General features: G+C 41.4%; 2 protein-coding genes across 2 annotated transcripts; one reads left to right on the top strand and one right to left on the bottom strand.

Annotated features, from left to right (window-relative positions):
• Nucleotides 1–2,449: 2,449 nt before the first annotated feature.
• rem2 (RAS (RAD and GEM)-like GTP binding 2) lies at nucleotides 2,450–36,417 on the bottom strand. Its single transcript, XM_085378505.1, has 5 exons — nucleotides 36,406–36,417; nucleotides 33,354–33,690; nucleotides 30,711–30,784; nucleotides 16,798–16,975; nucleotides 2,450–2,778 (listed from the first exon to the last, which is right to left on the bottom strand). The coding sequence occupies exons 1-5, from the start codon at nucleotides 36,415–36,417 to the stop codon at nucleotides 2,450–2,452; spliced, it is 930 nt and encodes a 309-aa protein (XP_085234631.1).
• Nucleotides 36,418–49,250: 12,833 nt separating this feature from the next.
• LOC146613947 (uncharacterized) lies at nucleotides 49,251–50,706 on the top strand. The gene is made up of 8 exons (XM_085377300.1): nucleotides 49,251–49,329; nucleotides 49,402–49,437; nucleotides 49,515–49,694; nucleotides 49,824–49,940; nucleotides 50,101–50,163; nucleotides 50,247–50,306; nucleotides 50,391–50,495; nucleotides 50,603–50,706. The coding sequence occupies exons 1-8, from the start codon at nucleotides 49,251–49,253 to the stop codon at nucleotides 50,704–50,706; spliced, it is 744 nt and encodes a 247-aa protein (XP_085233426.1).
• The last annotated feature ends 11,057 nt before the right edge of the window (nucleotides 50,707–61,763 follow it).

Here is a 61,763-nt window from a genome sequence, read left to right as displayed (position 1 = left end):
GTTAGGGTTAAATTTAAAAACTGTATTTTTGAGTTAAAATATATATTTATAATTTTAATAAATGACAAATTAAAAAGGCATGAACATTTTTTTTGTATCGAAAAAATATCGAACCGTGACACCAAAGTACCGAACCGAACCGTGAATTTTGTGTATCGTTGCACCCCTAATATATATATATATATATATATATATATATATGGCAGTTTGGACATAGCTGTATTAGCCAAACCTGTTTAAAATCCTTAGTTACAGAGACACAGTTAAAAATAAGGAATAGATATGTAGCTTGGAATAATGGTTAAAATGTCCAAATATCTGCACACTTGAAGAAAAGTTCCACAAAACAACAAAACGTAACTCCTTTGTATTAGCAGTAAGCTAATGTATTTATTGAGTCACACATCTGGCTTCAGCTGACTTGATTGAGGTCTTTGACCTTAAGCGCTGATGTTTTATCCACAGTTAGCGACACAGTTTGCACGAGTTACATTTAGCAAGACTTAAAGTAATTAGCTCAAAGCTACAGATAGCCTATATAGTGCTAAAAACAATGGTTAAACTAAAGGCAAATGGTGTGCTTTTGTTTATCTACTAACTCAACTACAAAACTACAAAAATTGTAACGATATTCACTTTCATATTAATAAAATCAATATAACATCACTTTAAATGAGCATATTCAGAGCAGAGGGCTGTGGGAACAAAGGGGTACTTCAGTTGATCTGCAAGATACTGCACAGGTTTGTAAGACTGAAAAGGCTAGGAGTGAGTGCTATAGAAGGATTTGTTTTTTGCACTCTCATCATTAAGCAGGTAATTTATCACTTCACACAAATTACAAGTGTTCTGTATATATGGTGGAGTTCAGGCAGTTCATATTGCTAAGCCTTGGTTCATATTCCTTCCTCCGATCTATTTTTAACCTAAGATTTTGTTACAGGCGCACAATGATGAGGCAGCATCTTTTTTGCTGCTAGCCCTAAATGGAGCCAGTGTCCTGAGAATCCATCTCCCAGTCTGTCCAGAATACCTGCGAGTCATCTGATGGTTTATTACACCATCCCTCAGTGTGACTGACAGCTGTAATGAGGCGCTCGTTTTCTAGTGGCGTCTTAAAAAACTGACGAGACACTCGGACTGGATGTCAAAGAAATCTTTATTTATTCTCAGTGGTAAAGACGAGAGTGCTCAGTTGACGATGACAAACAAGTGAGGAAGTGTCAGTGACGCCCCCACGCTTGATGAGATATCAGAACAACGTTTCCAGAACGTTCTTTTCTGGGTCACCTGTGTGGCCAGCCCCCACAGAATTCAGTCGAAACACACATAATAATAATAATAACATTAATAATAATGATTATAAGAATCATCATCATTCATCATAATAATGATGCCGGTGGGTAAAAAAGGGAAGAGAAGGAATACATCAAACAGCCACAGGTAGATTAGGTTTTCTTGTTTTGTCCCCCTGCGCTTCGAGAGTATCTCAGTGTTCTGTGACTCAGCTTCGATTGAAGAAGAGTTCAGTCTGGTTATCCCTGCCAACGGCTTAGTCCTTACAGCCGTCTTGACCTTTTCTCCTTTGCTTCACATCCTCCAGTAAAGGGTTCTTTGTGCTGATCACTCGTGGTGCGTTCAGCAAAGTTATGGCTTGGGTGCTGACGTTTTAAACCGTGTATAAAAGTCTCAAATGAACATGTGCCACAGGCAGTATCATCAAACACTACTTTAAATCAATATGGGGACAGAACAGTGGATGCAGTGTGGAAAGTGGCCAAAGATGCGTGGAGATGGAGCACTTTTATAAATAGTCTTGCCTTTGAGATGGCGTTGCTAGAGACACTAGCTAGATTGTGCATTAGCTATTGGCCACTGAGGTACAGAATCGTGTAACTGTAAAACCTACAGGATCATGTCTTAAATCGTCTACTCTGCATGCTATAAAACAGGGTCTATAACAGGTATACATTAGATTGCTATCAGTCTCTACGTTATCAGTGCGTGCTACTTGGGTGTGTGTTTATTTGTGACCCCAGTCTGTTTCTCATTTCGTGACATTAAGCGTCAAATCGCCAGTTTGATCCAACTCTCATGCTAATCTTCCCTCGCCGGCTCTCATCAGGTAGCGAGTGCTCACTGACTCACCCAAGCCAGAGCAACAAATGGAGCTCACCTCCTTATCGTTGATTTTTTGTTCTCCCGAAATGAGTTTCGGGCTATCTGTTCATTGTTTTCTCCCACTTTCTCCTCCCCTGACCTTCCTCTTTGGCGGCTAAATTTCTCTCCTTACACCTCTTTAATTTTCCCATTCCCGTGAGCCTGCTCGATCTCCTTTTACTCCTCAGTCTTTTAGCCCCCCACCCACCTCCATATCTTTCAATTTGGTGTATGTCTGTGTTCATGTTGAGTGTGTCTATTTGCCTGCATTTATGTGTGTGGGTGTGTGTCACAGTGCACTGAGGTCATGACAGGAGCGGGACTTCTGCCGAAGGATTTTGCTGCCCCTGTGGCGGCTCATCTCCCTGTAGCGGCCTCGATCCCGGTCCCTGTCTCGGCCGTACGATCGGGGCACGAGACCAGCCAGGAAGCGCTTGGCCCGGCTCGTCAGGCTCTCCCTGCGGCCAGCACCGGGGTCACCGTCCGTCCATCCGGGGCCCACGCAGTCTCCCCTCGCGGTCCGCACTGCCGCCTCCAGCAGCTCACTGGTGCCGTGTTCTAAGGAAGCAGAGAGCTCCAAGTAGAGGCAGTCAAACATCATGGCGCTGGACTGGGCCTCTGGTTGGAAACAGAGACATTTGGGAAGCATTTTATAACTAAGGATCTACATAATGTCAGCTGTAGATGGCATTTAGAGGCAGCAGTTTGAAATTTACGGACACTGGATTGTGAAAACAGCCCAGCTGCCGTGTGATGTGTATCACCACGAGGTAGTACTTGAGAGCTCACTCACTGCAGTTTTGAAATCTCTATTAGCTTTCTAAGTGTTTGGAAGTCCTTTCACAGAAAATCGTGACCGGCTGTGTGAGATGGGAGGATTGGACTCTCCCCCGTGTAATGTGCTTCTGAAACTGTGCCTGAAAGCTACGGCAGTAACAGAGAAATAAAAGAGGAAGGGGAATTGTGGTGGGTTTTAGACTGCGCTATTTTATGCGTTTAAAAACAACATTATATTTCTCATTCATGAACATTGAGACTAGAAATCAAATTATTTCCTGTCACGTGTCCTGATGTGGCTTACCAGGGTGGCCCACAGAGTTCAAAAGCACTGCAACTTAAGAAAACACAAAGAAGAAATGTTTCAAAAGCATAGAAAACACTATGGAAATAGAAAAAAACAAAGTTGAAGCTTCTTTGAGGCAACAATAATGTGACAAAATGGCTACTAGAAAGCATGGCTCTGCAGTGTTATAAGAATAATGCATTTAAAACACACATTACCTGCATATTTTCCCCCCTCACACAGACACATCGTTGGCTTCTTTTAAACGTGTCTCAGTGATATCATTCGCATGTTTCCCTTTCTGTCACTTCCAAAAGCTGTTCTGTTGTTACTCACTCCCCAAAAACACTTCCACTGTATTTTGTGAGTTTTTGCCATTCTACTACTTGCTGATTTTTCTAAAGTTGCAGTGCGTTTGAACTCTCAGGGCCACCATAGTTTACTTCTGCGTGAGCAGCCTCCAACCACCTATGGAGGTTGTGTGTTACTGTTAAAAGACTCGGAAGAAAAGTAAGCCAACCTGGGGTTAGGGTTATGTTGCTTTTCCCAAATTCTACAAAAATACTATGAAGTATGAAGTCATCATATACGAACAGATGCAACTTCATGACAATGGATGAAACACTGTGATGCAGCTGAAATAAATTAGTACAATAAGAAACTTGCAGTACAAACACCTCTCTATCATTTACAAATGTTATTTTTTATCAAGAAATGCGCATTTCTTATTTGTAATTTTATCTGCCTCTTACAGCACCACAAAACTAAGGAATCTTAATTCTACCACAAGGCCCTGATTATTGTGCATTTGTAAAATCAGCATTCACAGGTGAGTCCACAAGGACACAGTGAGACAGTTGAGCCAAGATGGGGTTAAATGTGGCCTGGGCTGTATAAGCTCAAATCTCTTGGCAGCAGGGAAATGCTTTCTATCTCAGTGTGACTCTCGTGAATAAGGACAGGTGACTAAGCATGTTGTTGACAAGGCTCAGGATATCAGCTAAAAGCGCCCGTCTGTCCCTGGCCAAACAAGCCACAGTGATAAGGAAAGCTGACAGATACAGATCATTCTACAACAAATGGCTTTCTTTGTTAACTCAAATGGCACAACCACTGCTCTCCCTCAACTGTGCTTTAGCTTTTACTCCTGCTCTGCACAGAGCTAAAATCTGAGAGCTCACAAGCAGCCACGCGCTGGAAAGGTCTTTTAAGTGTATTATTGGCACTCACAATAACTGTTTTTAGAAATACACCGCAGGAACTTAAAATGACGGCAGCGGGAAGAGGTCACAGCTGTAGAACAATTATGTTTGGGTTTTGTGAGGACATTTTAGAGTATTAGTTTAGAAAAAATGATGTCAAGAGCACAATAATACTCAGATGAAGTGCTGATAAAAACTCAATTGTCTACTCACAATGGATGGAAAACAGCACAAAAAGTAAAGCAAATTCAGATAAGCTGAACCTTTCAATTATGTAATTTTATATTAAATGTGCCAGAGTGACTGAGGCTCTCCTGAGTAGTTCTGATTCTTCTATTAAATGCACGTTACAATGAACTCTAATTGGAATATTTCTGAACAATAAAAGATTTATAGCTTTTTTTTTAGACCAATAATTGCATAATTACATAAATGTGCATTCCATTTTTTTCACTTATCCTTAGCTTATGTTTAATGCACGATGTGTGTTCTATCTTTAGGTAATATCCCCAGGTATTTCTTAAATCTCAGACTCTATTACAATGGCTCTGTTTGGTTCACAGTTCAAAATAGTTCTCTTTTGTTTTATTGTAAACTGCTTCTCTCCTCTTCGCCTGTAACGTGCTGGTTTAACGAGGTGCAGACAAAGACAGGCCATATCTAAAGGTCACCTCTTTACGTTCTGACTGGGTTCCACTCACAAACTGATGCTCTGAGTAGTACACTGTATTGCCAAAAGTATTCACTCAGCCATCCAAATAATTGAATTCAGGTGTTTCGATCACTTCTATGGCCACAGGTATATAAAATCAGAAACATTTGGGAAAGAATGGGTTGTTCTCAGGAGTTCTGTGAATTCCAGCATAGTACCATGACAGGATGTGACCTGTGTAACAAGTCCAGTCATGAAATTTCCTCACTATTCCATAGCCAGCTGTTAGTGGTGTAACGCAGTGAAAGAGATTGGGAACAACAGCAGCTCAGCCACAAAGTCATAGGCCACGTAAAATTGCAGAGCAGATGCTACAGACCTGCAAACTTCATGCTGCTTTCACATTAGCTCAACAACAGTGCATAGAGAGCTTGATAGAATGGGTTTCAGTGGCCACATCCAAGCCTTACATCACCAAGCACCACTGCGTGTAAAGCATGCGGCCACTGGACCAGTGGAGGCGTGTTCTCTCGAGTGACGAATTACGCTTCTCTGTCTGCATGGCCCATGAATGAGTCTGGGTTTGGCGGTTGCCAGAAGAACAGTACTTGTCTGACTGATTGTGCCGAGTGTAAAGCTTGAAGCACAGGGAGATTATGGCAAGGGGTTGTTTTTCTGGAGTTGTGCTCAGCCTCTTAGTTTCAGTGAAAGGAACTCTTAGTGTGACATTTCATGCTCCCAACTTTGTAAGTGGCTCCTTTCTGTTCCAACATGAGTGCAAATCAGTTCATAAATAAAGCAAGGGTCATAAAAACATGAGCAGGTTTGGTATGAAGAACTTGACTGGCCTGCAGGTTGAGTCTTGACCTCAACCTCATAGAACACCTTTAGGATGAATTAGAGCGGAGTCTGCAAACCAGGCCTTCTCGTCCAACATCCATGTCTGACTTTAGAAATGTGCTTCTGGAAGAATGGTCAAAAATGTCCATAAACATGACATCATACATCATAGGGTGACATCATATTAAACCCTATGCATTAAGCATAGCATCTCCCTCAAGCTGATATGCATGTGAAAGCAGACAAGCAAATATGTTTGGCATTATAGTGTAGGTTTATGGGACCTTTTCCTAAAATAGCTGTGTACTTGAGATGACTAGATATGCTCTCTTTTTTACTTAAAAATATGCTAATGTCATTATTTGAAACTTTGGCAATGATTAAAATGAGCCACCATTCTAGCAGTACAGTGGGGGAGCTAATTATTTTATCCCCTGCTGAATTTTTACATTTGCTCTCATACAAAGAAATGAGCAGTGTCTAATTTTTATGGTAATTTTATTTTAAAGGGGGAGGGAGACAGAATATCAACCAAAAATCCAGAAAAAAACTTACATAAAAGGTATAAACTGAGTTTCATATCATTTAGTAAAATAAATATTTGGGTCTTCATCATACTAGAAGATCAATCCACGACCCGTCATCAGTGTTCCAGCTGAGGGAACATTTTATGGACACTGCCCTGTCCCTTGGCCCCTCAATGCGGTGAAGTCATCCTGTACCGTTAGCAGGAAAAACACACCCAAAGCATAATGTTTCCACCTCCATGCTTGACTGTGGGGGTACTTGTGCTGTAGGGCAGGGGGTGGTGTTCTTTAAGTCCTCCTCAGCATTTCTCTTCCTCCAAACATAGCAGGCTGCATCAGTGCCAAAGGGCTTGATTTTACTTTCATCTGCAACGTAGCACTTTATCTGAATCACTTACATGTTCACTAGAAAACTTAAGACAGTCCTGTACATGTGCTTTCTTGAACAGGAGGACCTTGCAGGCGCTGCAAAATTACAATCCAATAATGGTGTAGTGTGTTGCCAGTGGTGTTTTTTGTGACTGTGGTCCCATCTGCCTTCAGATCATCAACAAGTTCCTCCTGTGTATTTTCTGGCTGATCAACTACCTTTCTTATGACCATCCTGACCCCACGTCAGGGGCGGAGCGTGGAGGTGGCTTACTGGGCTTAAGCCCGGGTTGTTTTATCAGAAGTCCAGGGTCTTTTGGAGTGTAATTTTTTCATAGTTAGATGCCTGGCTGACAACTGTATAAAACAAAAAGTACACACAATATTCGAAGCACATAGTGCACACTGTGGGAATTTACGACTGTGCGTGAATTCCCCCGATATTGGTATGATCCAAGCTCAGGCACTAAGCGACTGAGCGAGGGGGCGGGGCAGCTGCTGCCTGTGAGTGCGCTGTTGGAGAAATGGAGCCAGCCATACTAAGGAGAGCTTAAGTTTGACCAGGTACCAAAGCAAATCATTCGTACCGTACAAATAATGTAAATATGACGGTGAATCACGAAAGATTGATATCAAACTGATCACTTGACCAATATTACGTTACTCGCTCTTCAAGTGAATCAACAAATGGCGAAATGAAAAGCCGAACAAATGCTATTTTTTTTTTATAGAGTCTTATCTTACGTGTGTTTATTTCATATTTTCAGTTCTTACCCTCCCCGACTAATTCGGTTTCAGTTATGTACTGAAATATAAGAATGGACATTAGAGGCTTCTTTCAAAGAAAAAACTCAGGTAAATGTCATTTTATATATTATGCTTTGTATGTTGTTCAGTATATTTCTATGCAAAACAAGAGGGATTTCAGTACACAGCAGGATATTCACATTTGTAACCAGATATTTACACTTTAGGGAGAAAACATAAAACATTTTTACTGTACAACATCAATTTAGAGTAAACTTTTGTTTTAGATAAATATTGAAATATCTTTTGAATTAGTTAAATGTCAGAATAAAGAGAGACAGAGCTGTCTATTTTTATCACTTTGATCAAATTTAGGAGTACATGTACACTAAGTTTGTTAATTAATAAGAAACTCCAGACGATTCCATTCTGAGCTGAAGAAGCTTCTGATAGGTTCGTAGAGTCCATGTGAGTAAATTGGTGGCACAGCTGTGGATGCATATAAAGGCAAAACACAGAGCCTGTTTCTTTGACATGGGAAAATCAAGAGATGTCAACCAAAACACCAGGAAAAGAACTATGGAGCTCCATAAGTGTGGCTCAGTTTGAATACAATTTGGTGCCATTTGCAATTAAGAAATACAGATAGTTTCTCTCTTTACTCTTAAAGTTAACAAATATGTTTTTTATATTTATCAATCTAAAAAAATAAACATTTAGTCTGATTTGATGTTACAATTAAAAAAGTGTTTGTGTTTTGAGCTGAAGAGTACATAAATATGTGGTTTCAACTGTATATTTGATGATTGTCAGCACAAAGAGGGAGAGAGAGGAACAGAGAGGGAGAGAGAGGAACAGAGAGGGAGGGAGAGAGAGGGAGATGGAGAACGAGGACAGAACAGAGATGAACAAGAGCAGGTGAGACACACATGTTAGTCAAATGGTTGTTTACTAAAAGTATCACCGTATCATAGGTACTCATGTATCTCGTACCTAGTGTTTCTTTTTAGGTTTGCTATTTTTCAAATTCTATATTTAGCCTTGTTATGCAGGCTTGTTTGCACAACAAGGCTAAATAATTATATAAACTTTTCTCTATCTAAATAGTGTACTTTGGTAGAATTAAAAAAACAAGTGTAGTGCAGGTCTATGATGATTTTTAGTGCTACTATCATCTAGTTCTGATTGTGGTTCTGTCTTGGTTAAGTCCTCAGTAGTCCTGATTTTGAACTGTTGTAGTCCTGTTTTAATTCCGGATCAGTTTTGGGTTTGGTTGAATTGGGGTTTAGTCCTCATGTTGTGATACAGCCCCGATTTTGTTCTGCCTTGGTGCTTAATTAAAAAACTAGTTTAAGGTGTCCTGCACATGTGATATATATTTTTCCCTATATGAAGTCATTCTTTTTTGAACAAAACTCAAAACAGAGCCTATTAATCTTTCAGTCATTTCTAACCCCTCCTCCCCCCCCCCCCCCCCCCCCCCCCCAAAAAAAAGCAAAGAAGGTGAAGCAAAGAAGTAGGTGACAAAAGATTTAATAAAGTTTCCAAGACGAAGAACAAAAACCAGACTGTAAAATAACAGAATTCTTCTATGTAGTCACATATGATCATCTCATGGTGACTTAAAGTTTTCTTCCAAAAGTTTCAGGGCTTTCAGTTGGATGATGAGTTTGGTCTGATTTCTTTGATATGGTACCTGAAAATGAGTTCAAAACACTGATCCTATAATGCTTACATTATATTATGATATTATATTTTAAATTAAGGCCATTCCAATGCAACTTGTCAGTCTGGTTTTGGTGTGGCTGCCTTTGCAGAGCATGAACATATGCACACCAGTGTTACACGGGTATTGCACTAGGGAAAAACAGCTCCAGATTTGATCTGGGTCTAATAATCCAAGCACACAGCAGCTGTTGAACGTCTGCAGTGTCACCTAATAGTGGGTGAGGTAAGAGAGAGAGGAAATACAGCAAATCCCAGACCAGATTACCAGGACTTTTACTAATACCTACAACAGCTGATTGAATAACCTGTTAAAAGGGAGCTTGCAAAATTGAATTGAAGGGGGAGAGGGCTGAGAGGGGTACAACATGAGAGGATGAAGCAAAAGGAGAAGAGAGAATTGAAAGATGAGGTAAGAGCATTAAACGAGATAACAGAAGCAAAGGAGCAGATCGAAAGCAGGAGGAGATCAGACAAAAGTAAAAGTGAAGAGGTGACAGGAAAATAAGCAACAAAACAAAGGAAACGAGTGGAGGAGAAAAGCAGAAGAAGAGAAAAGGAAAGGAAATGAGGGAATTAAGAGGAGATGAGTAGAAAAGCAAGAAAGATGATGAGAATAAATGAAGACAGAAGGTAAGAAGGAGAGAGGTGGGAGGAAGAATATGGAGAGGAGCTGAGACAACGAGATGAGACAAGGACAAGAAAGATATCAAGAGCAGAGGAGGTAGGAGGGAACGAATAGGAAATAAAATGATGAAAGGAGAACAGAAAGGAGATGAAAGAGGGGAAAAAAGAAGGGAGAGCAAAGAGGAAAGCAACCAAGATGAGAAAACATGGTGAGGAGATGAGACAAGGGATGGGGCTCTCTACCTATATCCTGACCATTAGAAAAGACTGATGAAGAAAGACAACAGTGATGAAAAGGAGGAAATGTGACTTATAAAGCAAGAAGGCGATCCCGACAGGGAACGACATGCGAGACGGCAGATGATGTGAACATGCAGGAGAAGGGGAAGGAGACAGACTGAGACAGGAGGGGAAAGACAGAAAGAACGCCGACTAAGCAAACGGAGCCAGAGTGCATATTAATCAAAGGCCTGAGGAGCAAGGCCACACCAACACCATATTGAGCAAATGATAAATATGTTCCCAGAGTGACAGTGTGTGTATCACTGGGTGGTGAGGATAGAGAGGCAGGGAGAGATGTAGCAAGAGGGGGTAGGTGAGACATAGCAGCATAAAAGTGTCACTGTACATGCCATAAATAGACTTTATGACTTTAGCTCTCTCAGAAAGGCCTCAGGTACTTTTAGAAGGATGTTGGCTAGGCAAGCAGGTCGGAGAGCTGCCTCTGTCAAGTTCACATGTCAGAAAAAAAACAAAAAAATGTACACGTGGCCTGTCCAGAGACAACATGAGAACATTGTTGTCATGCGCCCCGGGAACATGGATGCAGCATTTGCATATCGCTGACCACAATCCCCCCTTTTTTTTGTTGTTGTTGTTTTTCTATGACAAAAGAATCTGCTGAGTATAGGCATCTCTCATTATTCATTCCTACCCTCTCTACCGCCTCTTTCTACTCACATCATCAAGTGTACGCTGAAGCCGAGAGCCAACACGAGTTGACAGCAACGAGCATGCGCCAGCGTGCACATTTTGCACTTGCTGCCTTGATTTAAGTTGCACAGCAAAAAAAGCAAAACCCCCCCAAAACAAACAAGAATTTCCCCTAAACCGTGTTTCCACCAATTTTGATTGACTATACAAAGCTTGAGGAAAACAAGAAATGCACAGCCTACTGTGTCTTGAAACTTAAACCATGCCAAAAACAATATCCTTTATAGAAATTTATGATAATCCTAAATCCATAAATTAATCTAATGTATAACTATGTACAGTACTGTGCAAACGTTTTAGGCAGGTGAGAAAAATGCTTTAAACAAAGAATGCTTTCAGAAAAATTAATGATTGTTTATTGACCCCAAATGTTTTCTGCAGCAGGACAACGACCCCAAACATACAGCCACTAGGTCATTAAGAAATATCTTCAGCGTAAAGAAGTACTGGAAGTACTGGAAGTGATGGTATGGCCCCGAACATCATCGAGTGTGTCTGGGATTATATGAAGAGACAGAAGGATGTGAGGAAGCCTACATCTACAGAAGATCTGTGGTTAGTTCTCCCAGATGTTTGGAAGAACCTGCAAGCTAAGTTCCTTCAAACACTGTGTGCAAGTGTACCTAGAAGAAGGCAAAGTGTGGTCACACCAAATATTGATTTGATTTAGATTCCTCTTTTGTTCATTCACTGCATTTTATTGATGTATACAGAGACATCTATAACCAAGGATAAGTGTAGTTATTTCAAATATATCACAATGCAAATACACCAAATGCATGTTTCTGACCAAATTTCATTAAAAGCACACAGTAGTTGACATATTATTGTCTGACATTACTGCAGATAAAAATCTAACATTGATTTATCAAATTCAGTTTTCCAACTAACAATCCTCAAAGCTTTGTTATTATTGCCTGCCCAAACCCTTTCTTTATGGTTTTTTTAATATTAAAGCAGCAAATATCATATTTTGGCCACTAGGGGTCAGAAATGCTCCAAAACAAACCCATCAATAAAACCTTATAGCAACAGGTAGGTACATTCTTGTTGCTTCTCACACCAAAGCACAAACACAACACAGTGCTGATATAGTGCCGATCGTTAGGTTCTTTATGTGAGCAAGTACAGTCCAATATGTGTACACAATACTCAGCCTATTAATCTTGATTAATAATACTTATATCATTGTGCAATATGGCACATATATATGCTCTGGACTAGTAACTCAACAGCTTTGTCTTTACTTTTACCTGACCCTGACACATAAACAAACTCCAAGATCATCACTTTTTGCAGCAACTACTTCTCAACATAAAATGGGCACTCTGTCTTTTTCCAGCTGTAAACCATGACCATGACATGACCATGTATTTTGCTCAACTCTGTGATGTTGGCTATAATAGATAGGTTAGTGTATGAATTCTTGAGTTTTAGGCATCGAAGAAATAAGTAACCATACATTTAGTGTGGATACTACAACAAACTGTAATCTCAAGAGAATTTGTGCCAAACTTGAAGATTCCCTCATGAAGATGAGAGAGTTGGATTGCTCTAAGTCTTTAATTGTACATTGCCATATTTAATCAAAAATATTCCTTTCATCTTATTTTACCAGTGTCAACATCCCTTAAACAAACCTAGTAAACATGCCTGTGTGCAGATGTTGGTGAACTGTGAGCCTGCATAAGCACAAGCAGACCCACACTCATCATGCATGGGCCCCAAGTGGATGTGGCCATAGTGCTTCTGTTTGCTGGGTATTTGTTAAACTTCCGAACTCAGGAAAAAAAGCATGAAACTTTTCTGACAAAAACATATTCAAGTTTTGAAAGAGTCTGTCCATCTATAGATCATGAAGTTATTTATCTAGCACATCAGCATATCATTTGCATCTCATTTAAAACATGTTCATGGCCCTACTTTACTTTTTCTTTTGTCCCCAACAGGTCCTTAAAATAATATCAGGGTCCACATATTTACTTTGACTCTGTTGTTATGTGATATGAGTACACGTTATCTAGCCTAGCTTTATTATAAGTGGTTTGAAAAGGTTTTATTTATTCACTGGGTTCCACTTAAATGATCTATGTACATTTACAGTAATAAAACCAATCCAAAGAGTTAAAAGTAAATGCATGGTAGAGCTGCAGAGATGAGTTGGCTTTTTTAGGACAGTTTGGTAGGACGAGCAATCATTCCACATTACAGTAAGTCACTGGATGTTCACATCAAAATTGCTTTAGCATTAAAAGCTGAGTCGAGTAAGGGCTAACATGCACTCTGTCCAGACTTTGATTCAGACTCACAATTTAAGCTTTCATTTTATCTGCTAGTGAAGCTGATCTCCGATCAATGACAGTTCGTCCAGATTACAAATGAGACAATTTAGCTTTTACGCCTGTCACAGCCAGCAGCAGCGGCTTGTGGGGGTCTTTTAAAAACTTTTGTGACTGAATAGTCAAAAAAGTGCAGAATTCAATAACACTGGCAGGCCGTTAGTAATTTTTAAATGAATGCTACCTAATAACAAAAATTTTAGAGATGCACACTCACAATATTGATGTGTGGCAAAACTGGCACATGGATGTAGCACAAACAGTATAACCTCTGCTGAAATATGCCCAATCTGATTGTGTAAGAACTCAGAGTGGTTCTTTTGAAGGGCAAAATAAGCCGCACTCTTCCCCAGCGCACGCTCCACTATGCATTTCACACATCACCCCAAATTGAGGCTCTCTTTCATACGCACAGCATTCTCGTACATTTGCCCTTCCCTGCGTCACTCCTCTCCTTCCCGTTCCTCTTATCAAAGCCCTCTCTTTGAAACCGCCTCGCTGACATCAAGCAGCGAGAAGATAGAGCGAGATGAGGGAGTCTGCTTGTTAGCACGTTTAATATGTGGATGTAAATGCAGCCAGTTGTGAATATATGATGAGGACAAACATACGTAAAGATTGTAAGAGCAGCTGTGCACTGTAAAAGGGAGATTATCCAATCAGAGATATGCCTTCTGGAAAACAAACAAAAAACAAAACATCAAGCAGCGCCGAGGGACACGGAGTTAAATATATAAATGAATATAAATTGAAACTGCAGAGATGACAGTGAAGGCTTAAGATCACAGCCATATATGACACAATTACAAATTTAGATCAAGGTCAAACTGGGCTGTCACTCTTTCTCTCTCTTTTTTTTCAGCTACCACCACTCTTCACCCAGCTCCTGTTTGAAACATTAATGAAATCCGGGTAATGGGTTTGCCTGGCAGAGCTTCATAAAAATTCACCCATAAAAGTCCAGCCAAATTATAACCTGCCCGTGGTCTGATCTGTGTTCAGTGGATTGTCACCAAATGAATTCAGTGTAGAATTGCTTGTTTCTCCCTCACTGAATTTATTTAACTTCAGTGCCGAACGCCAAAAATATGCAAAAGCGTGCGAAGCTCGCTGCCCAGCAGGGTTGTTTAGCAAAGAAAAGTTAACTCTAAGATCTGTGGGATTTATGCTGCTTTTTTAACTCAATAAATAACATGAAATTATGGTTTCTTGACTTGATTTGGCTACCTGTGTATATAGAGGTGAGTAATCAACCACCAAGGAAATCTTGTGTTTGGTCAACTTTTCTTATTTGATTTTTATACTATACAGTCATTCTGTTCATCACTCTCAAAAAGCCTAATCACGCCCACTTTGATTGAGTTCGGTAGAATAATACAACATTTTTGTTTTTTAAAAAGCCAACTGGGGTAAACAGCTTTCATAGTTACTCCATCGGTGTGTGGTTCTCCAGCTGCACCACAGCACACAGAAAGGCACTCCAGAGGGTCATCAACATGGCCCAAAAAATCATTGGACATCCTCTTCCCTCCCTGAAGGACCTGTACAGCACTCGCTGTCTCAAGAGGGCACGCAGCATCCTACGGGACTGCACACACCCAGGACACCGGGTGTTTAAGCTGCTGCCGTCTGGCAGGAGGTTCAGGCTGCTGAGGTCCCGAACAAATAGACTCAAGGACAGCTTTTACAACAGGGCAATAGCCCTGATCAATGTAAATAGCTGACCTGACTGGATACCTCCCTGGACTTTTTAGGGGGAGTTTACAATGTTTAAAACGATAACAATAATATTTATATTTATAACAAGGTGCAATAATAATTAATGTGCAATAATAACAGTGTGCAATACACATACACTTATTCTTCTTTTTTATACTAAGTTAATATACTGTGTTGTGTTGTTTGTTACGTTGTGATGTGTCATATCGTGTCGTGTTGTGTTATATGTAGTGCCGACGTAGGACAGTTTTTCCAATTTCATTGTACTACTGTACTATGTATGACTGTGCAATGACAATAAAGAGTTATCTTATCTTATCTTATCTTATCTTATCTTATCATATTAACATCTCATCAGTTTGTAGCAACAGATCTCCTCATGGGAACTTTGTCTACCACAGAGCATTAATCCCTGGATATTGTAAACAGTGAAGAAATTGATTTTGCTGATCAAAGATAGATCCCCAAAGACGGCTTCTAATTGAGATGATGTCAGCCTTGAGGAAGATTTATGGTAAAACAGCGTGCAGAGAGAGACAGATGAGCCAAGGCAGAGAAGAGGGTAAACAGAAGGGACTGATGAGTAATTGTACAAAGCACACACTATTCTCTGGGGAAAATGTGTGCCTATTAACTAAACATTTTCATTTTGGGCTTTTAGGCATTCTTATCTATTATAACCAGCACCGAAAGCATCGGTACTGACCAGATCCTATTGTGTGTTTAGGATGTTACATTTGGGGAGGAATAAAGGAAAGTGGACAAAGAGAGTGCATTACAATTTTTCATTTGTTTCTTTTCTTGCGTCATTCACCCAGAAACATCATTTCCAATAAGCCCGTACATGATAAACATTACAAATGAGGCAGAGTCCATGGGAAAGTTAGGCAGCTGCGTCACGCTCAGATATGTCAACTGCAGAGATTAAAGGTTTAAAAACTGGAAAACAGCAATGACAAAGAAGGCTTCTGTGATTTTTGCAGCGCTGATGTTAGGACTTTGTACATTTTCAAAGGAATTGCATATTTGTCTGCGCTCACCACTGACGCTTTAAACTTTAATCAGATTTAGTCTCGCAATAAAAACAGTAAACCTCTGGAACACACTTCTTTTGTGAGAGAAGCTACTGCAGGAAAATGTCTGATTAATTTGTTTGTCGTGCATTTTTAAATCATCATTCCCCTGCGAATGCAATGTTAGGTTCTCCGTTTGTATCCAAGATGGGATTTAGTTAGATTAATCACTAAATACAAAATGAATAAAAAGTGCAGCACAAAAATACGGAGGTCCACAGATGCCAAAATGAATAAAATAAATTATTAAATAATTAATTGAATGTGTCATTAATGATTAAAAATGGGAATTAATTAATTAATTAGATATATAAATAATTAATTACATGGGCTTTCAAATAATTTAAAACATTTAATAAATTATTTAATTGTGTATTCATTTAATTCATGTTGGCACTTGTGGCCCTCCATACACCTGGATTTTGCTAATATAATAAATGAGTCATCATGAATGCACTGGTGTAAATGCATTTTTTTTACATTTCCCTTGATGATTACAGCTAAAATTCTAGTTATGTGTTGAAAGTGTCTTCTTTTAAAATCCAGAGAAGGCACTAATGTTATTGCAGTAATGTGTATTCATATTACCACAACCCCATGCTAACAGTTTCAGCACTGAGGCAGTCTAAAAATCTGCTCCCTGTTACAGTTGGTACAGGGGTGACTGGGAGGTTACTGGGAAGAATGTGAGAATTCATCATGGGTCTTTCTTTTTTTACATACAGGTTATACTACACACCAGCATCCATCCTTCTACCTACCCTCGGAGCTGATTTCACGGGACCGCACTAGGTCACTCTTGTTGCCCACAAGGATGATTGGGGTTTGTGGCTGGGACTCCCTGAGAAGGAGGCGGAGCTGGGCGGTGCGGTGAAAACTTCGCCTGTCTGTCACTGAGAAGACCAGGATACACACATCGCACTGCAGTGTGGAGAGGTCCTGTGAATTGCAAACACACACATGTATTATACAAACACCTTGGTGGAACAGACCGGTGTGCACACGTAAAAAGAGAGATCAGGTGACAGCAGAGCAGGTGTGGAATGTCAGGTGTCTACTAACCATTACAGAAGATCGTGTTGCATTCCGCCAACAAATTGATCATTTGTTATTCAACTGCTTTTTAAAATTGCCTCTCCAGTGCCTGCTGGTGTGTTTGTTCAAAGCCATGGGAATGGCATCAATGCTATTTCCAAGTACTCAAATTTTTATCACTGTCCCACGAGAGGACTCAGAGGGGTTCTTTGCTCAACTTGACTATGTGCCTGTCACGCTTCACTTTGAATTGCCTGACCCTCTTAAAAGTGAGCACCAACATCTCGTCGGGGCTTCCTGTCACAGAGGCTCAATTAGCCCGAGTGGCTCTTGCAGAAACAGCAGCTTGTAACTGCCTGGGACCATGTTCGCCCTCTATTGCGTTTCCTCTCGATTCAGCTGGCTGCGTTTACATTGGACTGAAGGTGGTCCGTGGGTGCAAAATCGGTCATGGCAAGCTAACTGAAAAAAATCATGTCCAGCAAGCAATCGTGGCTCAGTCCCTCCCAGCTGATCACTTGCTGAGCCAGTCTAGCATGCTTTCAAAATATTGTCTTCTCTGCTGTTGCAGCAGTCACACAGCTATTGTTGGGTGAGTGATATTAGACAGTCAAGATTAAGGAAACTGAACTGTCTGTGGCTAAAACGTGCTTTTACATTTAAGTTTGACCTTGTGGTCAGGGAGATTAGACTTTCATTAAAGCCATGATAAATGGACTGGTTCTTATATAGCGCTTTTTTACTTTACTTAAGCAATCAAAGCCCTTTATAAAACATGCCTTATGTAGACCAACACTTTTTTCTATGCTTTCTGTCTAACACTCCAGTGAACGCATCGGAGAAACTTGGACTTAGTATCTTTCCCGATGGCATTTGGCATGCAGACTGCAGCAGCCAAGAATCAAACCACCAACCTTCCTTGATAAACCGCTGTACACTAACAGCACCCACGGCAAACATTAAAGCTAGAACCTAGTTAGTTTTTCTGCTGTTTGTTGTTAAAGAGAAAGTATTCACTGCAGGAGACCAACTATAAAACTAAAAAGATCTGCCAAGTGACAAGATGTACAAGCTGAAACTTTTCCTGGTTTGGAAAAATAAAGCTAAACTGAAAAAGCTGCAGTTACTTGAAGAACCACTTGAGACTGGCTTCAATATAAAGTCAGTCCCAGAGACAGTATAACCTCCATGACTGCTAAAAAATGCATATGATGTGGAGGGGTGGGTCTGACTGTGATACTACACAGTCTTTGGCAAACAACTTGTGATTGACAAGTCATGCAGTTGCGTGTTTCATACCCAGGATAATGCTCAATTTTGAAACATGGTGTAACCGAGACTTGGCTTTTTTTATTCAGTATGACCCAAATCAAATGACTGACCTCAAGAACTCAGCAGTTAAATGTTTACAAAAGTTAAGAGATAAAGCGGTTTCCCCATAGACTTTGATAGGACCAAAGGTCTTTTTGCACTAATAGCTATTGCCATCGGGCAAATGCTATTAGTGCATAGGAACATATTTGCATCCATAGCTAACTGCTCCCTTCATGACAATGACAACATGACACTGAGGTTTTGTGGGTTCAGCAAAGTTTCTCCACAATAGCGTGCACATGGAAATATAGATTTGTGAATGGGTCAGTGGGGTCAAAACGGTTAAAACGAAAGACATTTCATCTTATGTTGAACAAACTGAATCAATACAAACCATTTTTCTCCCAAAGACAGAAACCTGAAACCAAACCACACAGTGTAATGTCAGGCCTCGTTCTCGAGGCTACATGTCGATAATACAGGAACCATTATGAAAATAGAACCATAAAGTGGAAAGTACAAAGTTTTATATCCAGTCTTTGGGAAACACAGACTATGCATGCAGTCTTTAGCTATAAAGGAATACAAGTGCAGTGCATTTCTGTTCCCATTTTGTGGCGCAATAGCAGAGAATTAAGTTTATATAACATTCTTTAGCTTGGAGCTTTTCTCTTGACTTTACTGTAAAATAAAGGAATTATATTTGATGGTTGGTTTAATCCAAAACCTTAAATCTATAGCATTCCATCAGCAGACATAATCTATTCATAGTTCAGCTGAAAATAGGACACAACCACAAAAGACTGGATCAATAAAAAATAACTTATTTCGACCAGATGATCCAATTTGCCTGCTGAATTGGGACCGCATACAGTCTGCTTGTGTGAGCGTGCCCATGCCTGTGCCCTACATCTACAGCTCCCAAGGTAAACATCCCAGCCCTCCAGAGAGTTTCAGACGGCTGAAAAATTCAAACAATCTGAAGCGGCCAAGAACTGCCCGATCAGACCCCGGAGCAGGAAATTCATGGGGAGCACCTTGGCAGGCTATCTGTTTGACAGCACACAGCAAAAGACAAGCAGAGGAAAAGGAAGGAGGGGGACGGGAGCCACCGGCCACCTGTCACTGATGAATTGGGGGGGGGGGGGATCAGGAGGAAGAATGAAAACAAGACAGAGAAAGAATCAGGGACAAATCTTTGCGAGAAAAGCCGTACAAAAATAGAGTAGACATCGATTAGATGGGCAATGAACCGATCCAGGAAGAAGGCTGTGACCAAGTAAATACACCTCTCTATCAAACGGAGGCAGAGCAACTCGGGACAGCGCCAACTCTCTCCCTCTCTTGATTAAGCAGCTTCTCTCTGTTCACGGAGAGCAGGCCATCTGTCAATACCAACTCCTCCCATGCACACACAAATACAAAAGCCAGGCACGCGTGCACATACAATCATCCACAACATTCACACAGTACTAATAGAGCATTCAGGGGAATTTAATGGAATTATCAAGATTAAAAACAGGGACTCGTCTGGCTGAATTGAACAACATTTTGCCAAAATGTGAAAATCCAACAAACCAATGCAACTGAAGAAGAGGAAACCAAATGCAGAGAGCCAGCAGGATGAATGCAAACTGTGTAAACACCAGGGTGAAGTCAAACAAGAAAATAACAAGGGTAGGGAAGGGAATAAAAGAAGGAATTAAAAACCCAAATATCCACAAAAAGAACTAACCTTTAAAATAAACCAGGAATTGAAATGAAAGCAAGACAGACAAAAGGCAGCGATATTCAGACAAGCGCAACACAGGAGGCACAGCTAAATGCTCAGAAACACAAAAGAAGTGTTCATCAGTCCTGGGACCACTTCGTTTTTTTTTGAGGGAAACCTTTTAGTGCTAAGTTTCAAAGTCTGGAGGACTTCTCAGTAGAGTTGAAAGAAGTCAGAGTAGTAGATTTGTTTTGGAATAACACATTCAATATTCACATATCCCTGGATCTGATCCATAAGTTTGACTATCTACCCATATGGAAAAGATATAGTAAAAACTAGGGCTGGGCCATATTATACCGTTCACGGTAATACCGGTATAATGTTAGGCAACGATAGGAAAATGAAATATCGCGATAGAATATGAGTAAAACGCGCATGCGCAGTGCCTTTGTTTTCATACGCACATGGCTGATTGTTGAGTGAAACAGATGAACCAGAATTGGTTTGTAAAAATGGTGCAACTTCAGTGATGTGGAACTGGTTTGGTGTTTGTCCGTCAGATACACAACAAAGCACATTTTTTTGCAGAACATACAAGCGGCCGTCGTTATTGTCGTATTTGTCGGACTAAGATGCTCTTAAATCTGGGAGTAATCTGGGTCCTAAACTCCGTACACTTCAGGTCAAACGAACACTGCAGCATCACTGAGAGTTAAAAACTGTCTAAATTCTTTCATCTTTAATAAAACGATCAGCGTTGCTGCTTTACCAGGTGTAACTATGAAGTTTAACTTCCAGGCATCCATGAAAACAAAATGTATTACATTTAACGGAGTTAGAAGTTAGCAGGAAGCTAGCGGAAGTTAGCTCGCTAGTTTCGCTAGTTACCTAAACATGATATAGCATGTTCTGACAGAGATTTCTGAAAAAATTCAAACGTACAGCTCTGCTATCACTTCCAACATAAATGAAGACAGGAAACTAAACAGCAGTGACGTTTGTAGGGTTACTGAAGTTGGGCTAGCTGGTATATAATGATGGGCTACGTAATCGCTAGCGACACAGCTATGTTAGCATAACATAAACAGTGAAGCTGGAGGACGAACACTAACACTTTTCCACTTATAAAAGTTAACGTGAAGGTTCCTCATGGTTAGAGACAAATGCAATCGCATGGCAGGATGCTGTAAACGGACGAAACTTCAGTCAGGAGAACAACTGAGATAATCCATCCACAATACGAGGTTAGTCATTAATATACTGCAACAACATGGGAATAGAGCAGCTGCCAGAGAATTCAACATTAATGAATCAATGGTACAGAAGTGGAGGAAGCAAGAAGAATGAGTTTAATAAAGTTTGATTTATCTGACTGCTTTGTTTCGCTTAATGTTGGGAGTTCGCCTTGTAATCGGAAGGTTGCCGGTTCGAGCCCCGGCTTGGACAGTCTCAGTCGTTGTGTCCTTGGGCAAGACACTTCACCCGTTGCCTACTGGTGGTGGTCAGAGGGCCCGGTGGCGCCAGTGTCCGGCAGCCTCGCCTCTGTCAGTGCGCCCCAGGGTGGCTGTGGCTACAATGTAGCTTGCCATCACCAGTGTTTGAATGTGTGCGTGAATGGGTGGATGACTGGATATGTAAAGCGCTTTGGGGTCCTTAGGGACTAGTAAAGCGCTATATAAAATACAGGCCATTTAATGTGCCTTATAATCCCGTGCACCTTATGGTCCGAAACATACGTACTGCACACTGCAGTTTAATGTTGCAAAGCACCTCTTTTTAACTTCAGTGGATATTATACATGGTTATGCTCAGGATATGTCAGCCCATTTCTACTGGAAATGCCTTTTGGTTAAACTTTCAGCTAGAAATTTGCATTTGCACTGTTACATTTTTACAAAGCTTTAATGTACATAAAAACCAGCTTCTTGTTTTAGTGAAATAAATGGAAGGTTGTCTTTTTGCGCTAGTAATGTTGTGGAGTTGTATTTTGTCTCGCATCAATTATATCGTCAGTTATATCGTTATCGCAAATTTTCAAATATATATCGTGATCAATATTTTGGGCCATATCGCCCTGCTCTAGTAAAAACTTATATGTGACTACTCATGAAAGTGGCCACTTTCATGAGTAAATCATATAAGGCTTACATGATTTACTCATGAAAGTAGCCACTTTCTCATTACTTTCATATATTGTTTTAGTAAGTATCCAAAACATACAAGTTTCATTATATAATTTTTCAAGGGATCTTATATCTGTTTTCACTCTTGTATGCTTTTCATACAAGTTTCACACAAGACAGATACAAACTTTATAAGATTTATATATATCTTTTCCATATGGGTAGGAATAATTATGTATAAATAGATATGTCAGAATTTTCCCTGCACTGGGGCTGAGCTTCTCAGACTCAGATGATTACACAGTCATCAGAATCAGAATCAGAATACTTTATTGATCCCTGGGGGAAATTATTTTTTGTTACAGTGCTCCATTTTAAACCAACATTAAGACAAGACAGACAATACACTAACTAAGAATAGTACAATATATACATATATATACATACATACATACATAAGTCACTCATAAATAAATAGTTGGAAAAGAAACATGTGTAGTTGTAGCAGCAAACAGTGTGTTAAGTGGATGCGTTGTACAGGGAGATGGCCACAGGCAGGAATGATTTCCTGTGTCGTTCAGTGGTGCTTTTCGGTAATCTCAGTCTCTCACTGAACGTGCTCCTGTGACTGACCAGCATGTCATGGAGTGGGTGGGAGGTGTTATCCAACATTGTCTTTGTCTTGGACAGCATCCGCCTCTCCGACACCACCTTGAGGGAGTCCAGCTCCATCCCCACAACATTGCTGGCCTTACGGATTAGTTTATTAAGTCTGTTGGCATCTGCGACCCCGATTAAAATAAAGGAACAATATTTGTTTCCAAAGCTACAGTTGTGATACTGGCTCTATATTGAAATTATCAATAAAGAATGGCCTTTTTTTCTGTGGGTGAATGTAGCTTTGGGCTAAATCCTCAAACGACTCCTCCTTATGCCTCATGCTGTTACCCATCATTTATGACTGTGCATTACTTTCTCTGTTATTGATAGCCTCAGTTTCATGATGCTTAGTTTTAGTGCTGACTTTTAGGGGCCATAAAAACAGCATAAACATAAAGCTTTAGTTAGAATCTGTTCTAAATGACAAAGAAAAGGCTTTCTAAGACTTAACGTCTCCACATTTCCTGTTCCTGGCAAAGATAATATTGATGGAGCTGCGCTGGAGTACATCTCATTGAAACTTCAAACACTTGATTTTGAACTGGTGGAAACTATTTGAGAAGCTTAAAGTGTGTAACAAAGTTTCTGCACTATTCTCTGAATCAAAATCAGCACTTTTTAAAGACTCATATAGGTGGTGAACAAGGAGGATGATGAAAACTGCAACATTAAGAACAGTAACTTAAAACAAATTTCATGTGATAGATCATGTTCTCGTTATTTCATGAAAATAAGTGAAGATTGAAAATGTGGGAACACTGAGTTGTTGAAGACTGTGTCATTTCTGCAACAATCACCTGGGTGATGTTTATCTTATGTTAAAAAGAAATAAAATAAACCTCCAAATCTCCTCCAAGAGTAAATATTTAAAATGTGTCTGCTTTTGTCTTATAAGATGTCTTGTTAGTGCAATGATTAATTCAACAGTATGAGTCAGGTGAACCTCGTGAAAGTAGACCAAAGCATTTCTTTTCCACTTTGGACCAGCGACCCTCTCCTCCAACGCAGCAGCATTGAAATGAAGCAAGTTTGCAGACGAAGGATCAAAGCTCGGATCAAAGCCTGTCCTCGGGCCTGACCCAGCACCGAGACGTGACTCTGAAGCTGAACAAATCATTCGTCGGCTTCAACTTAGCAGGTAATTCAAAGTACACTGTAATGCATTCACTGTATTATAAAGAAGAAAAGCTAGTTTTCCCCAGGAACCACATGTCCTGAACACTGTGGGTTGGGGGTTTTTTTGTGTGTGTCAGGTTGTGTATATGGATTAGTTCTGAGAACAGATAAAATGATGGAGAGTGATTTTACCAAAAGAGTCCGAAAAATTGTAATGAAGGGAATATAATCGAGTAAATCAGTTAGAAACAGTCAAATAGAAGGGTTCAATGGCGTTTCATATACAAATTCCTTGGGGGGGGGGTGGGGGTGGGGGCAGAGCCTAGAGTGTTTTGCTCATCACAGCAAAGATCTTCTGCAAATCAGAATCAGAATCAGAAAGGGTTTTATTGCCAAATGTTGAGCAGGTTTACAACATTAGGAAATTGCTGCGGTGCTTCAGTGCAAACATACTGTCATAAATTGCGCTTAAATAGACATGAAAAAATAAAAGTAAGAATAAGAATTAAAAATGCTGCTGATGTCAGACAGACAGCCTGCCCGGGACTTACCACCTCGGTAAATTCTGCCCCAGAGCAGAATGTCTGATTTACAGATGTGTTTTTCTAAGAAATTGTTTGTACAGAGGAACAGCAGATATAATTTGTGCAGACCAAGAATAGCTTTTAAGGAGATACAGCCTGAGAGACAGGGCAGCTTGTAATCCTTGATTCAATTATGAACTCTGCATCATATCAAAAAGTGCCTGAAGATAATCGTGACCATTGGTCCAAAAGTAGAAGTTTAATCACAAGCTGACTTTGTGACAGGACAAAAGTAGTAAATCCAAATATTAAATAGAGGGCTACTGAAAGGACTAGTTAAAGTTCAGATCTGAATCCTCATTGTGATGTTGTGGGGGATTTAAAATGAGTTGACTTTGCAGCTGAAATAATTTGGGGTGGACGAGTGGTCATAAATTTGCTTTTCAGCACAGAAGGCTTTTACTGTTCAAGCACAACACTTTTATCTGTATGTTTCAAAGACGATCAAATGTGCGTTTTAAAGGACTATTTTCTTTACACGACTCTGTCATTAAACTGGAAAGATTACCAATTTTCATGCATTGTTGTGTTTTTTTTTTTAGCTTTTTTATAAAAACAACTTTTTCCACACATGCACACACACATAGATTAGCATGCACTCTAAAAACCACTCACATGCTGGCTAGTGCCACGCACTACATCAGTATCCATTAACAGTGAGGACAATGAATCACTTATCAGGCATGATTTGCATAACATGTTGTGGCTCTGTGAGCACTCAGACTATTATCCCCTCCAGTTGTGGTTTTAAAAAAATAGGCTGAATCAGAGCATTTGGCCCTTTTTTGAGAGGACGTGTGAGCATCCTCTCACTGCTTCAAACACACATCCTGAATGACTGCAAGCTGTTTGCTTTGCAGCACAAAATACATAAGCAAAGCTACTTTAGGGCCTTTACATGGAAACAAAAGGGTCAAGCACATCCCCACACAATTTTCACAAACATACACAGACATATATATATATAGGCGTATATAGCCTCCATTCATCTTTCTGAAAAGTAATCTCATGCACTTTCCACACGCCTGCCTCTTTGGCCTGTGCTGTATTTGTCTGACTGACTGGCTGTCAGAGCAAAATGAAAGAGCAGGAAGATCAATAAAGATGCGAAGGTGATGAATGGAGGAACAGAAAATGACAAGGAAAAGGACAAAGGAGGAAGGCGGAGCAAATGCAAGAAGAGAGGACAGAGGAGCACCTTGCTCTGTGGTAGTCAAAATCTGATAATAGGATGATGAAGCTTAGTGCAGATGGAATGCCGAGTTAGTGGGTTCGCTCTTTCTCTTTTACTTACTTACTGCTGCACAAAGACAACCCTAAGGAAACATATATCTGAGTCCATCTGGCCTGCACTGAGTAAGTCAGACACACGCCTGCACACACATACCCATTCCATAATCCAACCATGAATGACCACAGCTTGCTGAATAAAGCTGGCATCACAGCATAGACTTAGTACACCATAAAGACCGTTAGTGCACCATGGAGACTATTGCACGCCACCTCAGACACACACAAGTGCACAAGCAGAACATACACAAAAGGATAAAGTAGTAATGGGTGTCCCTGCATGACCTAGTTTCAAGCTGAAATATGTCAGTGTGTGGAACCAGCTCCCTGCAGAACTGTCTATTAGTAAATCCCTGAATCCCTGCCCAGATGCTGCTCTGTTCTTGACCCATGACCTCTATGTACATTGAGGATAAAAGAGGATTTCTTTCCAAAACACAATAAAGTATTAATAATATTAGAATTGTTCCATGACCATAGAATTATAAGGTTTGATCTGACTTTTGGGCTTAGAAAAACCTTGCTAACATTAGATTGTTCTTTGCCATTATTACTCTTATTTTATCATTTTAAAAAAGAACGTTGCCCGACGTATGTACAAGCTATGCAGTGTTAACACTCATAACATGGTTGAAGGCTATTTCTCCCATCTTTTTTTATTCTTTTCTTTATTCTTTGCCAATACTGATAGACACTGACATAACAAAGAAGCTGAGGGTAATAAGTCAATCCATCTGAAACAAGCCAGGTCAGCAAATTTTTACCATTAGCTTAGGGTGACCAACCGTCCTCTTTTCCCCGGACATGTGCACTTTTCACGTTCTGTCCGGGGGGATTTTCGAGGACCCATGTGTGTGACGTCATCCCCGAACTGCTGCTTTGTGAGCGCTTGTTCTGCACTCAAGGACAGGACTGACAGCGCGCAGCAACGCGCCTAATGATGTTCAAACGATCCCAAAGCGCAAGTGCATCTTTTCAGACGAACTGCAAAAGAAATTTCCCTCGTACTGACCATAGCTGGACTGGCCATCGGGCATACCGGGCATTTGCCTGGTGGGCCGATGGTGATTTTTCGTTTTTACGGCCGATGGTTTTGTTGTTGTTGTTTTGTAACGGTATAAACAATCAAAGGTGGTGGATTGGCCAGATGCTGGCCGGTGTGTAAAAATAACTCAGTTATTTGGTGGTGTCTATGGCGGAGCTTCCACAGAGGCTAGCAGGTGGATGAGGGAAACGGGAGGCAGGAGGAGGAGAGACCCGAGGCGGCCGCCGGTCCGAGTGTCAGGTGAACTGAACTTCAGGTGAAGTTATGACCTGCAGTCTATCTGGGTCAGATATAAACCAAATTTAGGTGTAGTTTATTTTCATTGTGCTAACTTTTTACAGTCAGTTACAATAACTCATACTGCGTACTAGCTAGCATGACGGAGTTTCTATACAGGTGGGCGGGTGCTATGATGTTACTGATAGTGATATGATATCGGTTTGGATATGTGGTGAGAGGGAAACATGAAGATGAAACCAGGAAATGTCCTTACTGAATCATCAGAGCTAAAAAGGTGATGGAGAAACAGGGTTACCTTTAAGGTGGGCATATATGAGTTGAAGGGAAGTTATGAACTGTTTCTGAGAGACAAATAACACCAGGATCCTTTTCTATGTAGCTGACAGCTGGTAACTGTGCAGGGGCGGGTCTAGCAAAGTTTTGCCAGGGGGCCAGGTTGGGCATTAACAGGGAAAAGGGGGCACAAAGAAATACCTTTCTTTCTTATTCTCATTTAAAATGTCTAGATTTTAAAAAATAATTATCTGAATCTTACAACCAAAGTTTTTTTGGCTTTATGGTTTTTCCTATAATACCTGGTGGGCCGGTCTCCAGTCAAAATACCCTGGTCAATTTTTTCTCCCAGTCTAGCCCTCATACTGGTAATTTTTTTTATGCAGATTAAGCATTATTTCTGTACCATTATTTAATTCCAGAGGTTTTTAAGTTCTTTTTTTTGCACTTGTTGACTTGTAAAAGCCTATATGACATATTTTTTTCACAATTAATTAACCGCACAGTGAAGGCATCGTTTAAATATGTTAAATATGTTTCTTTAAGCAAGTTCTTCATGATTGAGCTAAGTGTCCTCTTTTTTGGAAATCAAAATGTGGTCACCCTACATTAGCTACCATGCTAGATAGCTACTGATGTCAAATTATGCTGGTGTTTACTAGGTACAGTGACTAGAAACAACAAACGGGCTAATGGATAGCTGAAGCAGCTAGCAGAGTTAGCAGCAGGGTTAGCGGAGCGCTAATGCTAAACAACATGCTTTTTGTTGATGTCGTGTTCATCTACTTGTGACCAACAGTATAAATCTTATATACAGTAAATCAATTTCTCTAGTTGACATTGATCTCTTAAATATAGTACACAAAACTGTGACTTCAACCTTTATTTTTGTTTACACACTTATCTGCACAAGATGAGTGTCCCACCGGAGACTAAAACAAACAGAACTGCTTAGGTATAATAGCTTATATGGATTTGGGCAAGAAATGGGGAACCGTAAATAGTGCAGAATGACTCTCTTAAGACTAAACAACAGCAAAACAGGAAAGGGAAAAATGTCCAGGGAGTTGCTTCTCTGGACAGAATTCAATACTCCAAGAATTGGCTGGTTGAACTGTGTTTTTCTTCCTTCCTAATTGAGATAAGAAATGTGGTCAAGCAGCAATTATCTTCTTCCAAATTGCATCCTGACTTGCTTTAACATAATAAACGATCCTACCCTTAGGTGCAGCAGCAAATTCTCCTCACTCCATGCTGATAAACACGCATACTGTGCATCATTGCCCTACATTCTTCCAGGCCTGAGGCTGCACGTTTTGGTTGCTTACAATAAATATAAAGATTTTAAGCTATCAAATAACAATGGAAACTTCAGGACTCACTTAGGGAAAAGGTGTCCACTTGGTCTTTGACACAGAGACCCTACTGGCTGTTTAAAGCTTAAATCAATGACCAATCTCAGGCTTAGAGTGGAGGACAACATAGGCTGGCTAGGTCAACGCCAAGTGTGCCAGTGTTTCTATTTCTGGCACATCGTGACTTATTTAAACCATCCTATCCCTATAACGTCATCAACACTCACAACGTCCCAGTGTCTGGCCAAGCAGACTCTCAGCCTTCTGTGGCTGTGTTTGCTGGTGTTGTTTTACACATTTGACCAGGCCGATGCAGAGTGTGCATTCACGCACGCAGGTACAGTCTGTACATATTTACAGGTTCTACCTGTGATTTGTTGTGCAACGCTCCCTGCAGTTCGGGGAAAATTGTAGCTCCGACTTGACGTCCATGTACCAATCAGTTGTGAGTCGAACCGAGAAGTACTTGAAGGAGCAATCTATGGGTGTAAATGCCACCTTTTCACATTTTTTTAGCAGTTTGCATTGCTGGGAAAGGAAGAGGATGGGGCCAGGCCAGAGAACGGATGAAGCCCCAAAGCCAGCAGGGTTGGATGCTGACTATTCCAGCATCATTTCATGCGTGAGCGAGTGAGTGATTAATTCAGCCACATTTGAGTGCGTATGTGTGTGTGTGTCTGTGCATGTTGCTATGGTAACTTGGGTATAGGATGGGTTGCCCCATGGAGAACACTTGCGGCTCACTACAAGACCAGAAGCCTGGGATGGAGAGTGCCCGGCGGTTAATGTTGTGCGTTAGACATCTGGATGACATCTGTTTCTGCACCTGATTGTTTGTATGTGGGACACTCTGCCTTTAGACACTGTGTGCATATATATTGTATCTAGTGGCATTACTGCAAAACAAAACAAAACAAAATACTAGCATAAACGCGATGCTGAACAGGGTTGCTGCCCCTCGCCCCACCAAGTGCAGACGGCCCTGGAGTCTTTCCAAGCTCCCCGCTGTACTGCTTCTGTTGCTTCAGCCTTAATGCCCTGCCTTGTATAAACACGCACATAATAACAAATATAATTAACTCTCAGCAAGATTTAACCAGCAGAATGAGGCGAGCAAGCACGAAAAAAAGCCACCGAAAGAACAGACGAGGGTATTCAAACACAACGACTGCAAGGCAACAACACTGGAGGTGAGAAAGGGGCACCAGGAAAAGTGAAGAAGTGAGCACCCCTGCTGTGGATGCTCCTGAGTTAAATGTGACTAATTCAACCTTAAGAAAAGAGAAAGCCCAGTGGACATCTGGAATAGGATGATCTACCCTACATACTAATTAGAGGGCTCTACTGTTCCATCACATTATTAACAGCCATTAATAACTGCACGCCTTTTGGTTTTGCATAATACGCTCTGTGTCAAAAGGATCTTTTTTTTTGACAAGCTGGCTGCTGGTGCTCAAGTTTCTCCTGCTACGACAATCACCACCACCAGGTCACATTAACTTGCACGCACTGTTCAACTGTAAAGACCGATGATGCGTAGCAGGAGCAATTTTAGCCTGCGAAGAAGTCGTCTTTTTTCAGCAGATTTGAATCGAAACATATGTTGTTAACTACTGAGTGATTCCCACTTTTGAGAGAGAGAACTTCAAAGAGATCAAGTACAGCGAACGCTTCTCCAGGATTCCCTCTACAGTGGAGGACACACACGCAAACGCACAAGTAGGTGTAAAAGCAAAAGTAGGAATGCACTCTCTTTACACCTCTTTACACGTGAAATCAGACAAATGGCTTTCCCTGTTCTTCAGTACAGGCAAAGATTATAAAGAGTGGGAAGAGAAAGAGGGCATTGAGTGAGAAGGGACACAGAACTGGTTTAAATGTGTAAAAAAGAAGACAGAGAGAGGACGAAGCTATCAGTCACTCACCTGTTTCCAGTTGTCAAAAATGATGACTTTGCTGTCCTCGTCGTCCACTGTCACCGTATACTCGTAGCCCTCACCTGCAAACAAAACGCCCTCGTCACACATAAGAAAGGACAATGCAGCTCATGTTAAGAATAAATAGGGGGGGTCTGACAGGTTGTAAAAGAAAATCATAACAGTGGCGATAAAAAGAATGAATCACAATATTCACCACTTAAGTAGATTGTCTGCATATTCTGCCTCAAGACACTGATGAACCAGTTTAAGTCTTAAAAACTGTCCTTGACCTACTCGAGAGTTCTTACATCATTATCTGTGAAGATTACAGCAAAGCATTTAAAGACCGGGCTTTGGAGCTAAATGATGTGTTTATGAAGGCGGTATAATGCAGATGTTTTAATGCTATTTTGCTCCAGTTTAAATGATGATGGTGATATTCCGCATTTTCTTAACTGTCAAGGAATCCCATGAAACAAATGTTTTAAGCCTATATGTTAAAGCCCAGTCTAACTGCTCTGCCTTATCGGCGACTCTCGGTCCAAGCCTCTTTACTCTTACCGAAGAAGGAAATCTTTTCAAACAGCTCGTCAAAAAGGTAGATTTTCCCCATTTCCTATAAGTCAAGGTCAATTTTTACCAAATGCTACTTGAAACGAGATTTATTATTTTGGGAATGAAATGTTTTCAGATGCAGATTAATAGACATTTTTGAATATTCACAGCAGCAGCGTATATGAGACAGTGAAGATTGAGTCCATATAGAGCACAAGTGTCGAACTCCAGGCCTTGAGGGCCGGTGTCCTGCAGGTTTTAGATGTGTCCTTGATCCAAAACAGCTGATTTAAAGGCTAAATTACCTCCTCAACATGTCTTGAAGTTCTCCAGATGCCTGGTAATGAACTAATCATTTGATTCAGGTGTGTTGACCCAGGGTGATATCTAAAACTAGCAGGACACCGGCCCTTGAGGCCTGGAGTTCGACACCCCTGATATAGAGAAATAACACATCATGTGTCACTATTTTGAATCGCATGCTTAATTTTCCATCATCTGATCTCAAAAGGCAATTTTTTTGAGTAATGGACATTGAATCTTATGATACATTTAAAATACAGGCACGTCTGGAATCACTGCGGCGACTGCCGTTGGTACGCTACCTTCCAGCAACCACATGAAACTCACGGATCCCCTCTTTCTAATTGTACGTGTTTTAATTGTTACCGGCAACAGCTGCAAAATCAAAGCACTTTGAAAATCCGATGATTCTTTTTGATACACAAAAGCAGCCAGATGGAGCTACTGTACGTGCCCATTAAATATCGTAAATTCATTTAGGCGTAACAAACTGAAGCTTCCTATCATTACACCATTAGCACAAACACTTCTTCATTAAAATACACAATAACTGTGGAAAACTCACCGGGATCAATGAGATTTCTGCTCTTAGGGACAACAAATCTCCCAGTGTAAATCAATGCTGTCTTTGGAAAGTAATTACTTTGCGTATTGGCTGGTAAGGTGTTACTCCACTCACAGATGCTATGGTTCTGAGCATCTGTTCAAAACTACTAAAAAAGTGCTAATTAAATAGGTGTTGTGTCTTTTTTTTTTCTTTCCACACTTTGCAATTTTAATGTGTGAATAATTGAACGGTTTAGTGCACCACTTAAATTCCCGGGCATGATAAGAGTGGCATTGGGGAAACATGTAAAGGCTCCTTGTCTGAGAGGGGTTTTTGTTTCTCTCCCTGTATGATGCATAAATCCAAATGTACAATGTTGGCAGCAATGAATACCACATGATGATGTCAAGGATACGTCAGCTTTATGCATGATGGAGAGCGTTCGTCTCTTAATGACAGTGACTTATCGATTGGCCGAGACAAGAGCTGATTATCCCCGGTGTTAAACTGATCTTTGCCACAGACAGACCTGCTGACTGATAGAGGGGGAAAGAGGGTCGGGACAGTTTTAATGAGCTTTAATGGTAGACGTGTATACCTTAAGTAGAAATATACCCAATGACACGAAGACCAATAAACCAGAATATCCCATTTGCCTGGCTGAGGTCACTGAGACCTTTTACATGTCTCTTTATTATATTTAAAGCTACAGCTAGTAGCTGGTTATCCTAGCTTAGACTGAAAAACAAAATAGGTGGAAACAGCTGGTACGGATTAGTGCAGAATCCCTTGGTCCCACCTACCAATCTGCACAATGTCTGCATGCTAAATATAAAAGCATTTGCTGAGCTGAGCAAAAAGAACAGGAAAAAAGGGAAACCTGTAAACCTCTCTTGGAGGTGAGAAATTCAGGATCAGAATTGTAAACCTAAACATAGTTTTACTCTTTGGTTTTATACTTAATGTAAACTAAAAAGGTATAGCCTTCATGCATAAGCGCTACTGATGTACACCAGTCTTTTTTAGACATTTGGACACTACATGATTTAGGTAGTCATGATATGGCAAAACAAAAGTGCTCAAAGAGTGGTTGGGTGAATTTTGTGGTTGGATGAGCGTGCTTTACTGTTTTCTAAAGTTAAACCTTGGTTAAACCTAGTTAAAAACTAAGTGGAAACAAACTATGAATATAGGTGAACATGCATGTATGAAGACATTCCATCAATCTCTGTCCAGGTCATTACCACATGCTTGTGTCTCAGAGTCTATAGAGAGGGATCTGTCTGACTGCCCGGCCAGAGATAAGGCCAGCGACGACTTGCCCACGCCATTCTGTCCCAGTAGCACTATCCTCAGTGCCCCGCCATGGCTGTGGTAAGATGACTGGGCAGCAGCCGATTGGCTGAAGGACTCATCCCGAGGCACCGCTGTGTCACTGATAGGCAACGTGGTAGGCTCCTCCAAGCCTGGGATCCAATCACAGTCCTCGGATACGGCCTCTTCCCTTCGCAGCTGGTGCTTGACAGGCAGGGGTGTGCTCCCTCGTCGAAGCGGGGGTGCCGTCGTTAGAAACATACTGTACTAGAGTGAAATAGAGACAAAATAAGAAAGACTGTCACTGGGCATTGCGGGAGGTGTTGCTGGCACGAGTGCATTCCCAGATTTTTAAAGTTCAAAGCAGACAGCTGATCTACCTGTAACGCTGCCTATTCTTGTCCATGTTATCGCAGGAGAATGTGGGAGGGGGAGGGTACTTCCACTGTGTGCGTATGTGTGTAAAAAATAAAAGGAGAAGGAGGTGATAACAGCAGAGGTGAGACAGATGAATGGCAGTGTGAGAGAAAGATGCTGATGAAGACACAGAGCATGTCAAAGGGAAAATTAAGAGAGGGGGAGGGTGATGTTGAGGTGGGGAGTGGTGATATGAGGGCAGTAGGAGCTGCTGACAGAAAAGTGACAGCAGGTTGATAAGGATGCAGAGAATGAGGTGGAGACCAGAGAACAACAAGAAGCGTGCATGTAACACGGAAACATTTGGCAAGGATAGACAAAAAGAGACTGCAGCTGTGCGTAATAAGTGCACTCAGGTGGCTATATGCTGCACGGTGAGTGTGTGCACAGCGGGAATTCACATGCAAACAGGTCAAAAACATAAAGTCTGCATCTTTATTCTTAGTCTTTTAAAAATGGAAATCTATAATTGGAGGCTTCCAGTGGTTTTGTATAGAACAATGGCTTTGCTGAGAAAGCTGTGAGTGTTTCTGCACGAGCACAATAGTGCATGTGTGTGTGGGAGTGTGTGTTTTGCAGCCACAGCAGGTCAACCACAGAAGACCTGCATTAATATTAATACAGCAATTAATCTAGCTCCACAGCAGCACCAAGCATTGGTGGCTCTGTGTCTGTCTGTGGCACAGCCAAGTACAGTACTGGTACTTAATTAAAGGGGACTGACACAATAATAGGAGCACACTCAAATACATTACAATGCAGTTTACAGCTACTGTTGTGTTACTGAGCTGAGCACGTCACAGGACACGAGCTACAAGTCATAAACTTGCGTGTTGAATTAGATTTGGGTAGGTTGCTATAATGTAGCAAATTAAAAAGGTATAGCAGAAAGGTTAGGTATATTGTAGCATATAGTATAGAATAGTATAGTAAGTATACTATAGTTTATTTTAATATAGTATAGTATAATGTAGCACATAGTATAGCATAGAATACTATAGTAAGAGAAGTAATAGTAATACTCTATACTGTAGTGTAGTTTAGTATACAATAGTACACTATAGCATACAGCACACACACCAAACTTAATATTTAATGGTTTTTTAAATGAATAATGAAAGTTAATGGAAGAAACCCAGTTTCTATTTGGTTCCACAGATATCACGATGTATCAGAGAACTGTTGTCCTGTGAATGTGATACCATCACTATTGTGACATTCACAGGACTATTGTGACAGTACTGCATTGTTAGTTACTCTGTACATACCATTTGTAGTGTTTTTGTATAGTGTTGCATGGAGATGTCTTTTTTTAAGAAGTCCACCTACTACTGATGAAACTGAGATATTTTAAGAAAGAAAGTGTAATTTCAAAAATGTGTATTCAGTCTGTCTGCTGTTGTCACAAAGCAATGCTGACAAGAAAATGAAAGAAAGCTGTTGCACAGCTCGTTGACTTAACCACTGTGTGGTATGACTGGTATAATGTAAAATTATGTTTTTGCTAGTAAGGAGGCTGTAGACCTGACACTGATTCAGACCTCTGTCTTGGATGAAATGTAACAGTTTGGACAGCCAGCCTCAAGATAGGATCCTCTGACTGCTAACATGACGCTTTTCCTGGTGTAAAATAGAGCACAGAGTGTAACAGTGCAGTCCTTTGAAGTGCACTATAGCGTAATTGCAGTGTTGTTAATATTGTATAGTGTTTTTACAACAAAATGCAGTTAAGGTGTGGCTGATTGTGACACTTGAGTATGTAGCTCTCTCATGCACACGCAGACACATCAAGCCTGTCGCTCAGGTAGCAGCCAAAGGATCTAATCAATTAAGCACGCCTTTATTGTCTGCAGCGCTCAGAGGAGCTTTCCTACGCAGAGACCGTGACCACGGATCGCGCCAGCGTGTCAGGGGTTAATCTCTCTCTCGCCAGGCTGTCTAGAAACTGGGGCAAACAGCAGTGCATAATACAAAATTAATACTACAGGCTATGTTTTTATTCTCTCTTCCTCGCAGCCCAATCACACAGACACTGCTGTTTCTTTCCAGCCCAGTTAGTCTTTTTTACTTTCGAGTCTTACGAGCCGTGTTTACTGTACAGCTGATCCATAATTGTGCTCAGCATCTATGGAGTAACCTGTGGGATTAAGTGCTCCACTATATGAACGGATCGAAGGCGTTTAAGAAGTGTAACACTTGCCGACGGTTTACAGAACACACAGATATCCTGTCACAGCAAACGCCGAAACGCCTAACAGCAAGTGGGGTTTAGACCGGGTGAGAAAATCTGGTTCATTAATATTCAGTCTTTAAGTCACCAATGAGCAGTCAAAGTTCGCGTGATAGTGAAAGAAATTAAGAGCCTAAATAATAATAATAATAAAACAATTATCTAATAAAAGTGAAAAAAAAAGGGATTCCTGCACATAGAAAGTGTAGCTGTGAAAAACCAAAGTGTGCTGCAGAAAAAAAACGTAGGCGGTGTTGTAGCAGCGTACCTGGAGTGTGTGGCTGGCTATTGTGCAGAGCGCACGAGGCTGTAGTGGAACATCTGCGTCCCCTTACCTGGTCAGCCATGGTTATCGGTGAGTCTTCTCTTTGCAGAACGAGGCTCAAGTCATCTGTGCTGCTTGCAGACCCGGCATCACATTAACCACGGCTTTAACGCACGGCACCCAAAAGGCACGCGCGACTCATTTAACGTGATGTTATTTTCCCCTTCTCCGCCGAGTAAAACCTCCCCCCTCCACCTCCACCTCCTCCCTGCCTTCCTCCTTCCGCTCGCTAGAAATGAGAGGTGCGGCGCGTGGAGCGCCGGGATGGGAAGAAGCAGGCTGCCAGGTGGAAGAAGACTCTATACCTGCGTCTCCGCTCGGCATAGGAGGCGACTTTCTATGTGAAGGAGATGAGGACGGACAGCCACCGGCACCGAAACGCATCCCCTCATGTCCTCTGAGAAGAGTTCCAGCGGACAGCAGTTTGTACGCTCCTCTCTCCACCTCCAGTTAACACCTGCATGTATCTCTCTCTCTCTCAGTCTGTGTGTGTGTGTGTGTGTGTGTGTGTGTGTGTGTGTGTGTGTGTGTGTGTGTGTGTGTGTGTGTGTGTGTGGGAGTGGGAGTGCGCCCTTGAGTGACTGCAGAGTGATCTTGGGTTGGAGGTGAAGGGAGTGATGAGTACGGGGTGGTGTGCCCCTCTAATGCTTTCAAAAAGCTTGTTAAGTTCTTTTCAATAACTGTGTGTGTGTCAGACACCAGGGTTTGAGCTGCTCCCGTAGAAAAAATATCATTCAGTTTTGACAACTGTTAGCAGTTTCTGTCTGTGAGGCGGAGCGGCCGCCAGGGGGAGGCAGAGAGACATCTCGTGGATGGGGAAAAAAAGGCGCTGCCGCTGAACGCTTGTACAGAGAAATGAGGGTGTTGCCAAAAAGTGATTTCCGGTGTTTCAGTTTTTTTTAATGTATAATATTTTTGCTATATTTTTGCCAATATTGATAAATAGTCTGGGATCATCGAGATTTAAGGAGGAGTTATAAAAGGATATATAAAACAAGCAAATGACCTGTTTTGCAAGTATCTTTACATACCTGCTGCTACATTATAATCAATCCAGCTCTTTTTGACCACTTAAAATATCTTTATGTAACTATTATGTTATATTTGTTGCAATTTTACTGCTGGCCCCACCTCTCTTGAAAAAAACATTTTTAATCAATCAGAGTTTTGTGTTCATAAATAATGGGTATATAAAAGTCGCTTTGCTCTCTTTTTGGCCTAAAACAGCTTGATATCATTCACGGGAGATATGTTTGATATGTGTTTCACAGATTATAGGTCAACACGTAATTTAAAACCGTTTAAATACAGACAATCTTTTTTTCTATTCTTTTTCTTTTTCACACAACAAGTGCCAAAAAATGATTTCCAGTATTTGCCGAAAACTAGTTGTGGTAATTAAGCTGTATAAATGACTTGTTGGCCTATGATCTGGCAAAAATATTCCAAACATATCTCTCATTAATGATATCAAGTAATTTTATACCCAAAGGAATATTATCACAAGGTAGAAATTCCAATCAGCTTTAAAAAAAGTAATTTTCAAGCGAAACCTGGGCATGAAAAGTTATAACAAATATAACATAAGATTTCTATAAAAAATATTTTAAGGAACTACAATGAGTATAATGTGGTTACAATAATGTAAGGTCACAAAGAGACTTCTAAAACAGGTCATTTCTTTGTTTATATATAAGCTCTTTGTAAATCCTGTTCACTGCAATCTATTTGAAAATACAAGTGAAGATACTAGACATTAAAAACACATAGGAACTTCTGAAATCACTTTTTTGGAACAACACCGGCAGCATCACAGAGAAATAAATAGCAGTAGATGGCCTTCATACATAAAAAAAACAGAGCTCATTTCAGGAGGGGATTTCAATTCCAGCATAAGTAGAGTGTAACAAGCCCAATTCCACAAAAGCTGGGCTGCTGTCTGCTTTGAGGTCTGTTTTGATTTTATGGAGCTACTTGAGGTGAAAAACATGAACACTACTTTTGCATTACCTAGCAACACTTTTGCATCCTTCGACAATATGTTTTATAAACCAGTTCCTTCGGAACAGATGGTGTGCGAGGCCATTCCAGTTGTGGTGCCACTTAAGGAAAAGACTGTGGATATGGAAAGGAGAAATGGCACATTTAGTGCTCATAACTCACTTTAAATGGCTGATGTCTGACAGTATCTAACTGGTCGCTGTGACGACAGCTGTAGCTGCTCTTCCCACTTTTACTGGTGAAACACTGACTGGATGTATGAACATTGTTTGTCTTTTACTGGCTGCTGTGACCGATCTATAGTGCTGTGGCTATATATGTCCAGTTGTATTAAGCTTAAATTTTTAGCCTTGGGTGTGTCTACTACAAAGTACCTTCAATACAAGCTCAACCAGCTCACTGGTCACAGACACACACGCACACACACATATGCACTAGCGGTTCATGTCCAGTACATTGGGTTACACTCAAAAACAAACACACGTCGGCCATAATCGTAGCCAAGAGTCTGCAGTCAAGGTCTCAGAGACAGCAGCGATCGGTGAGAGATCTCCCTACATTCTTAATACAGCAGTACAGACTTTTGTGGTCAGCCATGCAGCTTTGGTTGCATTGATTCACACTGCAAACAAGACCAGTAGAAGACTAATTCAATACATGATGTTTCTGTTACACAACTCAGTCCTCTCCCATGCCAGGTGAAGACATTATTGTGAGGTAAAACAACCATTTTTGAGACGTATGGCAAACTTATGAAAGATGACACAAAAGCAGCCCTTAAAACTATTTCCTGTCACATTATTCTGTTGCTGAAATAAACAATAAAATGAAGGTTTCTGGGAAAACTTCACCTGCTTCCAAGGCACACGGATAAGCACAAGGGTCTAAAGAGGTCGCAGCTCCTGCAACACTTTTAGCAGAAAGAACAGATATTGTCACTTGACCAACGGGCTTTGGCATGAGGCCTTCATTAACAAGAATTATATCACGGACAGCACTTTAAAGAACTTACTTGTTTGAGTAGAGAGAGAAATAAATCCCAATTGGAAAATGTTTAAATGTGTAGAGTGTACCTATCCACCAATCCAGTTAATAAATATTAAGCCAGCCCTGAAATTGAGGTAGTCTGGATGAAAACATACAGTCTCAGTCTCATGATCACAGGTGTCTAAAATCACACACTTTATAAACATTTGTGAAGGAATGAGTTGCTTTAAAGAGCTCACTGAGTTTGAGTGTGGTACTGTAACAGGATGTCTTCATTGCAAAGTTCTTCCCTCTTACATAAAGTGGAAATGTTTAGGAAGCGCAGCGACTCAGCAAAGATGTTGCAGACCACATTAAGATACACAGCAGGGTCTCCGTAAGTCTGTAACTTTTTAATACACTACGTGCTGAGGCATAAAGTGCATAAAACCAAATGCTCGGCTGCTGCTCTAAACCTCCTCTGCCTTTAACATCAGCACAAAAGCGATGTGCCAGCAGCTTCACAGCATGGGTTCCCACGGCTGAGCAGCTCCTGTGAGTGTAATGTGTAGGTGGCACAGTACTTTTGTCCATATAGTGCATATGATTCTAAAAACTACATACATACGTCAGCATTATTGATTCTTAAAGATGTGAATATTATCCATTCCACGTGAGCCCCACACTATCATGAATGCTGTATTTACACTACACCTTGATTTAAAAGAAAAAAGCAGATGGTCGCGGTCTTCCTGTGTTCTTTACCCACAGGATGTAGTGTGAATGATTTCGCCTCAGTCCATCTTAAATGAGTTTGGGCTCTGAGTGAATTGCAGGCATGCGATTTTTTTCTTTCCATGGTAGAGTTTTGAACTGTGTGTGTGAATGCAGCAATGAAGTGTGTTTCAGATTGTGCTTTTCAGAAGAAGCCAGAGTCAAAGAAACCATGTCCACTACTGAAGTGTGTCCGTTTTCAATGTGCCCAAAGGCCCTAATAATATGACCACAGCTCCTGCAGGTGTAATGTGTAGATTGCCCAGTACTGTTGTCCCTATAATGTGCATGCTTCTTAGCTCTGTCCCTTGCATACAGAAATATTATTTATCATAGATGATGAAATTACTAAATTCTTTGCAGTTTTTTTTATTAGAAAAATAACACATATCTGAGATTGTTGAACAAATGTACACTCATAATGTTGCAAACCCCTGTCTTACTGAATGACTCTCTTGGATGGTCTTTTTTTATTCCCAGTTATGTTACTGATTAATATAAACAGTTAGCTGAATACATAAATAGTAAAATAGTTGTGATACATTACACCAAGTTCTTATTTTTTTCTTCTTTTTTAGAGTAAGTTTTGTGGTCATTAAATTCAAAATCAAAGTGTATTTTTTAAAGTGTAATAAAATTCTCAGTTTCAACATTTCCTATGTTGTCTGAAGGTCTCTGTTCAATGCTTGGAGTGCTCTTTTGATTTCTGGTATAATTTCACATAAGCTGCAGGTTTGAGTGTTTGTAGAAGTACTCACAGCCAGAGGTAGAAGCATCCACAAAAATCAGTTACCGTCTACAATTTTAGACAATTATTTAAGCTATGGTGCTTTTATGTTGTAAAAGCGAAGCTCTCAATTTACTGGTTGATCTACGCCCCTACCCTCACCTATGGTCAAGAGCTGTGGGTAGTGACCGAAAGAACAAGATCGCGGATACAAGTGGCGGAAATGGGCTTCCTCCGAAGGGTGGCTGGCCTCTTTCTTAGAGATAGGGTGAGAAGTTCAACCATTCGGGAGGGGCTCAGAATAGAGCCGCTGCTCCTCCACATTGAAAGGAACCAGTTGAGGTGGTTCGGGCATCTGACAAGGATGCCCCCTGGGTGCCTCCTGGGTGAGGTTTTCCGGGCATGTCCCACCGGGACAGAACCAGGACACGCTGGAGAGATTATATCTCTCAGCTGGCCTGGGAATGCCTTGGTGTTCCCCCGGATAAGCTGGAGGAGGTGGCTGGGGAGAGGGAGGTCTGGGCTTCTCTGCTTGGGCTGCTGCCCCCGCGACCCGGCAGAAGAAAAGGCATGGATGGATGCTGATACATGAATTATTATTTTTATTTTTTTTAGCTGAAATCCTGTAATTGCTTAAATATTTGGGAATATTTGTTAAATACTTGTTAAATTTAACTGCAATACACTGAATCATTCACCTGTAAGCTGAAAGTGCAGAACTGTTGAAAGCTGAAGTTCACACGAAAGTAGTTAAATATCTTTATAATGTACATTAGAAAAAATTTTAGTATTGACCAAAGAAAATTTAGAGTCAGCAAAAATCTGAATGAATATTGAAATCTAACATTCTTTAACTTCACTTGACTTTAATTAAATTACTTTAATTCCATTTTAAGAGTGGAATTACATATTTTAAAGGTCTAAACTCAAAACTCTAAAAAGAAAATCTGAATCTTTGCAAAACATCTGCTGTGTATGATTGTGAGCAGTCCTCCCACAATGGGAAGTGTGTTAATTATGAATATTTTTGTCGGTTCTGGTGGTAAGTTGAATTTTACAAAAATCTATTGAATCATATTTACTTTGGTGGACAGAAAAAAAACTTTTCATAATGTGGAACTTTAGTATTAAATTTTCAACAGTGACTTTTCTGCTCTTATTTGTATTCAGCAACCAAAAATATTGTGGCAACACTGAGAAGACAAATTATTAACGGTGTGTTGTCAGATAGAGGTGAAGGTGTGGCTGTCTTATAGCTTTCTGTAGCAGAACTTGAAAAAGCTGACTCAATTCTTATGACCAGTTCTCGTCTGAGGTTCAGACCAGAATAACATAACTATAATACTGAACCTAAAGTATGATCCTCGACCCACCGGGGAACCGCTCCCAGCTGAAGTCACAGAGTAGCAAACAACCAGTCCAGAGACAGACTCTAATATAGCATCACTTCATCGCTCACTCCTGTGAACCACAATGAGTGTGAAGAACCTGCTGAAAATTTGTCCATGTCTAATGTTCTTCCAAGTGAAGAACCTCTTTCTGAAAGTCTGCGAATGTCAAATGTTTTTTCCAGTGAGGAATTCCTGTTTGAAAGTCTGTCAGTGCTTGATGTTCCAGCAGTTGAAGAACCTCCTTAAAATCTGTCAATCCTGGATGTTCCTAACCCCTAAATCCAAAATCTTAACTCCTATCAAAATATTTTTTAAACCATGTGGGTCTGAAAGATTGTTCTACATAACAGTGTGTTTTTAATGTTCCTGGTGTAAAAATGTGGTCACAGGAGTTAAAAAACATTCAGTCTTTCCTGCTGTTGAGGACATCTCATCCCAACACGTAACATGCAGACGCTATGTATGCAGACGCTATGTGGGGCCAGGTTTCACAATGAACACACCCGAAACTCTGGCTGATTGGGACCCACACCCAGTTTCACACCTTGGCTCAGGCGATTAGAGGATCATCAGGGGGTCCTTTTGTCCCTCTGTGGGGGGTTACTCCCACTAGGTTTATATCTGGGACTCTCCACCATTTGACCTTAGAACTGAAGAAGCTTCTCGGATGAGAGGTGAAACGTCTTCAAGCAACTTAAAGAAGTCCAGACGCTTTTCTTTGCAAACTCCTTTGACCAGACGCTATGTAACAAATCGTTGGTATGTTACGAGATCTGAGTGATGAGAGCAGGTTGGAATGAATCTATACATGTAAGGTTATGGTTAAGGTTAGGGGTAATGTTTGTCATGGTCCCGGGACTTCTACCCGATGTTTTGTGTTTTCCTGTAATCATTAGATATTATTATGTTTTAAGTCCGCTGTTTATTTGAAGGGTCCCCAGGTTATTCTGTTTAGATGTCGTTATTAGATTTCCCCTCGTGTCTTTACCCCTGTGTCTCCCTCAGTGTATCAGTTCTTATGCCTTGTTTCCCTTCCTTGTGTTTTATGCCTTCCCAGCCCATTATGTCTGTACTCTCCCGTGTTCTCCCCGGTCTGCGTCTCGGTGTACTTCCTGTTTTACTTCGATAGTCTCCCGTCAGTGTACGTCACGTTGTGTTTGCTCCTGCCCTGTCTCGTTGTGATTATCAGTGTCAGCTGTGTTCCCCGTGTTCTCCCACGTCCCTCGTTATCCTTCTGTGTATTTATGTCCGCGTCTCCCTCAGTAACGTGTCGCGTCCTCTCTCTTGGCTGTGTTTCCTCGTGTGCCCCAATTCCTGCCTGCACACAGCACATGACAATGTTAGGGTTAAGGCTGCAATAGAAAGCCACGAAGTAAATAAAAAGTGCTTCAATTAACAATACGGAGCGTGTCATAGGGACGCAGAAAGGTACCTTTCGCTTTACTGTGACAAGGCTGGGGCTGTGGCAAATCGTCTGTATGTTACGCATTGGGAATGAGAACGCTCTGTGTTGAGACTCCTCACTGAAAATACAATGAATCTCTATGTGTCGGTTACAAGGTACTCCATTCACTTGCATCCACACAGTTCAAAAAGTTTACATCTCTTAGCTTTGAGAGACACATAGTTGGAAAGTGGACCACGGTGGCAACGTTTTGAGGGTAAAATGATGGCTGTAGAGCGAAAACTGTGGACACAGCAGCAATTGAGAGATACATTTTAAAAACGAATCTTTTGGTTTCTGCCACTGTGGCAGTTGGTCTTCTCAGTGAAACCGCCAACACTCTGTCCCATAGACACCCATTATAAACTCTGAAACACATGAAAAAAGCATTAAACCTAAACTGGAACTGAAGAAAAACTATAAAAGACAGTGGAAAGATAAATAGTTCAATGTCTTGGCTTTGTTTTAAAGTTTGAATGATGTGTGTAGGTCAACGTATGTGGAAGTAGATAGAGTTGAAAGAGGAGTAGGTTGAATCCTCTTTGCACATTCTCTCCACTGAAATACATTATAAGTTTTTTTTGAATAAAGTTGTTTATTTAAAAAAACATAAACGTTAGAAATGAAATAAAATAGAAGCACACACATCTAAAAGAAGAGGAATCTAATGGTCTAGAATGGTTTGGAGGTGTTGGAGGAGATAACCTGTGAAAGACATACAGAATAAAAATAGCATCTCAATACTGCGAGTGCTTAATCAGCATTCACACTAAAAATCAGCTTCCCATAATGCTGCGTTTCTCCTCGCCACAGTCTGTCCCTGAGTTCAGACTATTTTACAATTCAGTGCACTTTGCTGCTAACAGTGACTGGAACGAGCTGCAAGGCAAGCTTTAAGTTTGGGGAAACAGCTCTCTCACTGTGGAGTTATATAAGAATTTTATTTCACAGACTAAAACAGTTAGTCTGGTTTTGTTGGTTTGTCTGTTTTTAAATAAAGCAACAATGACTACAGCACTAACAGGGATGCTTGTTACTGTTGCTTTTTTTTGTTGGAGATCTTGTGGCAGAGGTTGGTAAATTGTATGCTGTTAGTATCCATGTCAGAATTTTCCCTCCACTACTATTAAACATGAGACATTTTAATGCCTTCTGTTGATCCATGCAAACCCAGTTTTTCCTGGTTTTTCATTTTCATTTTTATACCACTCTTTTAAACCTGTCATCGTATCTTCGTTCTTGCAGTCCGCACTGAAAATCCTTTTATGGCTCAGACTTCTACTATTGCAGATACAGAGATTTTTATTCCATTTTGGTTCCTTCTGAAAGTGCACCTGACTCATATCTACCGTCTTTAATATAAAAGGAATCAAGCCTTGCAAATGTACTCTGCTTCTTCCTCCGTGCAGACAGAGAAAGATTAGAGATCAAACTTACAAGCCAGGTAAAGCCAGTGAAAGGCAACTTGGCGGTAATGTTAAGATGTCATTTTCTCTTGATCTTTTTCCCCCTCAAAGCTTTCAAAGAGTTACAATGTCATAACTTAATGCCATAAATCTTGTCCATGGGCAGTGCCCATGCTCATTAATTAATAAGTTGAGCAATTCAGATTTATTGAAACACGTTCAAGCAATGGAAATAAAAAAAAAACAGACTTTGTTATTTCTAATGAGCTTGAAAGTCAGTATTTGGTATGACAACATTTATTCTTCAACACAACCTGAACTCTCTCAGGCCGATTTCTTGTAATTTCTATAACTAGTCTTCAGAAATAGTTCTCTGGGCTTCTTGAAGGACATTCAAAGCTCTTCTTTGGATGTTGGCTCCTTTTGTTCTCTGTCACCATGATCCAACACTGCTTCAGTAATGTTGACATGTGGGATCTGAGCAGGCCAATCCATGACTGATAGTGTTTCATTGTGTATTTTTCTATCCATGTATGTTTTTACTGCATTGGCAGTGTGTTTGGGATCATTGTCATGCAAATAAAACACTTTCCAGATGGCACTGCATGGAAAGTGCATGACTGAAATGCAGCTTTAAACCATCACAGAGCTTCCACTGTTTTACAGTGTTGTACATCTTTTGTGACCTCCTCCATCCATATTGACTTAAACCAACAATTTCACAATTAGATTCATCACTCCATGAGACCTGCTGCCACTGATTTGTAGACTAGTTTTTGTGTAATTTGGCAGCCCATGATTTTTCCTGTTTCTTTGAGACATTCAGATACTATTCACCTGCTGTAGTGTTTTAGGCCTGCCACTTCTTCTTTTGTCTTCCACCTGTCCAGTTTCCTTAACTTTTTTAAGGACACACTGCAAACGTCGGTTATCGGAGCATCCTTTTCAGTTTTGGCTTGGTACTTTTGTCATAATCCTACTGATAAAAAGAGGCAAAGGCACTGATCAATATGTCTAAACTGTGTGATCTAATTATTATCATTTAAACACCTCAAACTCAGCTCTTGCTTCAGCAAGATGCAATCTTCTAAACCTTGTAGGATTTAGAGCTATGCTAATTAATATGCAAATTAATTACTACATCACATTGACCAAAGGACAGAGCAAAACTCTGTTAAACATGTGTTAAGCTAGTTGTCAAACAAACACAAATGCAGTGGCTAGTAGACTTGTAGTCAAGATCGCCTAAACCAAGACCAACACAAGACCAAGACCAGAGGGTATCGAGACCAAGACAAGACCAAGACCACTTAAAAGTGGTCTCGAGACTGGTCTGGCTAGCTTCTGAGCCCAGCAGCATTAAACAACTAAAATGTCAAAGTTAACTGTATTTTCAAGTTCTTGCATCATATTACATCATCCATCCATCCATCCATTCGCTTCCGCTTATCCTTTTCAGGGTCGCGGGGGGCGCTGGAGCCTATCCCAGCTGTCATAGGGCGAGAGGCGGGGTACACCCTGGACAGGTCGCCAGTCTGTCACAGGGCCAACACACAGGGACAGACAACCATTTGCACTCACATTCACTCGCACATTCACACCTAATGGCAATTTGGATTTTCCAATTAACCTATCCCCACAAGCTGCATGTCTTTGGACGGTGGGAGGAAGCTGGAGTACCCGGAGGGACACCGTGACTATTACATCAGGCACGCTTAATTATTCAAGGCATTACCAAATGATTTGCTTTTATCAAGTGGTCGGACACGGCTTGGCTCAGTGAGGGTGGCCGATTATCTTGACTGGTTATGCTGTGAGGAACTAAAGCAAAACTAAAAGCAGTGAAAATTAGACTTACATTCACCAGACACACAGAATAAAAGGTTAAGTTGCTCTGTACCCTCTGGAAATGTGCATCTGTAACTTCCAACTAACATAACTTTTAAAGTGCTAATCAACAGCGTGAGGTAAATAAGACTGATCATCTTGTTCCACTGCAATGTTCTACAGGGAAACCTTGGTCCTGGGTTCATGTGGTCGTTATTCTGGCACTTTCTACCCACGTAAACATCGCAAAAAAGGCTCAGTAAGCTCAAAACACAATAAAGAACACGTAGGTGTGATGCTGAGCCAGCCTCTAAACTCCCCATGCCCCAAATCTATTTGAGCATCTGTGATGCCCAATGCCTGCTGTATGGAGGTCCCACCCCACTCCTCACATGACCTGAATGATCAGCACTTGAGAGCCACAAGCCAGACATGCATAAACAATTTTAGGCAGGTGGTTTTAATGTTTTGGCTGATTAGTTTATGAGTTTTAAAGACAAAAACTGCATGCTTATTGCACTGCTCCAAACATAAATTTGTCAAGCAAAACTGAAGCTCCATCATTCATGTCTCAGCTTTAGAGAAAGTCCTACGTGAGTCATTTCAAAAACCAAGGATTTAAAATAGACAGACTTCAAGGTAACATTATGATGCAATGCACAGGTAAGCACATACAAATCATCAAATTATCTCACTTTGAATATAATTTAAAGTGAGAATGATTTTTGTGTGTAATGAAAGATTAAACATATTCCATGTACTTACAAATATAACTCTGAAAAAACAGAAAGTAATGATTTGCAAATGTCATCAAACCATATTAGAGAGTTAATCCCATACAGCTTATGACAAAATTTGATCCGAAGTGATTGATGGCCCTAATCACGACCTTTTGACCTCCCGCCCCTCCCCCCCCGGAAGCGTGTAATGAGCGTGACGAATCGCATCCGGAGAAGGGGGGTGGGAAACCCCCCGCGTGACGAATCGCATCCTGAGAAAGGGGGGTGAACCCCGGAAGCGCGCCATCTGTTGCTAACCGTGTCGAATTGCATCCTGAGAAGGGGGGGGGGAGAAACCTCCGGAAGCGCGTCATCTGTTGTTGGGAAAAAAAAAGTTTTTAGAGGGAGGGGGAAACCTCCGGAAGCGCGCCATCTGTTGGAGGGGAATAAAAAAGCAGAGAGGTGGAGTCCGTCACAATTTCTAAGGCACAGACACAAGATGGATTTCCTTCTGCAGCCCCGCAGCGTTCCTGTGTCCGATGAGATCTGCTCTCCCAAAGAAGAAGGCTTTGAATATGACATATTCAAATACAGCATATTTACTATGGAAGGCCTCGATCCGGACCTTATGACCCTACCGGAAATACTCCGGAAGTGTCTAGTCATTTTCAGACCTGTTGCGTCATGTTCCCTAAGCACAGCGGTGATGCAGCAGATGATTCTGTGATGTATAGAGAGACAGAGCGGATGTAATTTTACTTTCTTAAGCTGCACCGGCGTTTGTAATGGAAATAAAGAGTGACTTCCTGTAGAGATTTCAATAGTATTTTATTTTCCTATAATACAGACGCTGTAAAAAAACCTTTAAGATACACCATAGCTTGTGATGAAAAGAAGAACTTTCTATCCGCTTGTAACCTACAGGCTGCCTATGTGTAAAAAACGAATAACTATCCCTTAGTGAATACTACTTTTCCTTTTGAGAGACTGAAAAACAAACCAGCGACAGGCGATCTTGTTTCACTCACACACACACACACACACACACACACACACACACACACACACACACACACACCCCGCGGGCCAAGGAGGAGTTTTTTTCTTCAATACTTTAACAATAAGTTTTCTCAATAGATAGAAAATGATGACGCTGAGGAGTCAACATCCGATATTATCATTGCTTGTAACCCGGTTTCTTACATCTCCCCATAAAACAAGTCTTAGCGGGGAAAAAAGCTCATATTCGAATAAGTTTATTAAAGCACCCCCCTCTGTGGGAAAGAGTCAACCATGAGGCGAGTTTTGTCAACAGCAAGAACAAGGTCAGACAGCAATTGTCCATTTGGTAAAACAAATACCCGTCTCAAAGTCATATTTTACCGTTGCAGAATGTGGAAAACAGACGGCGTTCGCAAGAAGGCAATCAAAAAAAAAAACAACCCTCTCTAACTATCGGTATTGTCAAGAGAAAGATGCGAAAAACAGATGCTTCGCTAGACTAGGATAAAATGAGAGAAGAAACGGGAGGGGAGTCGCTATCTGCTCAGCCCCATACTGTGACAGTTCTACCAATCGCGAGGAAGAATCTGTGAATATTATGTCAGCATTCCGTTCAAACAACGCCGCCGATCAGAGCGCCAGGGCCATCTCGCCAGAACTGTTCATACCTCACCCCGGTAAGTTTTTTTCTTTACGACTTTAAATTATATATCAACAGAGATGTCAATAATTTGATTACTTTCTTTTAGATTTCTACATCAATGATTTCACGCAAGTGGACTACGGTACGATTAAATAAGTATATACCATTTTTTAAATAAGTTTAGATAGACTTGATTTAACCAAGCTCTGATACTTACAGAAGCAATCGATAGTGCAGTGAGTAACAGCAAAAATCCGGCCGTTTTCCGCGGCAAATTAGACGCCATATCCCCCGCAGAACCTCCGCTGCCGCCGCGTCGAAGAGAAGAACGAGAAGACGGCGCTATTTTCGTCTCCGCATACCGGGAGAACCGCGGAGAAAAAAGTTTTAAAATCGAAGGTAAACAATATGATGCATTATCCGCCATTTTGTTGAATAACAGGATGTGACGGAGTAATCCGAGTGTGCTATACCGCCCCTCCCGACCCGGAGCAGATTTTTAAAAAGTTTTGCTTTATTTCTCGACAGAGGTAATCGAGAATATACAGACCCCGCCGCAGCGAAAAGAAGAAGAAGAAGACGACGACGTTATTTTCGTCAACGCATACCCGGAGAACTGCAGGAAAATACCTTTTAAACCAAAAGGTAAACAATATGATGCAATATCCGTCATTTCGATAAATATCAGGATGTGACGGAGTAATCCGAGTGTGCTATACCGCCCCTCCCGACTTGGAGTGGTATAAAGCGTGCTAGAAAGTTTTTATTTATTAAATCTTTCTCTTTTTGTTTTATTTCTCGGCAGCCGAGATTGCGGATATACCTATACAAACCCCCGCCGCTACAGACAATCGCGCGGAGGAGCGAGGTAAATAAAAAGTTTTTTCATTCTCGAAAAGTAGGAAGGAGGAGATTGTTTTCTTAAATCTCTTCTGTTTTATTTCTCGGCAGCCGAGATTGCGGATATACCTAACCAATCCCCCGCTACAGACAATCGGGCGGAGGAGCGAGGTAAATAAAAAGTTTTTTCATTCTCAAAAAATAGGAAGGAGGAGATTGTTTTCTTAAATCTCTTCTGTTTTATTTCCCCGACAGAGACCGATACAGAAAATCAGGCGGAAGAAAATCAGGCGGAGGAGGAGGAACCGTCCAGAGCTCCTCCTCTCAGGAGACTGAGAGCTCCTCTCAGGAGACTGAGAGGTAATTGACGGGGGGATGAATCGATCCTATTAAACTTCTCTGCTCTATAAAAATAAAAATAAAAAATGTAAGGTTTAAAAATACATTCTGTCCGTCTTTTCTTACAGCTCGACGGCTGCTTCATAAGAAGAGAATCCTTGAAAACCTCGCTTTCATGTACGCCATAACAGTTCGCACATATGCATCGATATACAGACACAAGGACCTGTAAAGTAAAAGCATGTAAAAGTCTGTGAATTAAGAAATAAAGAAAATCATGTCGGAAGAACACAGCATTCCTGAGGCTTTGTTGGAAGCCGTGGCAGAATTAAACAGAAACGATGAACATTTAGCCCCACCGATAGAAAACAATATAGCCCCACCACCAAACGATCCACTACAACCTTTAGAAAACGCATTGCAGGTCCTCCTTCAAAACATTGAAAACGAACGGCTTGCCGGTCTACTGAACTTTGACCCTCTGCAGCCGATAGAAAATGCTCTTCAGCTCTACGACCAGCAGCAGGGGGAGGAGCAGGTGCAGCAGGTGCAGGTGGAGCAGCATCATCATCAGCAGCCCAGGGAGGAGGAGGACCGGCCTGCGGAGCATCAACAAGGAGGAGGATCTCGGGTACAGAACGATGCGGTGACTCGCCGCGAACATTTTAATAATTTCGAAATAAGACGAGTATTTAACATTCCCTCTCCGGATGAAGCGAGCGACCTCGCTCAATTTTACCTCGACGTCAGGGATAATTTTGTAGATCTAGCGGATAGGGTCAGACCGGAAGTTAGTCGTAACGACCGGGTTCAACTGGAGATCATCAGCGAGCACGCGCGAAATCACTCTGTTTTTAACGTCGACGACGAAAGCGTTGAAAACATTGTACCGGTTTTTGAGGACCTGTTAGCCAGGCTGATACAATCAAACGGAGCGATCGTCGCAGGCTCTCCCCTAGAAATTGTTGTGCAAGTAATTAGAAATCCTAGAGGCGGTGGCAGTAATGACCCGCGTAAAAAGATTCACAAAATGTTAGATGATGAAATTCTAGTCAAAAAGCGTCGCTGTCTGTACGTGGTAAAAAACAAAAACGATAATCTGTGTTTTGCCATCAACCTGATTCACCTCACTCAACCTCATTTCACAGATAAACAGGCCCTGGAACGCAGCAGAGAGCTGCAGCGTTTAGCGGGGTTGAGCGATCGCACTCAGGTAACTCTCACCGACATAGGTAAATTCGAACAAATACTAAAACGTAAAATCGTCGTGTTTTACCGCCCGCCCGAGGACAGAACTCTTTCATTAATCGAAACAGACTACCCGAACACGCCTCACCCTCTGTACTTATTCTTATTCCACCATCACTATTACGGGATAAAAAATCTAAAAACATTTTTAGGAATCCAGTACATTTGCAAGGAGTGTCACCGCGGGTATTATAAAAGAGAGGAACACTTTTGTCAAAACCGCTGCAACCTCTGTTTTGACCCCGCATGCCCCTCTCACTTTCTGGACTCTGTAATCTGTACGGATTGTAACAGATCATGTCGCACACGCGCGTGTTATTTAAAGCACAAACAACCTAGAATTCACTCCGGTTCAGACCTCATCTGTCGCGCGGAGCTTCCTCCCGACAACGATCAACACCTGTGTTACATCCAACCTTTGAAACATGAAAACTCTGATAACGCTTCCATAATCTTTTATGACTTTGAAACCTTCCCAGACAGGGAGGGGGCGCACGTCCCTTACCTAGTGTGCACAAAATCTCTAGAAGGAGAAGAGTGGCACGCTTACGGTGTAGACTGTGTTGAAAAGTTTCTCCAAAGATACAGAAGGAAAAGATATAGAGAGACCACGTTCGTTGCGCACAACGCGAAAGGGTTTGACAGCTATTTAATTCTAAGTCACCTGGTGGGGGGTGGGATGACGCCCTCTCTCATCATGCAAGGCAGTAAAATTATATGTTTCACAGAATCCGATTTCCTTCTCAAATTCATAGACTCGCTTTCTTTTCTCACCATACGTCTCAGCGCTATGCCCAAAGCTTTAGGCTTCGAGGACAAATCCAAGGGATTTTTTCCTCACAAATTCAGCTCGCGGGACCGATTAAAATACTCGGGTCCGTATCCTCCTCCTTCAGATTACGGGGTGGAGCGCATGTCACTCCCCGAACGGGCAGAGTTTTTGCGTTGGCACTGCGAGGCCTCCCGGGGAGTGTTTAACTTTGAAAAAGAGTCCCTGTATTACTGCCAAAACGATGTTAATATCCTGAGGGAGGCGTGTGTAAAGTTCAGAGACGGGTTTATAGGCGAAACTAAAGTAGACCCTTTCAGCTGCGTCACTATAGCTTCAACCTGCATGAAAGTGTTTCTCACCAATTTCCTACCCGAAAACAGTCTGGCCATTCCCTCGCCCGACAACTACGGGCGCAGGTTCAAAGCCTATTCGCACGCGTCCATTCAGTGGCTGGAGTGGGTAGCTCACTCTCAGAAAATTCCCGTTCAACACGCTCTCACAACCGGTGGGGAGAAAAAAATAGGCCCGTACTTTGTCGACGGATACGCGCTGATTAACGGGGAAAAGTGGGTGTGGGAATTTCTGGGATGCTTTTATCACGGCTGTCCAAAATGCTACAGGCCTGAGGAAATCTGCCCTTTGACCCGCGCTCCTTACGGGGACCTGCACGCCTCTGCCGAGGCGAGGCTCCGGGAGCTGAGAAACGTTTACAGAGTCCGCACGGTCACTCTGTGGGAGCACGAATGGAACAAGATGAAAAAATCGAACGAGCAGGTTATAAATTTTATGCGGAGCTACGAAGTCCCGGAACCTCTGTCTCCTCGCTCGGGACTTTACGGAGGCCGCACTTCGGCCTTGAGGCTGCGTTACAGCGCCTCGCCAGGAGAAAATGTGTATTACGTAGACGTCACATCCCTGTACCCTTACGTCAACGCTAAGCGCGCTTACTCTCTGCATCACCCCCAAATCATCAGAGAGAATTTTGCAGACCCTCGCAGTTATTTCGGGCTGATCAGAGCCACCGTTTACCCGCCGCGCGGGCTCTATTTCCCCGTTCTACCGTACAAAACCCCCGGAGGTAAATTAATATTCTCCCTCTGTCGCACCTGCGCCGAGACTAATCAACAAAGCGGTCCGTGCCTTCACGACGACGAGGCCAGAGCTCTCACCGGGGTCTGGGTCACCGTCGAGTTTAACAAAGCCTTAGAATTAGGTTACAGAGTGGCTAAAATCACAGAGGTCTGGCACTTTGATAGTCGCAGTAGCGATATTTTCGCCGGTTATATTAACACTTTTCTCAAAGGCAAACAGGAAGTCTCCGGTTATCCTCCGGAAGCTCGCGACGAGGATGAGAGGAACAAATACGTGGAAGAGTACCACAGGCATCAGGGCATACGTTTAGACCCGTCAAAAATAGAGGTGAATCCGGCCAAAAGACAAGTTTCGAAATTGTGTCTCAACAGTTTCTGGGGAAAGTTTGCTCAGAGAACCAACATGACTCAGACCGCTCTGGTCAGAAAGCCGAGTCAGTTTTTTAACTACGTCTTTTCAGGACAGTACGTCTTTAAACACGTCTCTTTTTTAAAGACCAAAAAACAGGAAGTGGCTTTAATTCAGTGGAGCTATAACGAGCGGTGCGTGATACCTCCCGGCGCTACCAATAACGTTTTCATCGCCGCTTTCACCACAGCCTACGCCCGTCTAAAACTCTACGAGTATTTAGAAAAATTGCAGCGCAGCGTTCTGTACACCGACACCGACTCTCTGATCTACGTAGTGAAAGAGGGGGAGGAACCTTTAGAGCTGGGCAACTATCTAGGGGATCTCACGGATGAATTAGACGGGGACACCATCCAGGAATTTGTCTCCGCGGGTCCAAAGAGTTACGCCTACCGGACCAGAAACAAAAAGAAACTGGTGGTAAAAATGAAAGGAATAACGCAGACGAGAGAATGTTGCGAACGTGTCAATTTCGACAGTATGAGCGGGTTGGTGGAAAGTTACCTTTCTGGTATGAAAGAGGCGGAGCTCGAGACCCCTCAGAACGGGATTCAGAGGGATAAGAGAGGCTTTGTGCTCAAAAACAGAACAGTTCAGAAAAAGTTTCGCGTGGTTTACGACAAGAGACGTCTCTTTCCAGACGGCACAACTCTGCCTTTCGGGTACTAGTGTTTTTGTTTTAGTTTTCTTCTAAAAAAAAAAAAAAAAAAAAAAAAAAAAATGGAGGAAACTGATTTTGATCACAGACTGAAAGTGCCTTTTTCCTGTCTAGTTGTGGGTCCTAGCGGGTGTGGGAAAACTCATTTTGTAAAGTGTGTTTTGGAAAACTGTGAACGCGTCATGGATACTGTGCCCGCGAATATTGTGTGGATTTATACTTCTTTTCAACCCATGTACGAGGAGCTTTCAAAGACCAATAAAAACATTAAATTTGTCGAGGGGCTGCCTGATTCTTTTGAAGATTTCCGAGACGTTCTGGTGGTGCTGGATGACGTCATCTTTCAGGCCTCGGATCACCAGGAAGTGGTTAAAATTTTCACTCAATACCGCCACCATAAAAACGTCTCGGTCATGATGCTGACCCAGAATGTTTTCCATCAGGGTAAATACAGTCGCACCATCAGCTTAAACTCCAATTATATGGTGTTGTTTAAAAACCCCAGAGACAAGCTGCAGATTGAGATTTTGGCCCGTCAGATTTTCCCTTCGCAAAAAACATTTTTCTCCGACAGTTTCAAAGACGCCACCAAGGAGCCCCACGGGTATTTAATCCTCGATCTCACTCCCTCGTGCCCAGAACGCTACAGAGTGCGCGCCGGTCTGCTTCCGGGGCAGTACCCCGTCATTTACCTGCCTAAACCCAAGTAGCCATGTCTCAGCGTATAAAAAGAAACGCAGTCTTACTGCAAGCTCTGTACCACGCGTCGCCGCAGAAACGCAAAGACATTCTCGCTCACAGCTCCCCGGATTTCCTCCAGGCGCTGTGCGAGATAGCTTTAAATCTTTTAAGGGGAAACATACCTCTTTCCGCTCCTCAATACCAAAAACTGAAACGTCAGAAAAAGATCATCAGGCTGCTGGCCGACAAGAAAACGAGTTTAAACCGTAAACGTCAAGTTTTAAAGAAACAAACGGGCGGGTTTCTTTTCCCTCTGTTGTCCGCAGCCGTACCCATTCTGGGGAACCTGCTGGGAGGAATATTTCAAAAACGCTGAGATGTATAAAAAAATGATTCTCGTTCCCTCTCACGAGTTGAAAAAACTGACCCGAACCACCGAGCCTACCGTCAGAGAAACTGCCAAAGACGATTTGGACGAAAAGATGAAAGCCATACTGGAGGATCCGCGGCTAAATTCGTATGAAAAAATCAAAAGATACGAGTCTCTGCTGCGGAGATATCTCACACTCTCTAAACAGGGCCGGGACGAGGAGAGTAGGGTGACTTTCCACCTCCCGCCCGAGGAGGCGCAGCAGCAGGTGCAGCAGCAGGTGCAGCAGCAGGTGCAGCAACAAGTGCAGCAACAAGTGCAGCAGCAGCAACAAGTGCAGCGGCCCAGAGAGGAGGATGATGAAATGATGGAAGAAGTATTAAAATCCTTACCCCCTCGAGATCGCAAAAACGCCCGCTACATTATGCAGAAATTAGCTGAGGGTGGAGGAGGATGGACAAAGAGGGGTGAATTTGTTTACAAGGGGGATGCGGTGCGGGGTTCGCACATGATCGATCTATTTAAAAACCTCTCCCTCTCTTTTAAAAGTAAAAACCAAACGCGACCGAAAGGATGGAACGCGTTTTTAACTACTTTGGTCGAAACAAACATACCCTCATCCTCAATACATAACCGTAGAGCTCGCGATCAGTATGCGCGTCTTAAATCTGTGGAGGAGGAGGGAGGACAGACACCTGCGCGAAGGGGGAGAAAACCTTCTCGGGTCAAAATAACGCTTTCCCCGACCTGGACCTCTATGTAAAATCAAATGTTTTTTGTTTACAAATGAAATAAAAAACGCTGCAACAAACTTTTTTTTTTTGTTTACGTTTCTTTATTCGATACACACATCTTTAAACTTTTGTAAGGAGCACGCCCCGTGATGACCTCTGCGAGAGCGAGCGGGGCAGCGTCCTTTCAGAAAGTCAGACACCATATCATCATTTTTAAACACATCGTTATAGTACAGAGAAAGTATTTTACCGACGGATAACCCCTGAGTATGAGGTGCCGTAAGGGACATTATTACTGAAACGCTCTCACACACACAACTGAAACGCTCTCACACACACTACTGAAATTTTAGCTCTCACACACACTACTGAAACGCTCTCACACACACTACTGAAACGCTCTCACACACACTACTGAAACGCTCTCACACACACAACTGAAACGCTCTCACACACACAACTGAAATGCTCTCACACACACTACTGAAATTTTAGCTCTCACACACACAACTGAAACGCTCTCACACACACTACTGAAACGCTCTCACACACACTACTGAAACGCTCTCACACACACAACTGAAACGCTCTCACACACACAACTGAAACGCTCTCACACACACTACTGAAACGCTCTCACACACACTACTGAAATTTTAGCTCTCACACACACAACTGAAACGCTCTCACACACACTACTGAAATGCTCTCACACACACTACTGAAACGCTCTCACACACACTACTGAAATTTTAGCTCTCACACACACAACTGAAACGCTCTCACACACACTACTGAAACGCTCTCACACACACAACTGAAACGCTCTCACACACACTACTGAAATTTTAGCTCTCACACACACAACTGAAACGCTCTCACACACACTACTGAAACGCTCTCACACACACAACTGAAACGCTCTCACACACACTACTGAAATTTTAGCTCTCACACACACTACTGAAACGCTCTCACACACACTACTGAAATTTTAGCTCTCACACACACTACTGAAACGCTCTCACACACACTACTGAAACGCTCTCACACACACTACTGAAATTTTAGCTCTCACACACACTACTGAAACGCTCTCACACACACTACTGAAATTTTAGCTCTCACACACACTACTGAAACGCTCTCACACACACTACTGAAATTTTAGCTCTCATACACACTACTGAAACGCTCTCACACACACTACTGAAACGCTCTCACACACACTACTGAAACGCTCTCACACACACAACTGAAACGCTCTCACACACACTACTGAAATTTTAGCTCTCACACACACTACTGAAACGCTCTCACACACACTACTGAAACGCTCTCACACACACAACTGAAACGCTCTCACACACACTACTGAAATTTTAGCTCTCACACACACTACTGAAACGCTCTCACACACACTACTGAAATTTTAGCTCTCACACACACTACTGAAACGCTCTCACACACACTACTGAAACGCTCTCACACACACTACTGAAATTTTAGCTCTCACACACACTACTGAAACGCTCTCACACACACTACTGAAATTTTAGCTCTCATACACACTACTGAAACGCTCTCACACACACTACTGAAACGCTCTCACACACACTACTGAAACGCTCTCACACACACAACTGAAACGCTCTCACACACACTACTGAAATTTTAGCTCTCACACACACTACTGAAACGCTCTCACGCACACAACTGAAACGCTCTCACACACACAACTGAAACGCTCTCACACACACTACTGAAATTTTAGCTCTCACACACACAACTGAAACGCTCTCACACACACTACTGAAATGCTCTCACACACACCACTGAAACCAGAGGCATTTCCGCTGAACAGGAAGTTGTTTCCTGACAAGGAAACTGATGGAAAAAGTGGTATATTTCAAAACACTACAAGGATTTCTACTCAGCAACCTGCTAGTACAGCAGTCCCCAACCTTTTTTGCGCCACGTAAATGATATAAAAATAAAAAAAACGATAAATACCATGAAAACCATAAATAGAAATGTGTTCGAATTTTTGTGGAGGAATAAAACCCATTACATAGAAAGATCTCAGCTTGTGAAGGGATACAATAAAGGTGGTATCAAAACTCCAGAATTGGAATTTATGGTTGGCACCCTTAGAATTAAATGGTTAAAATCTTGTCTGTCACAGCCAGACTCTACTTAGCTCCACATCCCATGATTCTTGTTTAATAAAATAGTATACAGGATTAGACTTTATTTTGAAATGTGATTTTGTGGCAAATAAAATCCCCATAAAGATATCAAACTTTATAAAACAGACATTGCATTTTTGGGAAAATGAGATTTACCCACAACTTCTCCCCATAATTCAACCTTATGGAATAATAGGGTAATAACACTTAATCAAAAATCAATTTTCAAGAGTGACTGGTTTGAACAAAAATATTATATTCATAACAGATTTGTTGGATGATAACGGTGTCATTCTAAGTTACACAGAACTTTCAGAAAAATATTGTCTAAACTGTTCTCAAAGAGAATATAACAAATTTTGTGAACTGGTCCCACTGCCTCTGCTTCATTTGATTAAAATTTTTATGATATACAATAATTTCTCATCAGTGCTCCCAAATTTATTGCTAGGGCAATGTCAGCTGTTTGATAAAAATGCGATAAGAAATTTGTTAGTAGTTTCTTCAAAGACAAAATATTTCATAGTTACAACAGAATGGTTACATGGCATGGTTCTAATTTAGTTATTTCATATACACTGGATAAAGCATACTAAAAATTTATGAAATAGCCTATTCTACCTAAAGTTAAAGAAACACACTTTAAACAAAACTAATACTGTGGCAGAATTTCTAAAAAAAGAGATTTGGCTTTGAGGTGGATCAGTGTTCTTTTTGTACTGATGAAAATGAAACCCTAGAACATCTTTTTTTTCCCTATGCCCTATCACACAATGTATTTGGTGCAACTTAAAAAATTGGATTTCCCTAAATATTAATGATGTGCCACTGTTTGAATTACATCATAATTTTTTTTATATGGATCATCTAGCATTGGATGTCTCAGACATTATTAACATCATCATACTTTTGAGTAAATATCATATCCATTGTGCTAAATGGAGGAACGCTAAGCCTTCTCTCCCTGGTTTTATTGATGATTTTAAGATATTTTTCTTTGCTAAAAAAGACAAAAAGCACATATGCCAAAAAAATAACCAGGATAATGCACGTCTCCCGCTATTCTAAATTTTGACTTATGCTGAGGCTAATATATTGTTAAGTAATGCAGCTGTCTCACTAAGGTCCAGAATCGATTTGTTCCACGATTCGATTCAATTCAATTCGATTTGATTATGGGGAATTTTGACAGTCAGAAATATTATAATTCAGATCAGTACATTTACATATTTTTGTATTTAAAAAAAGGAAGCTGACACACGCAAGACTTTATCAAAGGTGTGAGCATCACAGCAGATGCCTTTGTGTCAAAGTAGCTGAAGATAAAACACATAAAAACATGAAGGTGGTTTTCCTGGCCTGGGATTTTATAAAAAATATTCTGCAGTACATCAAAAACGAAAGAAAACCATTAATCAACATATGAACGTTACCTCTGACATTACAGCGGTTTTATTAGAGACACGGCTAACGTTTTGCATTTTGCATAATTTTAAAAAGTTTAAATTTATTCAGTATTGAACGGCAGAAATTAGGTTTTCTTTTCGGAAGTATGTAAAATGAAAAAAAAAAAAAAAAACAGCGGCCGACAGCGCTGTAAACAACAGTAGACTTGTGCCTAACAAGCAAGCGAATAATGCAGAAAACAGATTTTTAGACGGGAAACTGTTCTTGAAGTACAGAGAGAGAGAAAGAGAGAGAGAGGGCTGTGCATGACGTGCGATTTTATCGTGGTGGAAGCAAAACAGTGAGGGAATTCATGACGATGTTTATGTGAAGCGCAGTTTGGATCTTCTTTTGCTGCTGGTTCAGTCAATATTGTTTGGAGAGAGATAAAACTAACAGCTTTAGAATCGGCGCAAAAACGGCGTGAAAACAAAGCGCGGACCTGCCGACAGATCAGAGTCAGCGAGCTGTCGGCTTTCAGCCCCGACCGTGTCCGTGCTGTCGGGTGAGAAAGGCGACATCTCACTGATTCTGATCCGCGGGTCCGCGCTGTGTGTTTACGTCTTTGTGCAGAAGCGTGTACCTGCTCTCATTTACTGTCTTAGCTGTTTGGTGGTTGTTGAAATTTTGTGAGGTTTCACCAGAGATTCTGGCATTTCGGGCAAAATAAATTTATATTAAAAAATCGATTCAGGATTTTAATGAATCGATTTCACGTTATCCAAGCCAGAATCGATTTTAATCAATAAATCGATTATAAAAACCCACCCCTAACTAACAGGTTGCTGAGTAGACATCTGTGTAGTGGTTTGTTTGAAATCTAACACTTTTTCCTTCAGTTTCCTTGTCAAGAATTAACTTCCTGTTCAACTGAAATGCCTTCCTATTTAACTGAAATGCCTTCCTGTTCAACTGAAACGCCTTCCTGTTCAACTGAAACACCTTCCTGTTTAACTGAAATGCCTTCCTGTTCAACTGAAATGCCTTCCTGTTCAACTGAAACACCTTCCTGTTTAACTGAAATGCCTTCCCGTTCAACTCAAATGACTTGGTTTTTCAGTAGTGTGTGTGAGAGCGTTTCAGTAGTGTGTGTGAGAGCTAAAATTTCAGTAGTGTGTGTGAGAGCGTTTCAGTTGTGTGTGAGAGCTAAAATTTCAGTAGTGTGTGTGAGAGCGTTTCAGTAGTGTGTGTGAGAGCTAAAATTTCAGTAGTGTGTGTGAGAGCGTTTCAGTTGTGTGCGTGAGAGCGTTTCAGTAGTGTGTGTGAGAGCTAAAATTTCAGTAGTGTGTGTGAGAGCGTTTCAGTTGTGTGTGTGAGAGCTAAAATTTCAGTTGTGTGTGTGAGAGCGTTTCAGTTGTGTGTGTGAGAGCGTTTCAGTTGTGTGTGTGAGAGCGTTTCAGTTGTGTGTGTGAGAGCGTTTCAGTTGTGTGTGTGAGAGTTAAAATTTCAGTAGTGTGTGTGAGAGCGTTTCAGTAGTGTGTGTGAGAGCGTTTCAGTTGTGTGTGTGAGAGCGTTTCAGTAGTGTGTGTGAGAGCTAAAATTTCAGTAGTGTGTGTGAGAGCGTTTCAGTTGTGTGTGTGAGAGCTAAAATTTCAGTAGTGTGTGTGAGAGCGTTTCAGTTGTGTGTGTGAGAGCTAAAATTTCAGTAGTGTGTGTGAGAGCGTTTCAGTTGTGTGTGTGAGAGCTAAAAT

This window comes from Diplotaxodon limnothrissa, linkage group LG18 (genome assembly GCF_057381915.1).
Source record: "Diplotaxodon limnothrissa isolate DT_005_m linkage group LG18, D_limnothrissa_male_GT1.1, whole genome shotgun sequence".
Lineage (NCBI taxonomy): Eukaryota > Metazoa > Chordata > Actinopteri > Cichliformes > Cichlidae > Diplotaxodon > Diplotaxodon limnothrissa.
This window is presented reverse-complemented; position numbering and strand designations above follow the sequence as displayed.

What these genes read in the sequence shown, in the direction of transcription:
- rem2 (XM_085378505.1), bottom strand. An exon ending in CTCTGAGACACAAGCATGTG is followed by an intron (nt 30,785 to 33,353) that starts GTAATGACCTGG and finishes TTTTGTTTGCAG; the next exon opens with GTGAGGGCTACGAGTATACG. An exon ending in CCGTGAAATCAGCTCCGAGG is followed by an intron (nt 2,779 to 16,797) that starts GTAGGTAGAAGG and finishes GTTTCCAACCAG; the next exon opens with AGGCCCAGTCCAGCGCCATG.
- LOC146613947 (XM_085377300.1), top strand. Translation starts at nt 49,251, where the DNA reads ATGTCAGCATTCCGTTCAAACAACGCCGCCGATCAGAGCGCCAGGGCC. An exon ending in ACTGTTCATACCTCACCCCG is followed by an intron (nt 49,330 to 49,401) that starts GTAAGTTTTTTT and finishes ACTTTCTTTTAG; the next exon opens with ATTTCTACATCAATGATTTC. An exon ending in AAAAAGTTTTAAAATCGAAG is followed by an intron (nt 49,695 to 49,823) that starts GTAAACAATATG and finishes ATTTCTCGACAG; the next exon opens with AGGTAATCGAGAATATACAG.